This window comes from Microcebus murinus, chromosome 27 (assembly GCF_040939455.1).
Source record: "Microcebus murinus isolate Inina chromosome 27, M.murinus_Inina_mat1.0, whole genome shotgun sequence".
Lineage (NCBI taxonomy): Eukaryota > Metazoa > Chordata > Mammalia > Primates > Cheirogaleidae > Microcebus > Microcebus murinus.
In genome coordinates, this window is record NC_134130.1 from 6,276,892 (window position 1) to 6,344,246 (window position 67,355).

The following is a 67,355-nucleotide window of genomic DNA, read 5'->3' on the forward strand; positions in this document are numbered from 1 at the left end:
CCCATAGCTTGACTCAGGGAAGTCATGTGATCCAAGCCTACCCAATCACAACATGGGAGTCAGACAAAAAGGATTGAATTGGAGAATCGGACATGTCATGTGACCCAAGCCTGGCCAATCAGAGCTTTCTACTCAGGCCTTTAGTCCCCAATCAGGGCTGTCAGGTGCCCATTGTGTGTCCTGCTTTCTGGGTCCCATCTCATCTAACTCCACAGCAACCTCGTGCAGTCTCACAACCCCTTCATTCATTCATTCATTCATTCATTCGGCAGCTATTTACTGAGCAGCTATAGTGAGCCAGGCCCTGTCCCGGATGCTGGGACTGTGACAGTGATCCGGACACACAAGAATCCCGGCCTCCTGGAGCTGACATTCCAGAGTGAACACATGGAGCACATCGTATGTCAGGTGGCCAGGTGTCCCAGGGGACAAAGAAAATGCTGAACTCGTTACCTGCACGGGCAGTTGCGGGAGAGGAAGGCCGGGAAGGAGGGAGGCAGTCGGGACTGAGCTATGCAGAAGTTGGATCCTGTTTTTATTTAAAAATGTTGATATTTTGCTCATCATGGATATTTTTTCATTAATTTCGCTTTGTTAAAATATTGCATTATGCAAATGTAAACCACACTGCACACCCACCAGCATGGCTATTATTAACACACACACACACACACACACAGAAAATAAGCGTGGGCGAGGATGTGGAGAAACTGGAATGGAACGCGGTGCAGCCACTATGGAAAAAGCCTGGTGGCTGCTCAAACAATTAAACAGAGTCACTGCAGGACCCAGCAATGCCACTCCTGGGTACAGTATATATCTAAGAGAATTGAAAACCTGTGTGCACACGAGTATGTGAATGTGCACGGCAGCGCGACACGTCACAGTCAAAAAGTGGCATCAACCCAATCGCCCATCGACAGACGGATGTGGATAAACACAACGCGGTCTGTCCACGTAGTCAAATATCACTCAGTTATTGAAAGGAGTGCAGCGCCGACACGCCCACGACATGGATCAGCCTTGAGGACACCATGCCAAATGACATGAGCCAGTCACAAAAGGCCACACAGGGGCAGGCACGGCGCCTCACACCTGTCATCCCGGCACTCTGGGAGGCCAATTCGGGAGGATCGCTGAAAGTCAAGAGTTCGAGACCAGCCTGAGCAAGAGCAAGACCCCGTCTCTACTAAAAAATAGAAAATTTGGGCAGGCAAAGTGGCACACATCTGTAGTCCCAGCTACTCGGGAGGCTGAGGCAGGAGGGTCACTTGAGCCCAGGAGTCTGAGGTTGCTGTGAGCTAGGCTGACGCCGCAGCACTCTAGCCCGGGCAACAGAGTGAGACTCTGTCTCAGAAACAAACATGCACACAAAACAAAAGAAAACAAAACAAAACACAAAAGGTCACATAGTGTGTGATTCTCTTTATATAAAATGATGAAATGTCCAAAGTAGATTATTGGTTGTCAGGGGCTGGGGGAAGGGAATGGGCAGTGACTGCTAACAGGCTGGAGTTTTTTTGGGGGGTGGGGCGGTGAGAATGTTCTGGAGCTAGATCAGTGCTGATGGTTGCACAACATCGTAAATGTATTAAAAGTCCCCAATGGTAAACTGTATGTGCATTTTATGTGTATTTTGCTGTAACAGAAAAATAGATGGCATCAAAATAGTGTTTATCTCGATGACGGATTCTCAGCACCCCCTTACGTTTGATGCCTGAAGAAAGTACCTCACTGAAAAGTACACCCTGGTCCTGACCTTGCCAGAATTAAATGGGAAAGTCGAAGGAGTCCTCGTGGGAAAGTGACATTTAAGCCAATACTGGAAGGAGAAGAAGGAATCTGCCAAGCTCAGATTTGGGGAGGAACATAGGAGACAGAGGGAACAGCCCGTGCAAAGGCCCTGGGGCAGGACCACAGCTGGCATGTTGGAGGCGCAGCAAGGAGCCTGCGTGGCTGGAGCAGAGTGAGGACGGGGAGAGAGGGAGGAGGGGAGGGTGAGGAGGGCAGGGCCACCCCACTGGCAGGGCCTTGTGGACCTCATGGAGGACTTGGGCTTCTACCCTGAAGGAGCTGGGAGCCAGGGAGGGCTGTGGGCAGAGAATGGACGGGATCCGACTCAAGTTTTAAGTTTGTCACCTGTACAAGGGAAGGGATTTTTGTCCTCCTTGGTCACTGGTACTAAACTTCTGCTTAGCACCATGCCCAACACACAATAGGTGCTCAGAAAATATGTATCAAATGGGACGAATGAATGATAGCTCCATTCGGGGGTGTGCGTTTGAGGACTAAGGTGCAGACCAGCAAGCTCGCCCGGAACCCAGGCAGCAGCAGGCCGGGGCCTCCGTCAGCCCCAGAGCTGGACCGCCCAGGCCCACCTCCGCCAGGCCTGCTGGAGGGAGGTCCCCGTGCCTGCCCCGGCCACCTGTTTCCTCCTGCACCTCTGATTAATGGCCGCGCGGCTCCATCCATCACACGCCAGCGCCTGGCTCTGCCCGGAGCCCGTGGGGCCCAGAGCTCATTTGTAACGGGGCCTTCAGGCCGGTCTGGAGGGTTGGATACCCGAGGCGGATCCCCCGCCCCTCCGTGACCCCAGGGATAGGAGAGACCACGGGGTGGACACGTGCAGCCAGGAGTGGGGGCTGGGTGGGGACAGCAGCCGCCCAGACAACAGGACGTTCTGAAGCCCCAATTCCCTGCAGATTAATCATCCGGTCCAAACTGCGCACTCCGGGGGGAGCTGTCAGCCCTTCCTCTTCCTTACCCCAGTTCTGTTCTTGCTGCCCCCAAAAGCCCCTCCTTGCCATGGGTCCCCCCTGGCCACCCCCTCCACACTGGCCTGCTGTCTCCTTCCCTTCCTCCAAGGAGACCACCGGAGAGAAACTTCTACCACCAGCTCTGCTGTCCCTCTGATGCTCTAAGCCGGAGAGTCTCACCCGGGGGTGACTCTGACCCCCAAGGGACACTTGGCAAAGCTTAGGGACATCTGTGGTTGTCATGACTGGGGTGGGGGGAGCTCCTGGCATTGGGTGGGTGGAGGCAGGGACGCTGCGGAGCACCCTGCAGGGCCCAGGATGGCCCCACCCCAGGGAACCATCTGGCAAGACAGAATGGCAAGACAGGAGAGGCTGACTGAAAAGTAGTGCAGGCCGGGTGGGGGCTCACGCCTGTAATCCTAGCACTCTGGGAGGCTGAGGTGCTCAGATTGCTCGAGGTCAGGAGTTCAAAACCAGCCTGAGCAAGAGTGAGACCCCGTCTCTACTATGAAAATAGAAAGAAACTAATTGGGCAACTAATATATATAGAAAAAATTAGCCGGGCATGGTGGCGGGAGGCTAAGGCAGGAGGATCGCTTGAGCCCAGGAGTTTGAGGTTGCTGTGAGCGAGGCTGACGCCACGGCACTCACTCTAGCCTGGACAACAAAGCGAGACTCTTGTCTCAAAAAAAAAAAAGTGCTTAAGGCAGAGCCTGATCCTCTCATACCTATTGGTGGGTTTGTTACTCATTTGGGTCACAATTCTGGACTTCCCTGCATGTAGGGGGTGGGGGGGGGGAAACCTTGTTTTTCTGAAAATGACTATTTCACAATGACTTTCTCCTGCAAAGGCCTGGGTCGCTCTGGGTGGCCCAGCGCCAACCCCATGTGCTGGAGGTACCTGTGCTTCCCCCGCCAGTGTGGGGGCTTTCTAGAACGGGGATGTTTGGTCACCGAGGTGCCTAAGTAAATATTGGCAGGTGGCCGCCAGCAGGAAAGCGTGTCTGGTCCCCATGGGGCCAGGGGTGGGAAGGCAGGGGACATGGGGGCAGAACTGGCTTCATGGGCATTCGAGGAATGCAGTCTCACTGGGCTGGCTCTCAAAGAAGGGCCTGTGCTGGGTGACTAGCTCCGGTTGTCACCATCTTGAAATCCCTCATCATTTTTGAGCAGGAGGGCCTGCGCTTTCATTTTGGCCTGAGCCCAGAAAGTTCTGCAGCCTATGCCATAGGGAGCTCCAATGTGATCTTCGGGGTCTTGTGTATTCCAGAGCCTGGCAAGAATACCCTGGAACTTTCCATGTCTGTTGCTCTTCTCTTAACAGCGTCATAGCGTGGGGGTCAGGGCGACCCTGGATTTGCACGGCTAATCCTGTCTTTATTGAGCATGTTGATATGTTGTGCATCACACACGCTTTTTATTTTTTGAATTCTTTTTTTTTTTTTTTTTTGAGACAGAGTCTCACTCTGTTGCCTGGGCTTGAGTGCCGTGGCGTCAGCCTAGCTCACAGCAACCTCCAACTCCTGGGCTCAAGCGATCCTCCTGCCTCAGCCTCCCGAGTGGCTGGGACTACAGGCATGCGCCACCATGCCCGGCTCATTTTTTATATATATATATTTTAGTTGGCTAATTAATTTCTATTTTTTTTTTTTTTTAGTAGAGATGGGGTCTCGCTCTTGCTCAGGCTGGTTTTGAACTCCTGACCTTGAGCAATCCTCCCACCTCAGCCTCCCAGAGTGCTAGGATTACAGGCGTGTTTGCATTTGTTTTTATTTTTTTAAATAATACCTTAAAGTAGTATTTATCTTGATCGCTGGGGGGGGGGGGAAGGGGGGTCCCTTAAATAGAGCTCTTTCAAGTCACCCTAGCCCTGGGCCCTGCTCTGCCCAGGTGAGGAGAGGGAAGTTCTCAGTCCATTTTGCAGATGCTCACACCCCAGGCCCAAAGAACTTACATTCATTCATCCCGGGAGTAAGGCTGGGTAGTTGTTGTTGGTGATGAAGATGAAGAGACTGTGTATTCGCACCTGCCTAAGGGGGGACCTCCAAGCGACAGGCTTATTCAGGCACCCTCTCCTAGGCCTATCTGTTCTCCCTATGGCAGATAGAGAGACTTTCAGAGTCCCAGCCAGGGCATGTCCCTCCTCTGCCTGCAGCCCTCAGGGACTCCCACCTCCCCCTGAGTAAAAGCCACAAGGGGCCCTGCAGGACCTTCCCTTCACCAGCTACAGGCTGTGCAGGAGGCAGTGCAAAACAAAACCACAAAGTCCCCAGTTCAAAAATGACAAAGAATTTCAAAACACAACAGTAGAACATTAACCCAAATGCAATGCCTTCTGGGAGCCGTGCCCCCAGGGCAGACGGTGCAAACCCCAGGCCCTTTGCACTTGCTGCTCCTGCCTCAGGGACAGAGGACATCTGTCCCTGTCCTTCTTCAGCTCCTTTTTGGGGTCCAGGAGGCCCTCTCTGAATCCCCCTCCTCCATGGTTTAACCTGCACCTTCCTGGGCACCCTCTGCCCTCACCCCTGCTTGTTTTTCCCCAAAACTGTTACCACAGTCTGACCCTCCTGCCTGGAGTTTGACTCTTGTATTTGTGTCTAGTGTGACTCAAGGCCCCCCCTTCCCCCCCATGGGCCTGGCATACAGTAGGCGCTCCATAAATGTGCGCTGCAAGAGTGGCCCCCGTGAGGTAGGGGGTGTCCCCACTGTCTTTCTGCAGAAGAGGAAACTGAGGCTGAGCAAGAACCAGCCACCCGGCCAGAGCCAAGGTCACAGAGCATGTCCCTGGCACGCGTCCAGGTCGTGCCACGCCGAGCCGGCGGTTTAGATGGCGCGGCTGCGGGCGGGGTGGGGCGGGGGGCTTTCTTTGACAGATGGGGAAACCGAGGCCCGGCCGGCGGCCCGGGCGCCCCCCGCCGGGAGGGGCGGCGGGGGGCGGGAGCGCGCCCCGCCAAGGTCACCGCGCCGGCTGGCCCGGGAGGCGGGCCCGGGTGGGGATCCGCAGGCCTCCCGGGCGCGCGCGCCCCCCCCTCGGCGGCGCGCACGGGGCTCGGGCGGCGGCGGCGGCGGCAGCAGGTGGAGCCGGAGCCTCCGCAGCAGCCGACCGCGGCCACCCGGCGGCGCCGCCATTAGACAATAGCAGCGGCGGCCGCGGCGCGGGCGGCGGGCGGCGCGGAGGGCCGGGGAGGGGCCCGGGGCGCGCCGGGGCCGGGCGCGCGGGGAGGGGGCGCAGGAAGCGGGCGCGGCCGGGCGCGGGAGGCGGCGGCGGCGGCCCCGGGAGCTGCCGATCGGCGCCGGGACAAAGGCGCGGCCGCCCGGCGCCCCGAGCAGCCCGAGCCGGGGCGCACAGCCGAGGCGCAGCCCGCGCCCCCCGCCGCGACTGACATGATGTTTCCACAAAGCAGGCATTCGGTAAGCGGCCGCGCGCCGGCGCCCCCCGCCCTGCCCCCCCCCCGGGCCCTGCCCCCCCCCGGCGCCCCCCCCCCGGCCCGGCCCGTCCTCCCCGCCCGGCCCTCCCGCCGCCAGCTCCCCGACACCCCCTCCGGCGCCCGGTCCCCGGCTTCCGGCCTTGAGCGCCCCCCCAACGCCAGCTCCCGGCCTGCGCCCCCCCACCGAGACGGGCCGGGCCTGGCTCGGGCCTGGGGCGCCCCGGGAGCCCCGCCGCGCACCTCCGGCGCGGGGCAGCTTTCGGGGCCTGGAGTGGGGGGCATCGAGGGCGCACCCCACCCGGAAGAGCGCGGGACCCAGGAAGGGCGCTGGGAATCGGGGTGGCCCCCTCCCTCGCGAGGTTTCAGGCGTGGAGAGAGACCCCTCCCCCCAAGGGGACTTTGCTGGGAGGCCTCGCTGCACCCCAACTTGCAGAGGGGGGCTGTTTTAGGACGCGTTTCCCCCGCCCCCACCCGGGCCGCCGGAGCAGTCGGGGCGCTCGCCGGTGCACCCCCGCGGCGCCGTGGGGGGGCGAGGGAGGGCGCGCCCTGCCCCCCACCAGGGGCGGGCCTGGGGGCGGCGGGCCGGGCGGCTTTGGCGCACTCACCCCCCGGCTGCCCCCGGGAGAGGCGGGGGCAGGAAGCGGGGGCGGGGGCCGCGCCAGGGGCTGTAAACACCGGCCCAGGAAGTGGGGGTGGGGGCGCTGCAGCTGCGCGGCCGCCGCCTCCCCGCGCGAGGGCCCCGCGGGCGGGCGCGGGTGGGCGGCCCCCGCCTGGCCCTGACCCCGCCGCCCCTCCCCGCAGGGCTCCTCGCACCTACCCCAGCAACTCAAATTCACCACCTCGGACTCCTGCGACCGCATCAAAGACGAATTTCAGCTGCTGCAGGCGCAATATCACAGGTGAGGGGGACCCCGGGTTGGGGGGGTCCCTGCGCCCTGAGAAGCTGCCCCCCTTTCACTCCCCACCACGGGCGGGCGCGGGGGGCTAGACCTGGCCTGCAGGGAGACGGCACCCCCCCCCCCCCCCCCCCCCGCATGCACACACTTGCAAAAACGCACGTCTAGAGCGGCTCACGCGCCAGGCTCTGCCCTGAGCACGTTCCCCAGGTTGGATCCCTTTGGTTTTGCAAACAGTCCCATCTCCCGGATGAGAAAACCGAGGCACAGGAAGTTCGATGATTTGCCCAAAGACCCGACTGCGTGGCTTCAGGGCCTTTCCTGTCCCCATTGAGTAAAAGGCCTTCCCAGCACCAGAGCCGGGAGGGACCCCCTGCCCGCCCCCAGGAGAGTGCATGCTGCAGCCCGGCCCTGTCCCCCTGCCCGCTTTTGGAGTCCGGGTTTCCAGCCTGTGGAGCAGTTTGTCCTGGGCGACTGTCCCTCCAAAACCTAACCCCGCCCCACCCTCCTAAAGGGCTTGCCCCTGCGGGATCTCAGGGCCGGGAAGGATATCGTCTGGAAACCCGCGGGGTGTGCGCACGGCCAGGAGGTGGCAAAACTAAACCCAGCTTTGCACCCCCTCGTCCCAGTTTAAGAACGCAGGTGACCAAGCACTGTGCTGTGGAGGGGACACCTTGCCTGGCAACCTCAAGAAATCAGAGGCTGTACATAAATCCCAGTTGGCCCTTAGCCCCCCACAAACGGAAGTTTCCGTACCCCAGAAGTGTTTCATGAAGGCTCCTGAGTTTTCTCCAAGAAGGAAGAATATTGATTTTGGAGTGGTGGAGGAGGGATAGGGTCTTGCTCTGTTCCCTGGACTGGAGTGCAATGGTGTCATCACAGCTCACTGCAGCCTCCAACTCCTGGGCTCAAGCCATCCTCCTGCCTCAGCCTCCCCGGTAGCTGGAACTATAGGTGCAGCCACTGCACCCAGCTACTTTTGCTATTTTTTGTAGAGGTGGGGTCTGGCTATGTTGCCCAGGCTGATCTCGAACTCCTGGCCTCACGCAATCCTCCCACCTTGACCTCTCAAAGTGCTGGGATTACAGACGTGAGCCACTGTGTCTGGCTTGTGCCCATTTTAAAGATGAGGAAACTGAGGCAGTGACAGTTGGAAGGTACTGGAGCTCACGTCTCTGGCAGGCCCCAGAAAGTTTGTTGGGGTCTCTGCTTGCTGTGCCCACTTCACCGTGAGCCCAGGGCTGACGCCATTCTGGAGCCAAGGATGGATTGCTGTCACAGTGTGGTGTGACCTTGAGTGGGTTTTGGGGCCTCCATCCTCTGGGTCTGGGCTTCCCGATATCCAGTGAGGGGCCCTGCCACATTGAGGACACGCACAGGATCCACTGGCATTACAGGCCTAGGTGGCTGGATAGTCCTATTTTTCAAGAAAGAACAAAAAATTGACAGTTTAGGGTAAAACTTCCTGGTTTTTTTTTTTTTTTTTTTTTTTAAGAGATGGGGTCTTCCTCTGTCACCCAGGCTGGAGTGCAGTGGCATCATCATAGCTCACTGCAACCTCCAACTCCTGGGCTCAAGCGATCCTCCTGCCTCAGCCTTCTGAGTAGCTGGGACTATAAGTACAGCCACCATGCCTGGCAAATTTTATTATTTTTCATAGAGATGGGGTCTTGCTGTGTTGCTCCGGCTGGTCTCAAACTCCTGGCCTCAGGCGATCCTCCTGCCTCGGCCTCCCAAAGCCATGGGATTACAGTCATCAGCCACCGTGCCTGGCCCTGATTTTTTTTTTTTTTAATGGTGGCAGCAGATGTACATTTTTAAAGCAAATTAGCTACAAGTTTGTGAGGTCCCAGGCAACCCCAACTGTGTCTCACTCCGCTCTGGGGAGCGCAGTGCCAGGCTCCCAGGTGCAAGATTTCACCAGCGTTTATTGGGTGCCTACTGTGGGCCAGGAACTGTTCTCAAAACTTTTCTGAATTCATTGGAATCCTCACCACCCTACCCTGGGAGGTTGGAATGGAACAGAGAAGGCCCAGAGAGGTAGAGGAGCTTGCCTGGAGTCACACAGCGGGGAAGGAGCAGGGCAGAGCCGAGCCTTGGACCCAGGCCCTCTGGCCCTGTACTGTGGGGGGTGGGAGAGGGGACAATGAAGCCACAGCCAGGTCCAAGGGGCCCCTGTGCTGGAACTTTATAGAAAGAGCTTTAAAGACAGAGGCTTGTCTACACCTCCCCGTCCCCACCCCCAGTTCTTTTCCCGGACTGCCTGGCTGTCCCTGGCGGCCCTGCACCCTCTCGGCCTCTGCGCAGTTTCTGCTTGAGTCTAGAGAAGTCTCCCCCATGGTTGAGAGCTTGGGCTGCTTGGCTGTGTGACCTTGAGCCAGTTACTCAACCTCTCTGGGCGCCCATTGCGTCATCTGTAAAAGGAGATGACCTCGTCTGGGATGGTGAGAGGTGACGGGTTCCTCACATCTCTCCTTGACTCAGGGTCGCTCTGGCTCTCGTCATCGGGATTATATCTCCGCCCCCAGATCTCTCCGCCCCCAGATCTTGGAGGCTGGTTTCGTGCTCCCCGTTTTATACTGAGTCGCTGTCCCTGGCCCCACGTTCAGCGTTTGCTCCCCCCTCCGCCCCACAACTTGGCGGTCCAGGGAAGAGCTCATTTGCGCTTGCCGGGGACTGGAGGCCCTCGGAGCCTCAGTTTCCACGCTGCCCGGCCTCCGCCAATCCGCGTCTCCCCCTCGTCTCCCCCTCGTGTTTTCTCAGCCTGAAGCTCGAGTGTGACAAGCTGGCCAGCGAGAAGTCGGAGATGCAGCGTCACTATGTGATGGTACGGTCCCCTGGCCCCCGAGTGGGGGCCCAGACCCTCCTCCTGCGCCCCTGCGCCCGGCAGCCACCGCCACCGCCACCTCCCCCGGGAGTGCGGGCATTCAGGGCTGCGCTCATTCAGCCGCCCCGCTGGGCCCAGCCTGCCCTGCTGGCCTGGCAGCCCGCCCGGGCGGTGGCCGAGGTGCCAAACCGCCGGGCTGCAGGCTGGGCCGCCAGGTCCCCGCTGTCCTTGGCAGAGGAGGCGGCACCGGCTGGCTTGGCCAGGAACTGACGTGGGGAGCAGCCCCGCCCCCGGCCTGGCATCCAGCGCTTAACCCCTCCACGCCCAGGCTCTGGGAGGAGCACCCTCCTGGGGGAGGGCGGGGTGGGGGCCGCGACACCTGTCCCTGCTGCCTGAATCCCCTGCTCGGGCTCTGTGCCCGCCAGGCAGCGCTTTCTGCATCAAACCCCCTGCCTTGCCCACCTCTCCCCGCCGCTGCCCCGGCCCTGGCCTGGGCCTCACCCCAGAGCCCAGCTCTCCCACACTGGGGGGCGACACAGAACCAGACACCGACCCTCCCAGCCTGCAGGGATGGAGCTGGAGTCAGAGACAGTGGCACCTGGGACTCCAGGGGGTAGGGGACATTGCCCAAGGAAGACTGCATGGAGAAATGGGGCATTGTGTCTGGGGTTTTGAAGAATGAGTAGGAGCCTGCTGGACAGAGAGGAGGAAACCATGAACTTGGCTTTTTCTCCCCAGGGGTGATGGGGAGGCATGGGAGGGATTAGAGCAGGGGAGGGGCAGGGTCAGACCTGGGGCTCCGGTGGGTGCTGGCCCCAGAGCCAGAGCCAGCAGGCTTTGTTCATCCTCAGTATTTATAACCTGGGAGGCCAACTTCCCCGAGTCCCGGCCCACCTGCAGACAGGACATATAAAGGCAGGAGATTAGGTGTCCCGGAGTGTGGGGGGAGCCGGGCAGGGGGTGAGCCCCACCCACAGCCCCAGCGTCCCACCCCTGTCCTGTGCTCTCTGGGTGTGGGCGTCCCTCCTTCCCTGGCTTTCTGTCTCCCTCCCCCTGCTGCTCCCTTTCCTGCCCGCTCAGCTGTCTCTTGCTGTCTCCCTCTTTGTCACTCTCTGTCACTCCCCCATCTCTTTGTCTCCACGCCCCCCCATGCTTCCCCGCCCCCATCTCTCTCTCTCTCCCCCACGCAGTACTACGAGATGTCTTACGGCTTGAACATTGAGATGCACAAGCAGGTACGTCATTGCCCCGCCTCCAGACCCCCTTTGGGGACCCCCCCTCCCGCAGGTAGCGCCTGCCCCTTGGCCATGTACCAGGCAGCCCCGCCGCCCCTCCTGAGCTCCCTGCCTCTTGTTCAGGCCCCCTGGGATTTTCTTTCTCCCTCAACGGAAGGGACAGAGACCTTCCCCATGACTTGCCACCCCCACCTGTCCCTGCGTTCTCAGGGAGCGCTTACTACCCACGAGGCGCTGCGTGCGGTCCTGGGGAGCCGCCGAGCCCTGATTTGGTCCGGCTCCCGCGCTCTGAGCCACAGGCAGGGAGCCAGCTCAGGTCCCTGGGCCTGCAGAGGGCTCGGCTGACCCCTCCCCGCCAGGCCCAGCCCCTCTTAGAGAGAACCCCGAGTGGGTGGGCAGGCGGGTGGGCGGGCAGGCGGTGGGCGGCCCTGGGCGGGTCCGCACCTGCCACCCGCTTGGGGACTGAAGCGTCTGTGTGTTCCAGGCTGAGATCGTCAAGAGGCTGAATGGGATTTGTGCCCAGGTCCTGCCCTACCTGTCCCAGGAGGTAAGAGACCCCAGGGCGCTGGTCCCCCCCAACCCCCAGATACCAGCCCCGGCCTGCACCGAAGGAACCCAGGCTAGAGCGACCCTGGGGCGCCAGGGGTGGAGGGCGGCCTCGCCCCGCTGTGGAATCTCGGGCTCCGGTGAGTCATTTCAGTGGTAGGAGACGTCAGGTGCACCCGGGCTGCACCGAGAACTTTCCCCCTCCTCCTTTCTCTTGTCGCCCTCCCTGGACGCACGCAGAGCTCTCTGCGCTGCCTCGGACGGAGGATGAGGGGGTGCACACGTGCACAGACGCGTTGCGTGTGCACGGGGACACACGGTGCAGGCACACAGATGCACAGATACACACGTGCACAAGGGACACATGGACACACACACCCAGAGGGACCAGGCGGTGGCTTTTCTTCCCCTTTCCTGGGTTAGGAGACTCTTGGTGGGAGGCCCGCTTCTGCCCCGCCCCCCCTCCTGTTCCCTGCCAGGTTCACTCCTAAAAATTCGTCATTTCCTCTTTAATCCCTGCTCCTACCACGGGATTTTTCGGGTGCCTTACTTGCCCAGGGACAAGTCTAGAAGGACATGGTGAAAGCCCCAGAGAAGAGGGTCCTTGGAGCCCTTCAGATCTAGACTTGGACTTTCCTTTTATAACAGAGGCTTCCTAGGAGCCAAGGCAAAAAGGGAGATAGGTGGATTCTAGCATCTGGTGGCAAGAGAGGAAGACTTTTGGGGGATGTGTGGGAGGAAATGCCCTTGAACCTGGACTCATACCCTAGCCCCGTCAGAAGTCACTGGGCCTTCCCCAGCTGCGCAAGGAGAAGGGCTTAGGTTTTCACATCTCAGAGCCTAGTCTCTGAGCTCGGAGGATCAGGACTTCCCCGTACAGTTGGTCAGGTTGTGTGCTGCACACAACCCACATCCTTTACTGAGCTGCACGTGGTTTGCACGTGGGATGATCACGACCCAGGGTTTCTCTCGGACTCAACCCAAAGGCCTTTCCCCAGGTATCTGGCACCATGGTTCCCAGTTTGCCAGATGAAGGGACCGGCTTGGTGCCGAGGAAGTGGCCAGAGCCAGGCATTTTCTTTTGAGGCGGAGAGCCGCTGGGGTGCGGGGCAGGGGGACCCACTTGGTGGGGGGGCTCGTGCTGGGCTCAGTGTCCCCACCTCCCCCCAGCACCGCAGGGGGGACAAATCCAGACAAGTCACCTGCCTCTTCTCTCACCGGCCCCTTCCAGCACCAGCAGCAGGTCTTGGGTGCCATCGAGCGGGCCAAGCAGGTGACGGCTCCTGAGCTGAACTCCATCATCCGGGTAGGTCTGGGCACCTGCGCGCGGGTGGGCGGGGGCCGGGGACAGGTGGGCCCCACAGCTGACGCTCCCCTCCCGCCTTGCAGCAGCAGCTCCAGGCGCACCAGCTGTCGCAGCTGCAGGCGCTGGCCCTGCCCCTGACGCCCCTGCCCGTGGGGCTGCAGCCGCCCTCGCTGCCGGCCGTGAGCGCAGGCAGCGGCCTGCTGTCGCTGTCGGCGCTGGGCTCGCAGGCGCACCTCTCCAAGGAGGACAAGAACGGGCACGATGGCGACGCCCACCAGGAGGATGACGGCGAGAAGTCGGATTAGCAGGCGTCGGGGACGGGGAGGGTCGGGAGGTGGGGGGACAGAGGGGACACCGAGGCACGGAGAGAAAGGCATGTTTTAGCGCGAGACACAGCGTAGCTCGGGACTGGCTCCGCTCCACTCCGTAGTGTTTATTGTGGCCGCCCGCCGGCCCGGGCCCTGCTCTGGGGCCACCTCCTCGCTTTGTTCCTGTCCCCGGTCCCGGCCTCCTCCCTCCTGCTCCCCTGCAGCCCCAATAGGGGGATGGGTACCTGCTCGTGACACAGATGAGGCAAGCTAAGGCCTGGAGGGGCACGTGGGGGAGACCGGGAGACCAGAAAGGAGCAAAACCTAAAGAAATGCAGCACCCCGGCACTTCCCTGCTCCCCACACGCGTGACCGACAGTCGCCCTGGGCCCCGGCGCGCCTCAGCTCCCGCCCTGGCACTGCATGCAGACACAATGCTAGCTGCCCTCCCTGTCCTGGGCACCCGGAGTGTCCTCCCTGGGTCCCAGACCTCTCCCACTCCACCGCCACCTCCCGCCCCGCTCACCGCCTCCGCTAGTTGGACACCCCCCTGCCCACCCGGTCCCCTCCCCTCCCCGCGACAGGCGGGGCAAGCCGGGTGGGGGCAGGTGACCCAGGACTTCTCCTTCTCCCCTTCCCAAATAAAGATGAGGGTACTAAAGTTGTCTTGGTTTTTTTTTTTAATTTTTTTGTTACTTTTTTCTTTTTCCAGTATACTAGCTTGTCTTTAAAGAAAGGGGATATTAAAAAAAAAAAAAAGAAAAATGTTTAAAAAAAAAAAGCAACAGCCACACCTGTGTCTGTATATAGTCAGCTTTTGTTGTGCTCGTTCGTTTGATCTCTGCAGAGACGTGAACAATGCTGTATCGAGGGTGGGCTTAGCTGTGCCTTTCAAATAAAGATGGGAGAAGGTTCAGAAATGCGTTCCTGTCTCTGTGTCTGGGGGGGGGGCTCCTTTCTGGGGTGGAGGGGGCTTTCTTCCATCCAAGACATTCTTTGTTGCCGGATGGGACATCGGGAGTCCCAGGTGAGTTGGGTTTCTGCGTGTGGTTCACTTCCTTTCTGTGCCTAGCCCAGAGAGGGTAAGCTGGAGGCTTGGGGTCACACAGCATTGCCCAAGTGCGGGAGGGGTAGCCAGCCTTTTGACGGGTGGGCAGAGTGGCTCAGAAAGAAAAAGGGGTCACTGAGCAAATAAGGGACAGGGCTGGTTTCCATGCCCCAGGCCACACGGCTGCCAAGCCACATTTTTGGCCCTAAGAGGATGCCCCGCTGCCCGCCCTCATATCCTTTTCACAGATCAGAGAACCCAGACCCCCAGCCGAGCCTGGGTCCTCCCCAGGGACAGCCTGAAGTCCCACATGACAGCTTCACTCAAGCTGGGCCAGCCCTGGAGAAGCCAGAAAGAAAAGGGGTGGCCCCCAGTTCCCCCCATCTTGATCCTGGGCCTTTGCTGCTCTGGGACTTGGGCCAAGGGGACCTTGGGCTGCCCACCCAGGGACTGGGAGGTGGCTGTCCCTGCTTTGCAAGGGCTGCCTAGCATAGGCGTCCCAACCTCAGAGCTGGGAGGGGAGATGGTGAAACATAGTCCTCAGAGAAAATGCCTCGAGTCCCCGAGGGGTCAGGGGACAGGGCTGGGTCCCACCCCTCCCCCACTGCAGCCACAAGCAGCTCTGAACATTCCCCGTGGATGAGGCCACTCCCGCCTGACGTTTAAGCTTGTGAAACCCAAACTCGCCTACGCATACCGACTTGGCACTGAAACTGTCGTATCTACTTCGGAACACTGGTCTCTCGCCACCCCACAGACCAGCAAAGCCCCTCCTGGAGACGTCCCCCAACAGAACTGTCACACGAGTCCACCGAGAAGACCTGAACGAGAGTGTTCAGAGTCACCATAACTAGTCACGATTGTCCCTAAACAAATGGATCAACTGTGACACGGTGTCACCGAGGAATACTACACAGCCATGAAAAGGAACCGGCCACTACGGCTGCACACCCAACAGCACAACGCATCTCCCACGGAACGCGGGATGGCACAACCGAGTGCAGAGCGCGTGTGACTCCATTTCTACAGAGGACAAACACAGGCCCGAGTGACCTGTGGCATTGGTCGTCTTGGAGTTTCCCTTGGGGAGGAGGGACAAGAAGGGCTGCTCGTGAGGTGTGTCACGTTTGGCCTCCTGCCCTGGGAGCTGATTCTGTGAGTGTGTTCGCTTGGTGACAGCTTGCCGCACTGTCCACTTACAAAACGTGTGCTCTTCTGTTACGTTTCACACTACAAAATGATTTAAAAAAAAGAAATTAAGGCCAGGTGCGGTGGTTCACACCTGTAAACCCAACACTCTGGGAGGTTGAGGCAGGAGGATCACTTGAGCTCAAGAGTTCGAGACCAGCCTGGTTCACACCTGTAAACCCAACACTCTGGGAGGTTGAGGCAGGAGGATCGCTTGAGCTCAAGAGTTCGAGACCAGCCTGAGCAACACAGTGAGACCCCCGTCTCTACAAAATATAGAAACATTAGCCAGGCGTAGTGGTGGTGCCTGTAAGTCCCAGCTACTGAGGAGGCTGAGGCAGGAGGATCGCTTGAGCCCAGGAGTTGGAGGCTGCAGTGAGCTGCGATGACACCACTGCACTGCAGCCTGGGAGACAAAGTGAGACCCTGTCTCAAAAAATAAAAATAAAAAAATAAAAGATTAGCCTTGGCTCCCACGGGTCTTGGGATAAATTCTAAATTCTTCACCTAGGCCAACAAGACCCACCCAGGCACGCAACCGCAACTGTTCCTACTCAGTAGGTTGCAGCCACATTTAAACACCTTTCAGTTCCTCGCCTCTAGGCCTTTGCACATGCTGTTCCCTCTGCCTGGAACAGCGTTCTTCTCTGCCCCCCCCTTCCCACTATTCTAAACCGTCAAGACTCCCTGGAAGTCCCTTTTCTTTTCTTTTTTTTTTTTTTTGAGACAGAGTCTCACTTTGTTGCCCAGGCTAGAGTGAGTGCCGTGGCATCAGCCTGGCTCACAGCAACCTCAATCTCCGGGGCTCAGCGATCCTACGGCCTCAGCCTCCTGAGTAGCTGGGACTACAGGCATGCGCCACCATGCCCGGCTAATTTTTTGTATATATATTTTTAGTTGGTCAATTAATTTAATTCTATTTTTGGTAGAGACGGGGTCTCGCTCAGGCTGGTTTTGAACTCCTGACCTTGAGCAATCCACCTCCCAAAGTGCTAGGATTACAGGCGTGAGCCACCACGCCCAGCCTGGAAATCCCTTTTCTAAAGGCCTCCCCCAAAGCAAGGTGGGTTCCATGACACCCTTCCCCCAGGTCGCACACAAATTCCCCGAGTCTAAACAGAACAGCCGCTATTACCGATGGGCGGACGTGTCCCGTGGCCGTTCCAGGCACTGGGCCTTCAGCGTGGGCTTCTTTTTATTATTATGATTATTATTTTTTATGCAGACACAGGGTCTAGCTGTGTTGCCCAGGCTGGTCTCCAACTCCTGACCTCAAGATCCTCCCCCCCTTAGTCTCCCAGAGTGCTGGGATTACAGGCGTGAGCCACCGCGCCCGCCCGGCCTCCAGCACGGGTTCAAATCCTGGCTCTTCCTCTGTCCCCTGGGTCATCCGGGCAAGGGATAATCACTGCACCCACCTTGTTAGGAAGATCCCGTTCGGTCTGTGGAAAGGGCTCCCAGCAGAGGCCGGCACATTCATTCATTCATTCATTCATTCATTCATTCATTGAGGCTCTACTCTGAGCCCCAGGGCGCCACAGGGAACAAAGCCCACGACAAGAACCCCCGCCCTTGTGGCTGGGGACATAACTAAGTAAAATACACAGTTGAGTTAACATAGAATTGGTGAATCTGGTTAACACAGAGGACAGGGGAGAGGCAGGAGCAGGGAACGGCCGCTGCATTCGTTTCTTCTTTCTGGAAATTTGCACCCAGAGCCGGACCGCGAGCTCGTGGTCGGAGGGCGGCCTGGGGCTGGGCCCCGTCTGCCCCGGGGGTGGTCTGCGGCAGGTGAGGTCGCTAGTCCGGTCTCGGTTTCTGGGAAGTGGCTCTGGGAATCCGGAATCCTGCACGGACTGCCCGGCTCGCAGCTGATAACGTTATTGTTATTATTATTACTGATGTCGGGCAGAGGAAGGGCGCCCTGGGGGGGGGCAGGGCCCGGGGGGGGGGGCAGGGCCCGGGGGGGGGGGCAGGGCCCCACCCGCGCCAGGTCTTCTCGGGGAAGGGAGGGTTCCGCCTGCGCAGCCACAGCGTGGCCCGAGGGCCGGGGGTCCCCCGGGCCCCGCAGGGGTGAGGGAGGGTCGGGCGCCGCGGGGAGGGGTGAGGAGGGGCGGAGGCGTCGGCCCCTGTCCCCCCCGCCCCCCGCGCGGGCCCCCTCCCGCTTAACGACTGCGCCGCGGGCGACCTCGGCTAATTGATCCGCTAATGGGCCCCGCGCCGCGGCCGGGCCTAATGAGCCGAGGAAGGGGAGGGGGGTGCAGGGGAGCGGGGGAGGGGAGGGGAGGGGTGGGGAGAGCACAGCGGGACGGAGCGGGGCTGTGGGGAGCGAGGGAAGGAGGAGGGGAGGACGGAGATGAGGGGGGTGGAGAGGGAGGGGTGCGGGGAGAACAGAGCAGAGGGCAGGGGAGGGGAGGGAGGGGGAGGGGAGGGAACTAGAGGGAAGGGCGGAGGAGGAATAGGAGGGGAGAAGGGGCGGTGAGGAGGAGGAGAAGCGCTGGGAGGGGGCTGGGAGGGGGAGGGGCAGCGATGCTCCCAGCTCCTCCGCGGGGCGGGGAGGGGAAGGAAGAGAGAAGGAAGGAGGGGAGGGGAGGGACGCAGAGGGGACTGGGGGGAGCCCGTCCCTATCTGACTACCCCGCCCCCTCTAAGACTCTGTTCCTGCTGGGGGGGTCCCTCCTCCAAGGCCCCGCCCCCTCTGCGCCCCCCACCCCGCTCGCAGCCCCTCCCCCTTCCGGAGGGAGTTTCCAGCGGTGCGGAGCGGAGGTCCCCTGCCCTGCCTGTGCCTCGACTTCCCCATGCACACAAAGGTCCCAGTGTCCTCAGTGTCGGGGAATCCCACGGGCGCCCAGTGGCTCTGTCCCTGCACAGCCAGCCTGGGGACGCCAGGGTCTGGGTGCCTCAGTGCCGCCCAGGGCCAGGCTGGCCCCCGGGCTTGCGGTGTGGCCGCCAGGGCTCTGCAGGGCAGGACAGACACAGGGTCCCCCCTCCCGCCGCGATCTGCAGCGAGGGGGAGGAAAACACCCTGCGAATACGAGCTAGAACTGGGAGGTGACATACTACACATTCCCAGGCGGGGCCAGCCCGGTACCTCTGCTGCCGGGTTACCTGCGTGCGTGTGGCCCGCAGGAGGCAGCCTTGGAGGGGAACATAAAAGCTGCCCTGCAGTGCTGGTGCCATTAGAAGGGATCTCACTCTGTCCCCATTGCGCAGATGGGGAAACTGAGGCCCCAGAAGGGGCAGGAAATGGCCCAAGGTCACAGAACAAGGCAGGGCCCCAGCTGGGTCACTGCAGCAGCCAGAGCGAGGAAGGCACAGTGACTCACAAAGATGACAATAGCAGCAACCCTGTGCCACCCAGCCTTGGCCAAGTGTTTCCGCTGCATCTCACAATTAATTCTTGAAAATGCCGTGAAGGAAGGGTATTGCACAGATGGGGAAACTGAGGCTTAGAGACTTGAAGTGGCCACGCAGCTGGGGGAATCTGGAGTCTTTGAACGTGGGAAGGTTCAGGAATGAACCGTTTGGTTTAAGAGAAAGGAGTTTCTGGGTCCAGTGAAGACAGGTGGGGAATTGTGGGCGCCTGCTGGGAGCCATGGCTGGCGCTTGAGCAGAGGAGGCGCGCGCCCAACTGCGATGACTGACATCCTCCGGGGGACACTGAGGCTCCAGGCTGGAGGGGATACTGAGGCAGGAAGGAACTCAGGAGGAGGAGCCTGTGCTACTTCGACGTTTTCTAATGTTTAAAAACTGCCTGCGGGAACCAAAATCAAAGCCGACCTGAGAGCCCCTTCCTGGCCAGACCGCTGTGAGCCTCCTGGCCAGGGCAGCCTGTCTCTGCCCTCCTGACCTCTCCAAGGTCCCCTGCCTTTTTTTTACAATAATATCTCGGTTTATTGAAAGGGCCAAGTAGAATAGGAAAGCCACTTGGTAGCTGGTGCCAGAGAGGGGCTTCGCGGCTTGGCGTGTAGTGAGAACAGCTCGTAGGACCCACGGTCCCAGGAGACTTACAGAAAAGGGACAGAACCCTCCTATTAAGCAAATAAAACACATGTTTCAAACAGATGACGTGGAATCTCCCTCCCGGGGTCTGAGTCCCTGACTCCTTGGGCTTGTGTCTCTTGACTGTGTATCTGTCTCCTCCCTGGGTGTCTGCCTCCTGTCCCCGTGGGCCCCCGCTCTGTGCCACCCCTGTCCCCACCACCCTCCCCCAGCAATGCTCTCCCACCCACCCAGGGTCCCTGGCCAATGCTGGGCGCCAGCCAGGCCTGGATCCGGCCCCTGTCCCCCCCTTCCTCCCTGCCCTCCCTCTGTCCTTGTCCCTGCTATTCCTCCACTCTCTCCTCCTCCCCTCCCCCACCCTCTCCACACTTCTAACCTTCCCCCCTCCCCCCGCTGTGCCTGAGTGCCATTACCCCCTGGGGCCCCCAGCTAGCGTGGCAGCCGTGGGGGGTGGCAGGGCAGGCCTGGGATGGGGGATGGGAACCCAGAATGGCAGCAGTGGCAGAGCGCCCACTGTGAGCACGTGGCTGTGTGACCCTGGGCAGCTTCCTGGGCATCTCTGGGCCTGGCTGCCCCCAAGCCCAGCAACCGCACCTGGGGGGCAGGAAGAAAAACCTACTGGAATAGCATCAACAGGCCTTTCCTTCCTAGATCCTGTATTTATTGGGCGCCTGCTGTGTACCAGGCTTGGGTTGGATTCCAGGGACCCAGGCAGAGCCCCCTTTTCCTCTTTGCCCTCGTGGGGCCCACAGAGTCACAGGGAAGATGACAAAAAAATAGGCCACAATAATGTCACAGATCATCAAATGCTATGAAGAAAATTCCAACAGGGGCAGGTGACAGTGATGGGGCTACTTGGGTCTCTCTGAGGTGACATTTGAGCTGATATCTAGATGGCAGCAGGACCCTCCCAGGGGCTGGGCAAGTCTGGGGTCCCCAGGGGGGACGGTGCCCTGGGGGCAAGGCTCGCCCAGGCCAAGGAGGGGGGGATGGAGACAGGGTCTGCAGGCGGCTAGGCGGGGAGCCCCACACTTGGGACGAGGAGGAACGCGTGGTGTGGGTGTCTGGGGTTGGTGCAATGACCAGAAGACCCCACGGTTTAAAAACTGGGATTCTAGGCCTGGCGCGGTGGCTCACGCCTGTAATCCTAGCACTCTTGGAGGCCAAGGTGGGCGGATTGCTCGAGGTCAGGAGTTCAAAACCAGCCTGAGTGAGACCCCGTCTCTACTAAAAATAGAAAGAAACTAATTGGCCAACTAATATATATAGAAAAAATTAGCCGGGCATGGTGGCGCATGCCTGTAGTCCCAGCTACCTTGGAGATTGAGGCAGGAGGATCACTTGAACCCAAGAGTTTGAGGTTGCTGTGAGCTAGGCTGACGCCACGGCACTCACTCTAGCCTGGGCAACAAAGCGAGACTCTGTCTCAAAATAAAATAAAATAAAAACGGGGGTTCTATGCAGTGCCAGCTCCGGCCCCCTGCTAAGGCCATTTCTACTGAGCTGTGACGTCTCCATGACCCCAATTTACCAGATCACAGTGACTCAGCCCCAGAGGTGGGATTAGAACTCAGACTCATATGCCAGTCATGCTGGGTCTCCCCGGGTAGTGCCACCTCTGAGATCCTGGCCTACCTCTGTGGGCCCCAAAGACTGTAAGCACCAGGCAGGAAATCAGGGGACCTGACACCCTGCCCAACACACTGGGTGGCCTTGGCCTCGCTCTGTCCCTCTCTGGGCTCATTCATTTATTCTCCCAGTAAGTACAGTGTAGCCGGCCCCGCCCTGTGCTGGGCGCGGCAGACCATAAACACAGAGGCGAAAGAGCAGGAGGGAATGGAAGGAAATGCAGGGGGAGAAGCTGGCCAGGTAGAAGGGTGGGCCGGCCAGGAAGGGCCTCTCTAGGATGCGATGTTTGAGTCTACACTGGAAAGAAGAGAGGGCTGGCCATGGTCCAGGTAGAGGGAACAGTAAGTGCAAAGGTCTTGAGGGCAATAGGGAGCTATGGAAGGTTCTCGAATGAGGGAAGAACAGGATCTGACTCACATTTTAATGGGTGATCAAAGATACGGGAGGAATGGAGAGTGCATAGCCCAGATATCGGGTGTGAGGTTAGGGTGGGATAGGGGCCCTTTGGGACATGATGGGTGTGCAAATCGCTACCCCTTATGGTACATTTATTACGAATTATTTTAAGTACTTTACAGGCCTTAACTTACGGGGGTCCACACAGCCAGGCCAGAGGTCAGAGCTCAAGGCTCCTCAGACCCAGGTACGGGCTTAAGGTTCCATCTTTCTCGTGTTCCCTTAGTGATCTAAATGTACTGCTCTAATGAGAGAACTTCTATGCATTCTGCAGAACCCCAACATAAACACCTGCCACCCAATATCCAGGAAGCCTTCCCAACTTCCTAAGGCAGGGACTGGCTCTGGCTTCCCAACCCTCTCCTCCCATCCCCCCCCAGCTCTGGGGCCGCGAGTGTTCTGTTGTCCCCCCTCCTCCCAAACTCCTTCAGTCCCCCTGGCTGCTGGCACTCAGAGCAGCAGGGAGCACTGGTTCCACGAAGGTCTTGTGCAACAATGTCACTGCGCCAGGTGCATAAACTGAGGCCCAGAGAGGCCCCCCGCCCCCCCGCAATCTCTCAAGGTCGTGGGTGGGGGGCGCTGTCCCCCCACGCTCCTGGGGGGCAGGAAATGTGATTGTTTCTTCCGGGGCGGGGGGCTCACCGCCAGGCATGGCAGGCAACTGAGCCTCCCAGGTCACCCGCGAGCCCGGGCAGGGCGGGAGGGGACAGGCTTGGCTGGTGGCCCGGCAGCCCGGCCGGGGGGGGCGGCAGGCAGAGGTTGGCGGTGTCGGAAGCCAAAGGCTCGGCCTCCCCGAGGGAGCCGCGTTCCCGGCCTGGGTCGGATCAATGGGCTGTAATTATACCGCGCCGGGCCCGGAGCCGGCGGGCGGGGGAGCGCGGGCCGGAGCGGGACCCACGTTACTTTGATTGACAGCCCGCGCCGGCGCCGCGCGGGAGCTTCTGGGGATCGTAGTCTTTTCTTAGAACCCCGGCTCCTCTCCAGGCTGAGCGCTCGGGGAAACCGAGGCACAAGGTCCGGCACCCTCTCCAACCCCACCCACCCACACACAGACCCTATTCCCCCCAGTCTGACCTTCTGGGGACAAAACAGCCCAGGGCAGGAGCCTCCAGGCTCGGCTCAGAGTCTCAGCTCTTGCCCCACCGTCCAGTGTGACTTAACTTCCCTTTGCCTCAGTTTACTCATCTGCGAAATAGGGCGAAAGGCGCATAGCAGGCCTCGCCAGCTGGCCATACTATTGCAAGGTACCATATGGGACGAGGGACTTGTTTTGAAGGGGTGACTCGCTTCACCCCGTTTTTGGATAATAAAGAAGCCGGATGCCCCCATCCAATCCGGCCAGGCTCCGCCGTCCACGAGGGGCTCAGCTTCCCCAAGGGCGGGGGAGCCGCGCTCGCCCTACCCGCGCAGGGAGCGCCTAGCCGCCTTCTGATTGGCTCAACTGATCCTACCGCCTCCTGCCATTGGTTACTGGCTCCCTGTTTCTCCATTGGCCGGCACCCATTGTGACGTCACGGACCCATGTGGGACCGCTACGTGCGGATTGGCTGGCGCGCCCGACCAACCAGCACGGAGAAAGGAATTTCCACAGTAGCTGGGGCGGCGAGGCTGATTTAAGGTGGTCTGAGCAATCGGAGGTCCCAGCGCTGCTTCTCGGCTTTTTCCTTTAAAAAAAAGAAAAAAAGAAAAAAAAAAAAAAGAAACCACATCCACATCATAAAATCCCAGCCAGAAACCTGGGGCTGAGCCACTTTGCGCGGGGGAAGGGCAAGACCCGAAGCTAAGCTCCTTTCCCCACCTTGTAGCTTCTCCCCAGAAGTTGCAGATGGGGAAACTGAGGCCCAGAGAGAGGTGCAGTGGGAAAGCCTGGATGGTAAAGGGCAAAGTCTTCCCTGTGACATAGAGGGTTGAGCTCGACTCTGCCCAGGCTGTAACTCACGCCTGGAAGGTTATTTTCTTCCTTCCTCCTCCAGCCGGATGTGGCATTTGGGGGAGTTATGGAGTGACAGGCTGCCGGGGGTCCGCAGCATCTCCCAGACTGCTCTGGGCTGAGCCTCCCCCAAAATCTGCCGGCTGCTGCTCAGAGCAAAAGCCCCTCCTTCCTGGCAGATCACACCCACGCTTGAGATGGGGCGTGTGTGTGTGTGTGTGTGTGTGTGTGTGTGTGTGTGTGTGTTGTGGTCTTGTGGCTTCCTGGGCAGTCCACAAATTTGAATCTGCCCTGTTCCTCTGGAGTATGCCTGGCTGAGCGATCTAAAGACTGGGGGGTGAAGATCACTCCTCCAGGAAGCCACCAAGCAGAGCCCCAGGTTCCCCTCCCTGGGCCCCTTCAGCCTTAGGAACCTCCTGTCCTGGCACTGAGGTTGGGCTGGGTGGCCCTGGAGGCTGAGAGTTCCGCTCTGCCTCTCCCACCTGCCAGCGTCTTCCCGCAGGAGAAGGCGGCTATAGAATAAACGTCCACATTAATGCTGGGGGCGGCGGGCAGACTAGAGGTGGGGGGGTGCCTCTTGGAGGAGATGTCTTTGGAGGCTGTGACTTGAAGGAAGGGACTTTCTCCAGGCAGCAAACAGAGAGGGAGGGAATTCCAGAAAGAGATAACAGCCCAAGAAAAGGCCCGGAGGTGCCAAAGGACAGGAATTAGGTAATCTGGCCACTGTGACACTGTTGAGGGAGGTGAAGCTGGCGGGGCCAGCAGGTGCAGGGCTGCCGATGGCGGCCTGCAGAGCTGAGAATTGGTCCCCAGGGCAGTAGGGAGCCATGGGAAGGTTTTGAGTGACGGAGGGCCAGGCTCAAATTGGAGGTCACAAAAGCAAAGTCTGCTCAGAGGAAGGAGGTGGCTTGTGGTTCAGACGGGAGAGAGGACAGAGGGCTGGTCATGGCCGGGAGAGGGGCTGTGGAGGTGGGGGCAGGTGGCAGGGAGATAGGGGCCCAGGCTGAGGCTCTGGCTTGGACTGACAAGCTGTGCTGGATGTGGCCTGCTGGGGAAGGAGAATGCTGAGCCTTGAGGGTCCAGGGACATCTAGGGGAGATGCTCAGTCGGGGCTGGACCCACGGGGCTGGGTCTCAGGGTGGGAACCCAGGCTGGAGCCAGGGCCGGGAGCCATCCTCATGAAGGTGACCACTGAAGCCCCCATGGGGACGTGGTGTCTCACAGCCTGGGCAGCCAGAGGTGTGGGCCACAATGACATTCAGGTGACCCAGCTAAGGAAGGACAGGGACCTGTGGTCAAAGAGGAAGGAAGGTGGCCACGGCAGGACAGCAGCAGGGAGTTGAAGCTGCTCTGAGCTTCCAGAAGGAGCCCCCGGGGCTGGGCATGGTGCCTCCAGCCTGTAATCCCAGCACTTTGGGAGGATCGCTTGAGGCCAGGAGTTGGAATCCAGACCAGACTGGGCAATATAGCAAGACCCCATTCCTATAAAAAATAAGAAGAAGGAAAAAGAAGGAGCCATTGAGTTTGAGGAGTCAGGAGCTTTGGCAAGCAAAGACCCAGGAGAAGATTGGGGGGAAAGCAGCAGAGGAGGGGTGCCACGTTTGCAACCCATGTCCTCCCAGGGGACTTTGCAACTCCAGGAACCTGGCCTCGCCATCCCTTGGCAGTGTGGAACCGCGGAGCGCCCTGTTTCTTGGAATTTCCTAGTCAGTGATTTCTGGTTTTAGCTGGACCAGCTGTTTCTTCTCCTCTCCCCCATGCCTGTTCATTTATTGAGCACTTACTGTATGCCAGGCCCTGCAGGGACCAAGACAGGCTCAGTCCCTGCGCAGCCTTAGTGAGGGAGACAAGAATTGAATAACCTCAGAATGAACATATTCATGTAAAAACAAAACAAAACAAGAGCTAGCAAGGAGAGAGAGAGAGAAAGAGAGAGAGAGAGAGAGAATAGGATGGAGTATTTGAAAATAACAGGGTGGATGGTGAACGCTGCTTAAATGGGCGGTCAGAGGGGGCCGTGCTGAGGAGGTGACGTTTGAGCTGAGGCCTGAATGGTGAGAAGGAAGAGAACAGCCTTCCAGATAGTGAACAGCAAGTGCAAGGGCCCTGAGGTTGGACTGCGCTTTATCAATCTCTGACTGCTTCCTAAACTCTCCCTCTGTCCACAAGCGCTCAGAAAACATCTGCAGGCTGAAAGACAAAGCCTTTCGTGTGAATGAGGGCTTTTGTATCCCTTCACTCGCTCCCCGACCTGCACAGCTCCAAACATTGACACAGGGTTCCATGGTGCGCGTTTGTCGATTGACTTCACAAACAACCCTGAGGTTTTACTTCTGCAAGATGGGAACAAGAACCCTCCCATCTCCCAGGTGAGCGGGAGGGAGGCTCCTTGGATGTCTGTGGTCTCTGGAAGGGATGGAGCACTGCCCTCAAAGAGACCTCACTGTGATGGCAGAGCTCGGGGACATTCCAAGCGGGACATGGCTCTTGCCTTCTGGGCGCCCACAGCGTCTCTGAGAGGGGACACAGCCCAGAATAGCGCTGGGACTTTGCTCTGTGCCCGGCCAGGCTGCTGTGGGGCTGTGGAGGTGCCATCACCTCTGACATTTTTTGCAGAGAGTCCTGAGGCCCTGGGCTAGGCCGTGGAGCCAGCTGCCACCGGCTGCGGCCCTCCCCGGGGTGTTCGCACGTGCTTCCCGCTGCCTGGCAGGTTTCCCTGCCCGCTCTTGGCAAGGATGCTTCCTCCTGACCCTTCAATCCCAGCCCAATGTCACTTGCTCAGGAAAAAAAGCCATTTCTGACCCCAGAATGGCCCCCGCCCCTCCAAGCCACTCCTCACAGTTGGGAAAGTCGGTGTTGATGTGTTTACAGGCTGTGGTCATCCCGTCCCTTCCGGAGGGGGGACGGGCGCGAACTGGACGCCAGCCTCAGTTTCCCCACCGGCTGATGGTGGATTTCTGGGAGGCCCAAGCTCCCTGCGGGCCCTAGGGGCAGAGGGCGGGCGCGGTGGAGGGGCACGGACTGGTCGCTAGCCTCAGTTTCCCTATCAGCCAATGGTGGATCCTTGGGAGGCCCAGATTTCCCGCGGGGGCGCAGGGCGCTAGGCAAGGGAAGGGGGAGAGGGCAGGAGGGGGGGTGGGACGTGGAGTGGACGCCAGCCTCAGTTTCCCCACCGGCCCACGGTGGATCCCCGGGAGGCTCAAGTTCCCAGCGGGGCGCTGGGGCTCGGGGCTCGGGGCTCGGGGTGTCACGGGGCGGGGGGAGGAGGGAGCGGTGGGGGAGGGGCGTGGGGGAGGGGCAGGGGCGGCGGCGCCACCTTAAGGCGGCTCAGCCCGCGGCTCCCGGCCGAGCCCAGCCGGAGGGAGGCGGCTCCGCGCGGGGCCCGCCGCCCGCACCGCCGCCGCCGCCGAAGCCCGGCCACTGCGCGCCCGACCTGAGCGCCCGCTGCGGCGGCCGCCCCGCGCCCCGCGCCCCGCGCCCCCCGCCGCGTCCCCGCGACCCCCGGCGCGCGCGCTCGGGGTAGGGGCGCCGGGGACTCCCGGGTCCCCTGCCCCGCGCCGTGCCGCCCTCCTCCTGCTCCTCTCTCTCGGACGCCCCCTCTTTCCCCTCCCCCGTCCCCCTCCCGCCCCCACACCGCCGAGCTCCGGAGGCGCCGGGGCCCTCGGCGCGGCAGGATGTACCCCCAGGGAAGGCACCCGGTGAGTGGGGCTGCGGGGAGGGGCGCCCACCCCGCGTCCGGGAACTCGGACCCTGACGCCCCCGCCCCCCAGGCCCCGCTGCAGTCCGGCCAGCCCTTCAAGTTCTCGATCTTGGAGATCTGCGACCGCATCAAGGAGGAATTCCAGTTCCTGCAGGCGCAGTACCACAGGTGAGGGGCTGGAGTTCACCTGGGCGCCCCGGCGGGGCAAGGGGGGCCCCCAGGGGCCTGGGCCAGACATCCTCCAGGTGCGCCGGCAGGGGGCTGGGGGCTGGGGGGACGGTCAGTGCCGGGGCATTCGGGGCCCAGGAGGGGGCGGGGAGGGACTGGCCGGGACAGGAGACGGGGAGGTTAGGAAGGAAGTGGGGGGGAAGCGGGCCCACTTGTGGCCGCGTGTGGGACCCCCGTGCCCTCTCCGCCTCCCAGCCTCAAGCTGGAATGCGAGAAGCTGGCCAGTGAGAAGACGGAGATGCAGCGACATTATGTCATGGTGAGGGTCAGAGTGGTGGCGCCAGGGCTGGGGCAGCGGGAGGGGGCTTGCTGGGGGTCGGCCCTGCCCCCGCTCCCAGCCTCCCCTTCCCTGTCCGTACATTGGGCCAGTGGGGATTGCAGGCTGTCCGGCGAGCCCCTCCCAGCTCCTGAGAGCCAAGACAAGGATGTCCCCTCTCCTCGTGGACATCTGGGAGGGGTGAGGGCCCCAGGGTACCTCCTACCCGCCCTACCCCTTTGGGGACAGTGAAGGGACCCTCAAGGCAGAGGTCTGCTTGCTCCTGTGGGTGCCTCCCCTGGGACCCCATGGGGCTGGGGGATTCCGTGTCCTGCTGTGCCTGGGGGCTCTGGGAAGACCCCGGTGTCACCCAGCACGGGACTAGGCACCCACTCGCCTTGGACCCCTGATACCGCGTCTCCTTTGCAGTATTACGAGATGTCCTATGGGCTGAACATCGAAATGCACAAGCAGGTAACTGCGGGTGGGGCGTGCGGGGTGCGGGGCTGGAAGCTGTGGGGAGACCCAGTGTGGCAGCGTGGGACAGAGCAGACCCGGGGAACGGGGGTCTTGTCCTGTAATTTCCACAGAGGTCCCAGAGGACTAACTTGGGGACAGGGCAGATCGGAGCCTCATCAGAGGAAAAAGATTCTCAACTTCAGGGGACAGCGGCTGGCAGCCGGAGCTGTCCCGAGGACAGGGGCCAGGCAGGGGCCAGCGTCCCTATCCCAGGGAAGGCTGGCAGCAGGGACTGGGCAGCCAGGTCAGGGAGGCTGTGGAGGTGACTTCTGTCCCAGGACGAGGCTGGAGGGACAGTCCTGGGGAGTCTGAAGTTGTGCGACGGAGCCCGAGATTCCGTTGGTTTTTTGAAATTTCCGAGATGGATCCCAGTGGGCTTGGCCGGAAGGGCCGGAGATTGTTCTCAGGGCCCTGAATTTGGACCCCTGGTTCAGACCGTCCCTGTCATTCCAAGGTAGACCTCAGCGTTCTGTGGCTGTCCTCAGAGCTCTGAGGTGTGACGTGAGACGCGGTGCCCTGAGACTTCCCCGAGCTTCCGAGTGTAGCGAGAAGGTTCTGAGAGAGACCTCCAAGTTCTGGGACTGACTCCTTTGGGCCGAGATGCGCCACCCGGCTCTGAGGCTGTCCCCAAGCTTCTGAGCGTGATCTCGAGGTTCTGAGATAGACCTGAAGGTTCTGGTGCTGACTCCAGTGGTCCAAGATTCACCCCGAGATCCTGAGACCCACAGATGGTTTCTAAGGGGGTGAGAAGGTTCCCGAGATTGTGAGCTTGAGGGACTCTTAGGGTTTTGTCCACCAGAATATTATAATTAGTGGGCGGAGCTTCGCATTGGGGCTGCCAGGCGGGTGGGAAGGACGAGGGGGGCTGGAGTGCGGGGTGCCCGGGGGTGTCCACCTGGCCTGCTTGCCTGGGTGCCTGTGGGCTCCGATGAGGGAGGGCCAGAGGGGGCTCGTCTGCCCGGAGCATGGCATGGCCCGGGGGTGCCTGCAGTAGACCACCCAGTGGAGGACACAGGGCATGGCTCAGGTCCTGGGAGCGTCTTGGTGGCCCGGACCTGGGACCCCGGCTCACAGCAACCTCAATCTGCTGGGCTCAAGCGATCCTCCTGCCTCAGCCTCCCGAGTAGCTGGAACTACAGGCATGCGCCACCATGCTTGGCTAATTTCTTGTATATATATATTTTAGTTGGTCAGTTAGTTTCTATCGGCCGGGCGTCCCTCTCTGCCTGCTCGTGTATGCTGCCCTCAAAGCCCCTCGTGTCTGTGGTCTGTCCGAGTCGGGTCTGTGCAGCCGCTTCCCGCAAATCTCTGTCTCGCGTGTGTCTGGCCATCAGCCCTGGTCTTTCGTCTCCAGGCCAGCCCGGGCCTCACGCAGCCGGGCAAACAGGCCCTGAGTCCCTCCGTCCGCTGCCCGGGGCCTTCCAGTGCACCCTGGGGGCGACAGGTCCCCCAGCCCTCGGTGCCCCGCTTTGCAAACGCTTGGTCCCCGCCTGGGAGTCCAGGGCCTGGGAGTCAGGTCTCTGCCCTGCTCCAAGCCTCCTCTTGCTTCGTGCCAGGCGGAGATCGTGAAGCGGCTGAGCGGTATCTGTGCCCAGATCATCCCCTTCCTGACCCAGGAGGTGAGTGGGCCGCGGTGGAAGGAGGTGGGCAGGGAGGTCTGGACGGGCACCGTCCGGCAGAGAAGCCAGCAGCGCAGCGAGAGCACTTTGCTCATGGCAGAGAGTCCTGCAGCCCCCACCGGGACGGGGGGGAGGAGCTGGCTGAGTGTGAGGACGGGAGGCTTTCCTCCCCCTGGGTTGGTATCAAGGTGTAGAGCTGCCCCCCTGCAGCCCTGCCGGTGCCCGGTCCGAGTCCTGCCTGTGTGGCCTTGAGCAGGGCCGTGCTTTGCTGTGTCTGTCTCCTTATCGGCGTTGGCGCGACGTCCAGGTGCGCTGACATGTGCAAAGTGCTGAAGACGGTGCCAGGCGCTGAGTCAGCACCCAGTAAAAGCGAGCCCTCAGGTTATGCTAGGGGACATGTCACAAAAGGGCAGGCGCTGTGTGATTCCACTCACAGGAGGTTCCTGGAGCTGTCAGACCCACAGAAAGTAGAAAGTAGAGTGGTGGGTGCCGGGGGCTGGGGAGGGGGCGGGGAGTGAGGGTTTCAGGGGGACAGAGCGTCAGTTTGGGAAGACGGGAAAGTTCTGGAGGTGGAGGGTGGTGTTGGTTGCACGACAGTGTGAATGTGCTTAATGCCACTGAGCAGTGTGCACTTACAAATTGTTAAAATGGTAAATTGTTAGGTATTTTTTTTGCCAATGTGAAAAAGATAGCACCAGGACATACATACAATAGTGTGAGCACTTTGTTGAAGCTTCAAAACAAAAAGCCTTTGGGAGAACGCCCCAAATTCCTTCCAGCCTCAGGACCTTTGCACTGGCTGTTTAAAAGAAAAGAATATAGAAAAAGAAAGAAACAAGTCTTTCTTCTTTTTATCTGTCTCTCTTTTTTTTTTGAGACAGAGTCTCACTTTGTTGCCCAGGCTAGAGTGAGTGCCGTGGCATCAGCCTAGCTCACAGCAACCTCAAACTCCCGGGCTCAAGCGATTCTCCTGCCTCAGCCTCCCGAGTAGCTGGGACTACAGGCATGCGCCACCATGCCCGGCTAATTTTTTGTATATATATTTTTAGTTGGTCAATTAGTTTCTATTGGCCGGGCGCGGTGGCTCACGCCTGTAATCCCAGCACTCTGGGAGGCTGAGGCGGGAGAATTGCTGGAGATCAGGAGTTCGAAACCAGCCTGAGCAAGAGTGAGACCCTGTCTCTACTAAAATAGAAATAAATTAATTGGCCAACTAATATATAGAAAAAAATTAGCTGGGCATGGTGGCTCATGCCTGTAGTCCCAGCTACTCAGGAGGCTGAGGCAGGAGGATTGCTTGAGCCCAGGAGTTTTGAGGTTGCTGTGAGCTAGGCTGACACCACTGCACTCACTCTAGCCTGGGCAACAAAGCAAGACTCTGTCTCAAAAAAAAAAAAAAAAATAGTTTCTGTTTTTAGTAGAGACGGGGTCTCGCTCAGACTGGTTTCAAACTCCTGACCTCGAGCAATCTACCTGCCTCAGCCTCCCAGAGTTCTAGGATTACAGGTGTGAGCCACCATGCCTGGTGTCTCTCTCTTTTTTTTTTAAAGAGATGGTGCCTTGCTATGTTGTCCAGGCTGGTCTCAAACTCCTGGGCTAAGGTGATCCTCCCACCTCAGCCTTCTGAGTAGCTGGGACTTCAGGCGTGGACCCCCACACCTGGCTTGGATGTTCCTGCTTCCATCAGGAACATTCTGTCTCCAGAGAGACATAAGAATAGGTTTCACTTCAGAGTGGATAGACTGGGACGGCCTTTGCTGCAAAGGGCACCAAGAACAGAAGGGAGATGCCCAACTTGGTTTGGACTCCACCAAGTCTGCAATTTCTGGAAGCTTGGGATGGGGAGAGGCCCTGTCTAGACAACAGAATGGAGTGATGGTGTCTGATGACACCAAGAGTGGGGACAAAGTGGCCCGGAGTGAGAAAGACAAGAAATGTGGCTAAAAGGACTTTTGGAGGCAGTGAATAAAAGTGCACATATCTGCCCCAGCAACTCCATTCTTCTAGACCAGGAAGTAGCAAACTACAACCCAAGGGCCAAATCCGGCCCCCCACTTGTCTTTGTAAATAAAGTTTTATTGGCACACAGCCACAGCCATTGGTGTACGAATCCTCTAAACTAAAGCAGCTTTCCCTCAGCAAGAGCAGAGTTGAGTATTTGCAGCAGAGACCCTCTGGCCTGCAAAAGAAGAATCTTTACTCTCCCACTCAGCAGTGTACTGCTGCCAGAGCCTCATGTCAGTGTCCCAACACCTCCTCGGTGGGGACAGCACAGGTGTCCATCGTTGAGCATAGAGACATGCAACTGCCTCGTAGTACACACAGCGGGATAAGCTACAGCTCCACCCTCACCTATTGGAGCCTCTCGCCACGTGGCCCTTTAAATTTATATTAACTCATCTTTAAATCTATTAAATCAAACTTCTGTTTATTACATGCATATTCCTTTAAATTTCATGCAATTAAACATTTCGTTCCTCCGTGGCACTGGTCACATTTCAAGTGCTCGGGAGCCACACGTGGCCAGTGGCTTCCAAGTGGAACAGCAAAGACAGAGAGCACTGTCCCACAGCAGAAAGTCCTGCGGCCCCAAAAGCCGAACACACGACAGCCACCCACCACACACACCACGGATGCAGCTCAAAATGTTCTGTCGAGTGAAAGAAGCCGGTTACAAAGAACACCGAGTATGAGCCCATAAAATAGTTCAGAACGGACAAATCCAAGCAGTCGTAGGTGGCGAAATTACACAGGAAAACAAAGAAATTATTGTCATCGAGGCAGGGAAAGGAGGGCGTTATGCTTGCAGGCAGCGCAGGGGTTCCTAGAGGCTGTGGTTTCTGTCCCCGGTCGGGCGGCTGTGCAGTGCACGGTGCTCATTTCTGACAGCGGTTCTCTGCTGGGGGCAGCTGTGCCCTGCAGAGACATCTGTGGTCGTCGTGACTGGGGGCGCCCCTGGGGGCACAGAGTGGGTGGGGACCAGGGACAGCGCCCTGCAGTCCCCGGAGGGCCCCACCCAGAGAATGATCCGGCCCCCAAATGTCCACGGTGCCGAGGGACAGAGCCTGGTTGGGTGTGATTTCATACTGCAACAGTGTCAACCGCACTTAGGCTTTTTGTTCCCTTCTCTGTGAGCTTGTTTATTTCACAATTCAAAACAGAAGGGAGGGAGGGGAGGAAGAGGAGAGGCGCGGACCGCGTGGGGCAGCGAGGAGAGGGCGGGCAGGCGACGGGCAGGCCCCAAGGGCGTTGCCAGGGCGGGGAGGGGGGCTCAGAGCAGCCTCTCCCCGTGCCCCCGCCCCAGCATCAGCAGCAGGTGCTCCAGGCCGTGGAGCGAGCCAAGCAGGTGACCGTCGGGGAGCTCAACAGCCTGATTGGGGTGAGTCCTGGCTCCTGCCCTGCCATGGGGAGACACCCTTTGCCCGGGTCCCCGCCGGAACCCCAAGGCACACCCTCGGCTCAGACCCCTCCCCAGCGTCCCCCCCATCGGGCCAGGGCACTGCGGGGTGCTGCCCCGGCCCACCCTTCCTCCTCTCCAGCAGCAGCAAGTCCAGCCACTGTCGCACCACGCCCCGCCCGTCCCCCTCACCCCCCGGCCCGCCGGGCTGGTGGGCGGCAGTGCCACCGGGCTGCTCGCCCTGTCCGGAGCGCTGGCTGCCCAGGCCCAGCTGGCGGCGGCTGCCAAGGAGGACCGAGCCGGCGTGGAGGCTGAAGGGTCCAGAGGTGAGCGGGCACCGCAGGGCGCCATGGGCAGGCGGAGGAACAAGTTCATCACAGGACAAGTGCCCAACAGGCTGTGTGTCCTTGGGCCAGTCACTGCCCCTCTCTGGGCATCTGTCTGAATCGGGCGGGCAGGGGATAGTCCCCACGTGCCAGGCTGTCGGAAGGGCCGGGGAGGTTCCACCTGGGTAGAGGGCTGGCCCCTCTGGCACCATGGGGTCCAAAAGCCTCATTCTTCCTCCTCCTGTCTCTCCTCCCCCGACCCCCAACCTGCCAGCGGAGAGAGCCACGAGCAGGGTAAGTCCAGGGGCCCCCGACCCTCGCCTTGTAGTGCCCTGGGCCGGGCTCGGGCGTTCCTAGCTGATGGGGCCACAGAGCGAGACCCCCAGCCCCATTTCCACAAGGCTGGGGTTTGATGTATGTGTATTTCGCAGTCTTGAGCTACTTTGGGGGGGGTGAATAAATGAAGCCACCACCTTGTGATCCCCACTTGGGATCCCTGTCCCCGGCCTCCTGTGGGTTCACTGGTGCGTCCTGCGCTCAGAGCCACCTGCACGAGTGCTGCCCCGGAGCGAGAGAATGCCAACCGGGGGCGATTTTTCAGAAAGTGCTTTAGTTTGGAAATAATTAGAGGTGCAAGGGAGATTGCAAACAAACGTGTGGGGAGGCCCAGGCACCTTCCCCAGCTTCTCCCACAGGTACCATGTCGTGTAGCAAATGCAGGACACTCACATTGGTCCCAGGCGTAAGGCTTTCATTCATGGTGTGTGTGTGTGTGTGTGTGTGTGTGTGTGTGTGTGTGTGTGTTTATGCCATTTTGTCGAGCACGCAGTCTCGCATAGGCATCCCCGCAATCTTTCATGTCATTTTCAATTTTCTAGTAGCCACGATTAAAAAAGTTCAAAGCAACAGGTGAAATCAATTTCAGTGGTCTGTTTTATTTAACACAAACTATCATCCTTTCAACCTGTAAGCAACATCAAAATTACTAATGTGGCTGGGCTTGGTGGCTCACGCCTGTAATCCCAGCACTGGGAGGCCGAGGAGGGAGGATCGCTTGAGGTCAGGAGTTCGAGACCAGCCTGGGCAAGAGCAAGACCCTGTCTCTACTAAAAAAAGAAAAGTATGGCCGGGCGCTGTGGCTCACGCCTGTAATCCTAGCTCTTGGGAGGCCGAGGCGGGCGGATTGCTCAAGGTCAGGAGTTCAAAACCAGCCTGAGCAAGAGCGAGACCCCGTCTCTACTATAAAAATAGAAAGAAATTAATTGGCCAACTGATATATATATAAAAAATTAGCCGGGCATGGTGGCGCATGCCTGTAGTCCCAGCTACCCGGGAGGCTGAGGCAGAAGGATCACTCGAGCCCAGGAGTTTGAGGTTGCTGTGAGCTAGGCTGACGCCACGGCACTCACTCTAGCCTGGGCAACAAAGCGAGACTCTGTCTCAAAAAAAAAAAAAAAAAAAAAAAAAAGTAGAAAAAGTCAGCCAGACAACTGAAAATAGAAAAAATTAGCTGGGCATGGTGGTGGCACAAGCCTGTAGCCCCAGCTACCTGGGAGGCCGAGACGGGGGATTGCTTGAGCCCAGGAGTTGGAGGCTGCAGTGAGCTAGGCTGACGCCACGGCACTCCAGCCTGGGCGACACAGAGAGAGACTCCATCTCAAAAAAAATTACTGGCCGGGCGCAGTGGCTCACGCCTATAATCCTAGCTCTCTGGGAGGCCGAGGCAGGAGGATTGCTCGAGGTCAGGAGTTCGAAACCAGCCTGAGCAAGAGCAAGACCCTGTCTCTACTATAAATAGAAAGAAATTCATTGGCCAACTAATATATAGAGAAAAAATTAGCCGGGCATGGTGACACATGCCTGTAGTCCCAGCTACTCGGGTTGCTGAGACAGGAGGATTGCTTGAGCCCAGGAGTTTGAGGTTGCTGTGAGCTAGGCTGACGCCACGGCACTCACTCTAGCCTGGGCGACAATGCGAGACTCTGTCTCAAAAAAAATAATTACTAACGAGATGTTTTACATTTTTTAAAACCATACCAAGCCCGCGAGTGCCCAGTGCGCGTCGCGCAGAGCGGGTCCCGGTTGGCACCGGGCACGCCGTGAGCACCACTCTCCAGTATGCCGAGTGCTCTAGAATGTGCTGGAAAACAAACCAGCCACGAAACAATGAAGCCCACAGAATAAAAGGCACTGAACAAAGAAAAAAGAAGCCTCTCTTCTTCCTACGCCCCCACTGCAGCCCGCAGTGCAAACACTGGTGATGGTTTTTAATGTGTCCTTCAGAAAAATGGCAGTGGTTGCAGGTTAGAGAGCTGTCGTGGCCGCTCCGGAGGCCACCGGTCCACGGGGCCGTGTTCCCTCTGCAGCCTCCTGGGCAGGACCCTTCCACACCGCTCCCAGCCTGGCGGCCCCTGGCAGTGCTTGGTGTCCTTGGCTTGTGGCCTCGTCACGCCACGGTGGACTTAGGGCCCACCCCCGTCCCGTGTGACTTCATCTTCGCTTGCTCATTGCACCTGCAGAGACCCCATTTCCAACTAGAGTGTCACTGTGAGGGTCCTGGTGGCCGTGGGGCCTGGGGGACCCTGTTCAACCTACGGCCCTGCCTTCCCTCGCCCGTCTCCGGTGCTGACACCTGTCCCCACCCCTGCGATCCTAGTCTCTCCTGAAAGGACCCCTTTTCGGGGGTCCTTTTGGAGCGTCTCTGCAGATTTCTCTCCTGTGTAACATGCTACACGCATGCATGCCTACATGTTACATACGTGTACGCTAACACGTTACACGTGTGCACGCAGAGTTACCTGCAGGGAACGCCCGGGTACAGTGTGATCCCGCAGGGTGGCAGATGTGAGAAGAAACAGTGGTTGTCAAGTGTGCCGTTCTGCCCCCCAGGCGATATTTGGCATCGTCCAGGGACATTTTTGGGTTTTATGACTTAGGGTGTGTGTGTGCGTATGCGTGTGCACCTGGCATCTAGCGGGCAGGGGACAGAGCCCAGGACAGCCCCACCCGGAGCACGACCGGCCTCGGCAGCCGTCCGGCCAGGAAAGCCGGGTTAGCGGTCCGGTCCGCACCGGCTCTTGCCAGGCCCGGTGTAAGTGCTTGTCCCACAGCTGTCACCGCGTTGTGTCAGCACAGCAACCGCAGGAGGTAGGCACTGTCACTGTCCCCGTTTCACAGATGAGGGATGTAGCATCGAGGTTGCCCTGGGACGGTCCCATTTCCCAGGTGGGAAGCTTGGGGTGCAGATGCTAATACCAGCCTCGGGACGGGGACCCGGGGACCCTCCGTCTTGGCTGACCCGTCTTCCCGCCTGGCCCCTGTCTCTCTGCAGAGTGTGTCCCCGTCACCTCCTGAGAGTCTGGTGGAGGAGGGGCAACCAAGTGGCCCTGCTGGCAACGGGAAGGAGAGAGCAGAGGAGAAAGATCTGTCCGGCCCTTACGTAAGTGGGGAGCAGGCAGGGTGGGCACGCATGGCCTAGAACAGCCCCCAGCCTGGCGCCTTGGAGCCTTCCAGAGCCCAGGTCTGGCTGTGACTCTCTCACTCCACAGCCTTCCATAGCTCCCCATGGCTCTGAGCACTGGCCACTCAGAAGAGATGCTGTGGTGCCCGGCTTAACGCTGGCTGCCCTGCGTCTGGGCACCCTCTGGGCCGTGCACCCGTCCCCCACCCTGGCTTTTGTTCCAGCTGTTTCTTTCCTCCCTTCTCCCTCCTCTCAGAAACTGGTCTCTCGGCCAAGGCACAAAAAGACTGTCTCCTGCGGGAGCCCTCCTCCCCTGACCCCTCCGGAGGGCTGGGCCCCGCTCTTGTGGTCACATTGCCATTGCCATAACCTGTGGTCTCACGTGCTGGCCCCCCAGGGCCAGGCGGGGCGGGGGGAGCCGGGCCACAGCCCTCCCCCCTCCAGGGGCAGCCCGGCCTGGTCCCAGCTGAGCGGCGGGCACAGCGTCGGCCGATCCTACCCTGCCGTTTCTCAGAGAAGCCTTAAATCTTTCTTTCCATGCGAGAGCTCGTTCTGTAAATGTCGGCCGCTGATTTTCATCGAAAGGGGAAAACCGGGCATGGCAGGAAACCCACCTGGCGGGGCCGATGTGGGGTCCCTGCTGCAACCTTTCTCCTTCCCTTGGTTTCTTGCCAAAGCAGTGGCAGGGGCCCGTCCCACCCCCGCCTCCCCGCCCGGGTGCCTGGGATGGTGTTTTGTACATCTGTGAGGGGAGTCGGGGCTTGGTCTTTCTCCCAAGGGTAATGGGGAGCTATAGAGGGATGTGGAGCAGGGGTGGGGGGAGGTCTTGGGGAAATCTCTCTGGGGCCAGTTTGGGGGCCTCCCTGGAGAGATTGCTGTGCACGTGCAGCCTTCTCCTCTGTGTCTGGGGGTCCCAGTGACACACCGGGGCCTGCAGGCTGGTGCCCCCTTCCTGGGGAGCTGTTGGGGTTGTGGGGGCAGGGCTGTGAACAGGAAGGGCTCTCTCTCCGTGTTCCCCCAGGAAAGCGACGAGGACAAGAGTGACTACAACCTGGTGGTGGATGAGGTGGGTCCAGGGGTTCAGCCTCCCCTTCTCCCCGCTCTGGACACAGAGTGAGGGGTGGGTTTTCTAGACTGGGGGCCCCAGAGGGAGTGGGGTTCCTGGCCCCCTCTCTGTGGGTGGCGGTGATGGGGCCGGGAAAGTGGGGATCCCCCCCCCGGGAGACACCCAGGGAAGTGGGGAAACGTAGGCGCAGAGAAGGCGGGAAACAGGTAAAGGGGCTTCCAGTCCTGGTCACTGCGTGCCTTGCTGGGGAGGGAGTGACACCCCGTTCCCTGGCCTCACTTCCCCGCGTCTGCTCAGTGGGGAAAACAAAACCAAGCCCTGATGGAGTCACTGCTGTGTGTGCTTGTGGACTAGATCCTGTCATTAAACCCATTGTGCAGATGAGTAAACTGAGGCACCATGAAGTTTCATAAATCAGGGTGGGTCATCGGTGCCCCATCTAGAGGTTGGAGGGGGCGTCAGGAGGAGGAGGAGAGAGGGCCTTTTCTTCCTTTCGCACGTCATCCCCACTCAACGTCACCTCCTTGAACCCAGGACCAACCTTCCGAGCCCCCCAGCCCGGCCACCACACCCTGTGGAAAGGTGCCCATCTGTGTGCCCGCCCGCCGGGACCTCGTGGACAGCCCGGCGTCCCTGGCCTCTAGCCTGGGCTCACCGCCTGCCAGAGCCAAGGACCTTGTCCTGGTAAGAAGCAGGGGTGGAGGTGGGGGGCCTTGAAACTCACTTCATTCCTCTGGGAGGCCTGGAAACAGACACTGCCACAGGGGACACTAGGCTGAGAGGTCTCAGGCTGGCATTGTCCACCACTTTCTCTTAATCTTTTTTTTTTTTTTTTTTGGCCTCCTACATGGACTCACTTGGTTGAGCCTAAGTAAATATTACAAGGCAACTTCCTAAAGAAACTCTCTAAATAAATATTCAAAGGCAACTCAGCCTCCTTAAGGGGAAACCAAGTGTCTCTTGGGATGAATCGGAAATACACACGGGAAATGCCCTGCTGGAAATCCCATGGAAATGCACACGGGAATGAAGGGCCCCCTGGAAATCCCATGGAAACGCACGAGACGCCCCCTGGAGAGTGGGCGGCTGACTCACCCAGGCCTGCAAGGGTTAAGGCCTCCCAGAGGGGAGACTCACCTGGCCCCAGCCTGACCTGCAGGAAGGTAATCTGTATAGGGTGTGCGGGGCTGTCTGACCTCCCGGATTCAGGATTCAGCTCCGTGTGTGGCTCCCCCTCCCCAGATCGCCCCCCAGAGCCCCCCTCACCGCCCTGCACTTACCCAGGGCCGGGGAGAGCATGGGGAGAGCATGTCGGTTTCCAGGCCTCCCCTCCCAGCAGGTTGCCATGGCAACCGCCAGAGGTTGGGGCTCTGGGTCTGTCTTAAGTGCCCTCCTCCCTCTCCAGGGGGACTTTCCAGGGCAGGCCCCCCCATCTGGAGAAGCCCCCCCACCCCCGGCCCCTCGGTGGTTGTCCCACTCACTCCCCAGCGTGCGGGGCTGTCACTGCTGGTGAAGAGACAGGCCCAGGCAAGGAGGCGAAGTTTCTTGGAAGACAGAGGAGGGAATGACAGAAAGCCCAGACAGAGCGTGTCCCCACATGGAGGTCAGGCTGCCCCTTTCCTGGAGTCCCCCCTTGGGGAGGGACAGCTGGGGCTGACACCCCCCGCCCCGTGGAAAACAAGGAAGACAACAGCTCGCCACACGCGGTGTTCTTTCTACACCTGGGACTGCGCCCTCGGGGCTCCCAGTTTCTCATTCACCGCCCTCGAGCGTCCCACACCTCTGAGCCTGTCACCTTCCTACAGGGGACATCGCTGGCCCCTGGGGATCCCCGCCCTGCACGGTGTGCAACACCCCACTCACACCCACCCCCGGCCTCACCGGGCATGCGCACTGCACGCCTTGGCGTGTGCACGCGCCAGTGCTGTGATGGAGGCGCGTGTCGGTGGGTTTCGGCGCGCACACGCGTGTGTGCACTCCCTGTGGGCACGCCCTGGCTGCCCACCCCGCCAGGCGCCCGCCAGGCTTTCCAGTGTGTTGGACACACACGTGCCCCTCGTTCAGACAGGCAGCTGTGGGGCCGGTTACCCCAGTGTGCACACCTGCGACAAAAGGGTTTTAGAGACAGGGTCTCACTGTGTCACACGCCCAGGCTGGAGAGCAGTGCATGATCACAGCTCACTGCAGCCTCCAACTCCTGGGCTCAAGCGATCCTCCTGCCTCAGCCTCCCAGGTAGCTGGGACTATACAGGTGTGAGCCACCACCACGCCTGGTTAAATTTTACATTTTTTGTAGAGGTGGGGTCTTGCTGTGTTGCCCAGGTTGGTCTTGAACTCCTGGCCTCAAGCGATCCTCCTGCCTTGGGCTCCCAAAGTGCTGGGATTACAGGCGAGAGCCACCACACTCGGCCCCTCCCATCCCGTTTCTGGCCAGATCCTTGGGCCACAAGGTGCCAGGTGGCATTCAGCCCTGTCCTTTTTCTGCAGAACGACCTCCCCGCCAGCACTCCTGCCTCCAGGTCCTGCGACTCCTCCCCGCCCCAGGACGCGTCCACCCCCGGGCCCAGCTCAGCCAGTCACCTGTGCCAGCTCGCGGCTAAGCCAGCGCCCTCCACGGACAGCATTGGTGAGCGCCCAGGCTGCTGGTGCCTCCAGCGTAGGCCTCACCTCTGGAGGTTTCTAGAGAAAGGTAGGGGCCGGGGAGGCGGGAGGTTCGGATTCCAGCCCTGGCGTTCACTGCCTTGGCCCCAGCTAGATGCTGCCTCGCTCCAGACCTAGCTTCCTGACCATCTTGCCCTGACAGTTAGGGAAACTGAGACCCAGAGAGTGGAAGTGACTTACCTGGGGGGCTTCAGCCTAGCACGCCGGAGAAACAAGCTTCGGAGTCAGGCGGTTTGGGTTTCCTGCCAGGCTTAGGTGCTCACCAGCTGGTGACCTTGGGCAAGTGATCCAACCTCTTTGAGTCTCAGTTTCCCCATCACTCATCTGGGGGATGATAATACTCACCTTTTCTCACTGCCCTGTGCTGGTTCTGGGGCCCCTAAAGAACTTGGCCTTGGAACCCCCAGGTGGCAGAGGATGAGACCCAGACCCCAAAACTCCCAGCCCTGTGTAATCAGGGCAAAGGTAGAGGGTGGGCAAGGCTGGAGGTTGGCAGTGAGGTTCAAGGATGTTCCAGAGAACTTGATGGACACTTGCTCTGGGTTTTGAAGGATGAGTAGGAGTTCACCAACTAAAAGAAAGGGAAAGTCAGCCATAGAAATCACATATATTGCTTTTGGAGGAATCCCAGGATATGACCGATGTGGGCCCAGAGCATGGAGGCTCTGAATGACGAGCCAGGGAGAGCCCAAGGCAGAGGGAACTGGCAGGATCTGGGTGCAGGCGTCTGCAGCCCTGTCCTTGCCTCTCCCCGCTCAGCCCTGAGGAGCCCTCTGACGCTGTCCAGCCCTTTCACCACGTCCTTCAGCCTCGGCTCCCACAGCACCCTCAACGGGGACCTCTCTGTGCCCAGCTCCTATGTCAGCCTCCACCTGTCACCCCAGGTCAGCAGCTCTGTGGTGTATGGACGCTCCCCCATGGTGAGTCCTCGGGGCGGGAGGACCAGGCAGTGTCAGAAGGGTCCGGGGGCTGGGGGCGGGAGGAGAAACCAGCTACACAAGGAGAGACAAAGGAACGGAGAAAGGGAAGGGACCCTTGGCTCAGCAAGTGTGTGTAGGAAGACGATCTGAGGGTCTCAGTGGCCCCACAAGCTTAATACAAATCAGCACTTGTGACCGTGGAAAAAGCAACTGTGATTTAGCCGCATGAAGGAGAGCAGAGTGCCCTGGCCCTAGGAGACTGTGTACAAGGACTGGCAGCGTGCCAGGCGGCAGTTTGCAGACCCGCGTTCTAGAAGAAGTCTCAGCAGGAGATGGATAACCTGGGGTTCTAGGGTTCCCTGGACAAAGACTTTGTAGTGAAAACCTCAGCTCTCCCATGTGTACCAGAGCAGCGAGCATCTCTGCTTCCGTGGGGAGGGGCTGATAAACAGAGAGGGACATGGCGGAGGGGGACCCCTGGACAGGTAAGCGTGGGACAGCACAGGCGGGCTGGAGTCACCTGCCCCGTGACCACCCTGTGGCGTTCTGACAGATGGCATTTGAATCACACCCACACCTCCGAGGGTCGTCCATCTCCTCCTCGCTGCCCAGCATCCCCGGGGGAAAGCCGTGAGTACCGGGCGGGGCTCCCCACCCGGGGACGGGGCCAGTCTTCCACGGTGTGGGGTGGAGGTCGGGGGTTCCCGGCTGTCCTTCCAGAAAGTCTCTTCTGTAAGATAATTGGGGTTCCCAGGTGGCAGCTGGGGACAGGGGTACACAAAGAGCAAAGTCTAGATGACGGGTGTGCATGGGCTGTAATGGGGGTAGATTCTGCTCCCCGGGGGCCATTTGGTGATATCAGGGACATCTGTGGTTGTCATGACTGGGGGTGCTCCTGGCAGGGGGGGGGCAGGGACGCTGCTCAGCACCTGCACTGCGGGGATGGCCCTGCCCCAGAGAACGGGACGGCCCTGAGTAGCGACAGAACTTTCTGCAGTGACGGGCATGTCTAGGTCCTACTGCTGTCCACTCCGGTTGTCACCAGCCACGCGTGGCTCTTGAGGTGGCCAGTGCACCTGATGGACTGGAACATTGAATGGGTTTATTCCAGTGTGTTTTAAGCTTGCCTGGCCACGTGCGGCTGGGCTGCCCTAAGACTGCAGGCTCTGAGCTGGGCCATCTTCGTGGGCCTCCGCGCAAACGTTTATTAAGCGCTTGCTCAGGGCCACCACCCAGACCCTCCGCCTTTGCACTGACCGTCCGAGGTCACCTGCCACCACGCTGTTGCCCTTCTCTGAACGCAGCAAGGGCACCAGGCAGGGCGAAGGCCCCTTCCCTGCCCTCCCAGGAGAGGGCGCGAGGGCTGTCCCCCAGGCCTGGGTCAGCCCCTGCCTCCCGTCCAGGGCCTACTCCTTCCACGTGTCCGCCGACGGGCAGATGCAGCCGGTGCCCTTCCCCTCGGACGCGCTGGTGGGCGCGGGCATCCCGCGGCACGCGCGGCAGCTGCACACGCTGGCCCACGGCGAGGTGGTCTGCGCCGTCACCATCAGCGGCTCCACGCAGCACGTGTACACGGGCGGCAAGGGCTGCGTGAAGGTGTGGGACGTGGGCCAGCCTGGCGCCAAGACGCCCGTGGCCCAGCTCGACTGCCTGGTGAGGGCGGGCGGGGCGCAGAGGGGTGGGTGGGGGCGGGGCTACAGGGGGGGCTTGCAGGCCAACCGGGGCGGGGCTTGCAACCAGGGGCGGGGCCTGCAGGCCGATGGGGCGGGGCTAAAGGGGGCTTGCAACCAGGGGCGGAGCTTGCAGGCCAAACAGGGCGGGGCTTACAATCAGGGGCGGAGCTTGCAGGCCGATGGGGCGTGCTTGCAACCAGGGGCGGGGCTTGCAGGCCGATGGGGCGTGCTTGCAACCAGGGGCGGGGCTTGCAGGCCAACTGGGGCGGAGCTTGCAGGCCAACCGGGGCGGGGCTTGCAGGCCAGGGGCGGGGCTACTTTGGGCTCCAGAGACCCAACCTTGGGCCAGGTTCCCAGAGACCTTACCGGGGACCAACCCCAGCCCTTGCTTCCCTCCCTGGCCCCAGAACCGAGACAACTATATTCGTTCCTGCAAGCTGCTGCCAGACGGCCGGAGTCTGATCGTGGGTGGCGAGGCCAGCACCTTGTCCATTTGGGACCTGGCGGCGCCCACGCCTCGCATCAAGGCCGAGCTGACCTCCTCGGCCCCCGCCTGCTACGCCCTGGCGGTCAGCCCTGACGCCAAGGTCTGCTTCTCCTGCTGCAGCGACGGCAACATTGTCGTTTGGGACCTGCAGAACCAGACCATGGTCAGGTGGGTGGCGGGTGCGCTGTGACCCTGGGCAAGCACCGCGGCCACGTGCACAGTGGGGGCGGGGCCGAGAGCGGGAGGATGCTGGAACAGCCCCGGTTCCAGGGTGGACACCTGGGCCCCTCTGTCTCCAGGCAGTTCCAGGGCCACACGGACGGCGCCAGCTGCATCGACATCTCTGACTACGGCACCCGGCTCTGGACAGGGGGCCTGGACAACACCGTGCGCTGCTGGGACCTGCGGGAGGGCCGCCAGCTGCAGCAGCACGACTTCAGCTCCCAGGTGCCACTCGGGCTCTGGCGGGCGGGGCGGGAATGGCACGAACCCAGCATCCTCTCCCTCCCCACAAGGTGCCCCTTCCAGACACAGCCAGGACTAACGTCCCCTGTGATGTCCACCTTTTTTGTCTTCCACACACATCCATAGGCCTCCCCTTTAACCCTCCAAAGACACAGGGCAACACCGAAGAGCTGATTCCTATTAAGCTGTGGGGCTACCGGGACCCTCAGATCATCTTCCTATACGGTCTCGGCCAGCCATCGCTCATGTCTTTGTCCTTCCTCGTAGAGCTGGTTTCTCCTCCCAGCCCTTAAGCCTGGGGCCCCAGGGGACTCACATGGGGCAGTGTCCACACGCCACAGAGGGGACAGGCAGAGGCTGATGTTGGAGCTGGCCGTGGAGGTCCCTGTGGCGGGTGCTGTGGGAGTCTGGGCTAAAGGACGTGGCGAAGGGGCTGGGCAGAGCAGGGCTCTTCCAGACTGAGCAGAGGCCATCGAGGACGGGCCTTCAGGCACCTCCAACCCATTGCTTGTGGGGCAGCATGTGAGCTCCTTGTCCTGTCAGCTGCAGTGTCACCCGCTAGTCTCACACGCACCACACCTGGGACACCTCAAGACCTGTGTACCTGTGTTCCCTCTGGCCAAAATGCCTTTCCCTTCCTTTAATTGGTGAACTCCTACACATCCTTCAAAACCCATCTCCAGTTTGCCCCTCCTCCTTGAAACTGGGAGGAGCCAGCTCCCAGGCTCTTTACGCCCAACCTGCCCTTCTCTTTAGCTTGAAGAGTTCTTTGGTGTGGAAGTCGGGAGTGAGGGTGGACATAGCTATATCCACCCTGTGTCCCCAAAGCTTAGGGGGGCTGAGTCCATCTCCGGGAATGGATATCTCCTATCCCATGGGGTCCCTGCCACCCGTCTTTATGTGGGAACACTTCTGGAGAGCCAGGAAAGAACAAGTGGAAGCTTCCAGTCTTCTCTCTGCCGCAGATGTGGGCTGTTTGTGGGGCGTGAATTTGACAGTTGCAGACTTGCGGAGGTTCGGGGTGGGGCGGGCACCGTTCCTCTTTGTGTTTCGCTGGGCTGGGGACACCGAGTCCTTCCTCGCCAAAACAAAAGGAGCGCTGGGCTTGGGGAGAGTCCCAGGCTTGGGTTAGAGGTCCGGGCTCCGGGGCCTGGTCCTTCCCGACTTGCCTCCTGACCTTGAGGCGACGCTCCTCAGCCCCCGCCATCTGCTCAGGGCAGCGCCCGTCCTGCCTGGCTCCCCCACGCGGAGCGGATGATGGATGTGTGGCCCCGGGGTGCTCCTGGCTCTGATGAATATTAATGACCCGACGCGCAGTCGCCTGCTGCTCGGGGCCGGGCCGGCCGCCTCTCTGGGTGGGGGCTGTAGCGGGAGGGTGCTGGAGCCCCCACCACGTCCTCCCGCCAGTCGAGGGGCCGCTGACCCCGTCTCTGCCCTGTGCCCCCAGATCTTCTCCCTGGGCCACTGCCCCAACCAGGACTGGCTGGCCGTGGGCATGGAGAGCAGCAACGTGGAGGTGCTGCACGTGCGCAAGCCCGAGAAGTACCAGCTGCACCTGCACGAGAGCTGCGTGCTGTCCCTCAAGTTCGCGTCCTGCGGTGCGGCTCGCGGCGGGGGAGGGGGGCGGGGGGGGACCAGGGTCCGGGGCTGGGGGCTTCACCCCCTCAGAAAAAAAGAAACAAAGGATGCCCGGTTCAGTTTCAATCTCAGATAAATAACAGATGATTTGTTAGTATGAGATGTCCCAGACACTGCGTGCGACAGACTTACGCCAAAAGGCCAGTCATTTGTCAGTGCAAGTATAGCCCACAGCGTGCGGAGTGGGTGGGATAGACTTATATATTAAAAGTATTTTTATTTATTTTGAGAGAGACTCTCACTTTGTTGCCTGGGCCGGAGTGCAGTGGCGTCATCACAGCTCACTGCAGCCTCCAACTCCTGGGCTCAAGTGACCCTCCTGCCTCAGCCTCCTGAGTAGCTGGGAATACAGGTGCCACCACCACGCCCAGCTAATTTTTTCTATTTTTAGTAGAGACGGGGGTCTCACTCTTGCTCAGGCTGGTCTTGAACTCCTAAGCTCAAACGATCCGCCTGCCTCAGCCTCCCGGAGTGCTGGGTTTGTGTGCATGAGCCACCATGCCCGGCCTAAAAAAACATCTTTAAACATTTTTAAGAGAGATTGGGGTCTTGCTATGTTGTCCAGGCTGGCCTCAAACCCCTGGCCTCAAGTGATCCTCCTACCTTAGCCTCTCAAAGTGCTGGGATTACAGCCACCGCTCCAGGCCTGAGATTCATACTTACCTGGGCGTCTTGGATCTTATCTGGCGACCCTGCCCTGGGCCTCCCCCCCTCCTTGCGGGCCAGGTGGAGCCTCTTATAGCCTGAGCTTTGCCACCTGGGAAATGCAGGGGAAGGACCCAGGTGGTTTTGTGCCCCCCCTCAGTGAGGGCAGAGGAGGCTGGAGAGAGGGAGAGGCCAGGCCCGGCCTGTCCCACCTCCCTGCGTGGCCACGGTGGCCCTCCTGCGACTTTCCCTGCCCCCTCCGCAGGGCGGTGGTTCGTGAGCACGGGCAAGGACAACCTGCTCAACGCCTGGAGGACGCCCTACGGGGCCAGCATCTTCCAGGTACGCGCGGCCGGAGGCCCCCAGCCCGGGCGGGAGCGCCCCGGCCCAGCCACCTGCCGCTCTGACCCTTCCGGGCCCGGAGCCTCCCGGCCACTACAGCAGGGTTGGGGGCGCCCATCTGCCCGCAGCCTGCTGGCTTTCAAAAAATATTTTGGTTTTGCTGAAATATATCTTGACATTATAAAATTGCCCATCTTAACCACTAGTAAGTGGCACTAACACATTCCCAGGGCTGTGCAGCCGTCACCACCCGCCACACCTCCAGAACTTTCTCGTCTTCCCAAACTGACGCTCTGTCCCCATGAGACAATCACACCCTGCCCCCTGCCCCCCACCACCCCGCTTCCCGTCCCTGTGGATCTGACGGCTCCAGGGACCTTCTGGGAGTGGAGTCACGCGGGACTTGTTCTGCATCTAGTGTCTGTCACTGAGCACGATGTCCTCAAGGTCCCTCCACGCTGTGGCCCGTGTCACAGCCTTGTCCCTTTTAAATCCTCCGCATCTTCACTGACACTTGTTACTGTTTTTATTATACCCGTCCCAGTAGGTGTGCTGTGCTTTTGACATATTTAAACAGTTACCAAAAAATCCCTGTAGAATATGTGAATAGACTTATTTGGACTTCAGGCAACACCTAAATCCTTAATCCTTATCAAAGCTTGCTGACCCCTGGTCTGGGTCCCTGTGCTGTGTGACCTCATAGCTGGCACACACCCTCTCTGAGCCGCCTAGCAGAGCACAGCTCCCGTCCCAGCTCTCTTGCGGTGGAGGGAGCGGAGGCCCTGTTCCTCCCGGGAACACGTCCGGGCAGAAGGGCCCAGCCCCAAAGCTCCTTTTTCTAGAAAAGGCATCACCCTCCTTCCCTGGGCTGGGAGAGTCCTGGGTCCCCTCCGGGTCTGACTCTGCCCCGCCGGGACCACACAGCCACCCTTGGGGGCCTCCCCTCACGCCTCCCCTCTTTCCGTCCCGGCAGTCCAAGGAGTCCTCGTCAGTCCTGAGCTGCGACATCTCCAGGAACAACAAATACATCGTGACAGGCTCGGGCGACAAGAAGGCCACCGTGTACGAGGTGGTCTACTGAGACGCCCTCTTCCTGCACCGCAGCCTGACTCCTGGGGGACAACGGGAATTGGGGACAGAGGCCTCGACAGCGTCTGCCAGCGCAGCCCCATCCACCGTCCGTCCGTCTGTCCGGAGGGCTGTGTCCCGCTTCCTGCTGGGTGTGGGCAGGCGGGGAAATAAATGTACGTATCGCAGCCTGGGCTGGGGGACCAGCCACCCATCACCGCTTGTCCCGGGGCAGTTACTGGGAGGCCGCGGCTGCTGGGCTGCGACCGTGGGTGACGCGGTTCATTCTGCACCACACGGAGGCGCGCCGTGGGAAAGGCCACTGCCGCGACAGCAGCGCCGGGCGTGGCCGTTCACACGCAGCTGCGTAACAAACGGCACCGGGGCTCGGTGTCTACCACAACACGCTCTGCCTTGCTCCCACCGGTGAGTTGCTCCAGGGTCTGACCCAGCAGGGGACACCCTGTTGCCTGCTGCTGCTCTAAGTACTCTCGCCCAGACCGGGTGCGTGGCAGGTCACGCCAGTAATCCCAGCACTTTGGGAGGCTGAGGCGGGAGGATCACTTGAGGCCAGGAGTTTGAACCCAGCCTGAGACCCCATCTCTACACAAAATTTAAAAATTAGCTGGGTATGGAGGCACCTGCAGTCTCAGCTACTGGGGAGACTGAGGCAGGAGGATCCCTTGAGCCCAGAATTGGAGGCTGCCGTGAGCTTTGATTGTGCCACTGCACTCCAGCCTGGGTGACACAGTAAGATCCAGTCCCCTTAAAAGTAAATACCCCAGGCCTCACATTTCCTGTCTCTCACTGCCAGCCCTGGGATACAATCATCCCAAAACTCAGCATAAATTCAAGGCAGGACGAGATGAGGGGGACAGAGCTATTCGGGGTACAGTTGCACTTCCTGTTCCTGAGAAATAGCCATCTGAGGGCCCGGCGGAGACGGCCCTGGAGAGGGTGGAACAGCATGTGCGGAGGCTCAGAGGAGCCTGGCCCCGCGCACAGCAGGGCAGCCGGGTCCTGCAGAGCCAGGTCTCCAGGTGAGGGTTACGCCGGAGCAGGGGGAGGGTGGTGGCCACGAGTTCTGGAATCCCGGGGACAGGGCGTGCCACATGCATGGGGACAGCAGGCACGTTGCTGGAACTCGCTGGAGGGAAATGGCAGGTTCCTGCTGAAAACGCCCAGGCGGGAGTTTCTGCAGACGCTATGGGAGCCGGGATGGCGCACGTGCCAGTTTAGGGAAACGCGGCGGGCTGGAGCCGTCTGGGCTCCTTCCTAGCCCGGGAAGGGCGAGGGGTGTGTTCTGAGCCCCGTTGGGTGGGAGGCGACCGGTGAAGCCATCGCCAACCTGCGTCAACTCAGGACACGCAGGGAGGCCCCCTGCACCCCGGTCGTGACAACCACAGATGTCCCCACACATCACCCAGTGTCCCTCGGGGAACAGAATCACTCCTGGTTGAGACCGTCGGTCTGACGGGACAAGCAGACAGCCGGGGCCCCGTGGATTGACTGGGTTCTCCGAGAACATGGCCTCAAAGGCTCAGAGCCACCCAACCGGGCAGAGTCCTTCCAAATTTCAGTGAGACGGGCAGGACGGGGACGGGGACGGGGACCGGGAGGGCTCCCCGTCTTCAAAGGACAGGGCACACCTACGCTGCTTTTCCCTGTTGCTTTATTACCCGTGACAAAGACCAGAGCCCACAGACGGCCGGCTCCATCTCGCGGTGCCCCGGGAGACCCTTCCCGTCCCCTCCACCGCTGCCCTCCTGGGGGGGGGGAGAAGAGCCGGGCGGGAGGCCGCTCAGTAGGTGACCTGGTACACCAGCGCCTGGTCCCCGCAGCCCATGACGACCAGTCGGTTGTTGGAAGACACGTCGCAACACATGACGGGGGAGGTCTCGGGCACCTGGCAGGGTGGCAGGTGGGGCACGGTGAGCTCCGGCTTGGGCGTGGTCCCCTCGGCCCCCCGCCCGGCCCGCCGCGGTACCTGGAACACCTTGGCCCCGGTGGGCATGCTGTGGATGCTGACGTCCTCCATGCCCACGCTCACCCACCAGCGGCCTGGGAGGACACCGGTGCCCGGGGTCAGAGCCCACCCTGCCTCCTGCGTCCCTGCGCCGGCATCTCCCGGAGGGGTTTCTGCTAACGAGGGGCTCTGGGGCGTTCCAGGGGGACGTGGGGCCACAGGGGGCCACTTACCAAAGGGGGAGAACTTAAGGCCCAAGATGGTGCCACCATTGGACCCCACCATGTGCGACTCGCCCCCACGGGTGTCCTGCAGCCACTGCTGCCCGTTGGCCAGGCCCAGCAGCACCCAGTCTTCCTTAGGGCTGTGAGACAGGCTCATGATCTGGGGGAAGGAGGCAGGTGGCGGGGAGGAACCTGGTCAGGTCCCAGCCTGGCCCAGGAGGCCAGGCAAGAGCCCGGGGACCCACCCTAGGGACCGGGTACCCAGCCGCTTCCTAGCTTCGCAGCCCAGGCTCCAAACAACTTCCTCCCTCTGCCTCAGTGTGTTGGTTCTGTGAAATGGGCACAAGCCTCCCTACTGTGCGCCCAACACAGAAATAAGAGTGTTCGATGTTATTTGGGCAACAGCAGAGAATATTCCTCATGGCCCTGTTCCTGCAGTGTCACCGAGACTCAGGAAAAGTCCCTGCACCGACCTTGTTCTCTAACCCCGTTCTCGCTGCCTGGCCGGGCCCCACCCCGCCCGCGCACCTGAGACTCGAATAGGTACTCCAGGGGCTTCTTGCCCATCCGCTGGTCCCAGCACCGCAGACAGGCATCCAGGCCCCCCGCCCAGATGTTGTGGTCTTTGACCGCGATGCTCTTGACTCCGTTTGGGTGGCCCGTCAAGTCCCTGGTCAAGAGGGACATCGGGAAGGGGGTCAGGCCAAGACTCTAAGGTTTGGACCCCAGGAAACACCAGCACTACGTCTGGGCACCGGCCTCAGTCTACACTAGCGCTGAAGTGGGTCTGGGGAAATCTGGTCAGACAGCAAAGCTACGGGGCCTGCGGGCAGGGAGCCACGTTTTATATCAGCCGTCGGCTCCCGGAAATGCTTATGTGTCATTCTACGTTTTTACAACACATTTGCCCTCCTAAGAATCCTTTGTGGCCGGGGCGCTGTGGCTCATGCCTGTAATCCCAGCACTCTGGGAGGCTGAGGTGGGAGGATTGCTCCAGGTCAGGAGTTCGAAACCAGCCTGAGCAAGAGCGAGACCCTGTCACTTTTCTAAAAATAGAAATTGGCCAATTGAAATATACAGAAAAAGCGGGGCATGGTGGTGCATGCCTGTAGTCCCAGCTACTCGGGAGGCTGAGGCAGGAGGATCGCTTGAGCCCAGGAGTTGGAGGTTGCTGTGAGCTAGGCTGACGCCACGGCAAGAGTGAGACTGTGTCTCAAAATTAAAAAAAAAAAAAAAAAAGAAAAAAAATCCTTTAAGTTTGGGGTTGTCACACTCTGTCCAGGTGTGGGGGGGAACTGAGGCAGGCACAAAGTAGGATGGCTTTGCTGCAAGGAAACAGCCCAGCTGAGATCCGAGTCTGCGTCTCTCACTCTCAAATGCGAGTTCGAGGCGGAAAGGGCTTTGGGCCTTGAGCGTGGTGGCGGGGCGCTGGAACAGGACCCGGCCCTCGCCCGCCCCCCTGCGCCCGCGCGGGGCCACACCTGACCACGCTGTGATCCCGCAGGTCCCAGACCCGCACGGTGCCGCTGCTGAAGCCGCTGATGGCCAGGTTGTCGTCGGGGCTGGCGGCCAGCGCCTGGCAGGCGAGGCCCGCGCAGGGCAGCTCGCCCTTCACGTGCAGCGAGGGCGCCACCAGGTCCCACACGCTCACGCCGGCCAGGTTGTAGCCGCCCGTGAACAGCGTCCTGCTGTTGGCCGAGAGCAGGCAGGTGCGCAGGTAGGCCCCGGGCGTCTGGGGCGGGCGGAGGCGCCGTGAGCAGGCAGCGCCCCGGAAGCCCAGCCCGGCCCCCCGAGAGCCCACGCCGCGCCGCCTCTCACCTGGACGGGCAGGTGGGCCTCGGGGAACCTGTCCTTGGCCACCTGGCCGGTCAGGCTCCACACCTTGACGCCGGCCCTGCTGCAGGTGAACGCGTGGCGCGTGAAGCTGCTGACGGCCACGGCCAGCACGGACTCCCCGTGCGCCAGCACGCGCATCTTCTCCAGCTCGTAGGGCACGGCCAGCCGCCACGACTGCCCGGGCGCGGTGTCCGGCCTCTTCCACGAGTCGTCGAAGTCCTCTGGATCCCAGCATCTCGGGGAAGGGAAGGGGGAGGCCTTGGGGTACCTGGCCCGCCTGGAGCCCCCTGCCCGGTGGGGGCCGCGGATCCAGCCCCAGAGGGGCTTCATTCTTGACCAGATGTTGGGGTTTTCTTCTTAGGCCTTTTCTCTACTACATTCCCCCCCCCCTCCTCCAAAGAGTCCCCTCCTCTGCCACAGACACACTATATTTCCTTCTGCCCAGAATGCTTTGCCGCATGAGGGCAAACTCCTATTCATCCTTTAGGGTCCTTAACCATTAAGCCCCTTCCCGCAAGGAAGCTCTCTCTTCCCCCATATCTAGGCTTTCTTAGTGTCAAACTACGAGGTTGGGACCATCTGAAAACACAGCCCTGCCCCCCCTTCCCCAAATCCCTCGAATCCAGGGTGGTTACGTAGGGAAGCGGCAGTGTGGGATTCCACGGGCCGGGTTGGCGAGGACAGTGCGGCAGTGAAGGGAGACGGGCGAGACAAACCTACACCACCTCTGGTCCCTTCCCCCTAGTGGGACAGAGGTACCGGGAAGGGGGGTTCCCTGCTGCCCCCCGCACCCAAGCAAGCCGTGCAGACACTTACATGGGCTTCAGAAACGAAAAGGGTCTCCCAACAGGCTCCTGTGGGGGGGCGAGAGCTCAGCTGTCCCCCTGCCCCCCACCGGTGCCCACCGCTCTGCCCCACCAGCCTCGATGGGGACACGTGCCAGCTCGGGCCTGCGTCTCACCTGGGCCACACCACAGCCGCTGCTCCTGTCTGGGGGCCCGGCGGAGGTCGTGGGCAGTCCGAGGGCTGGGCAGAAACAAGGGACCTAAGCGGCTGGCACGGCCCCGGGGCAGCCTGCGCCCTCCGCCCGGCAGGAGCCCAACGCTGCCTACCTCGGGGACTGGAGGCGTCTTCCGGACCCGGCTCTGTTTCCGACTCATCCGAACCCCGGGCCTCGCTTTCCTGCCCGTGGGGAATGGAAGATTCTGGTCAGACCAGCTTGAGCTGGCCGGGGGCATAAAACCAGAAAACCTCAGGGGTGCAGGGGAGGGGTGCAGGGGAGGGGTGGGGGGGCGGGGAGGGGGGTCGGGCTTGTCAACTGCGGTCCCGTCTCCCCGTTGTCCATCGCGGAGCGTCTCAGCGCAGGCCCCCGGCGGCCCCGGACTGCAGGCTCTGGGCTGTTCTAACACAGCCTGTCTCACTGAGTCCTCCTTGGGGACTCAAGGGACGAGGCAGGAGGCAGGACGAGGTGGAGAGATCCCACAGGAGCCCCATGCCCTGACATGGAGGGGCCCGCCCAGACAGCCACCCAGCCCAGATGCCCCCCCCCCGGGTGCAGCCACATGCACGCACTCACCAGCCCTGGCGCCCGCTCTGTCACTATGGCAACGGGAGATGTAGGGGGATGGGGAGACAGCACAGTGGGTTCACTCCGAAGGCCCCCGGGCCCCAGCCTGAGACCAGCCCTTCCCCCTCACCCCAAGGGACACTCACGTTTGTGTCCCAGGTCTTTGAGCTCACTGTGGACACCGGCAAAAACCTGCCAGAGTTGCTCGGTCAGAACATCTTGCCAAAACCGGGGTTGAGGGTCCCAGGACGTCGGCGTTTCCGGCTGGGGTCCTGCTCCGAAGGGCCACCAGAGCCAGTCGGACGACCTCGCGGCCAGGACCTCTCTGAAGTCCCGCTCCTGCGGGGACCTGGCCTCCGGGCGAGGGCGGACGTCCGGGCTGGTGGGCGAGGCAGGTGGGATCTGGGCCACCTGGTACGGCAGGCACAGGGACGGTGACACACTGGAGGACGTGCTCTTCACCCAAGCCCGGTCCCCAGGACCCAGAAACCTACCCCCACGGTCAGCAAGCCCTGGAGCTCGCCACAGCTCTCCACGATCTGCAAGACGCTGCCTATCTGGGGGGTAGAACGGCTCCACGTTAGCGCAGCGACAGTTCCACGTTAGCGCAACGACAGCGCGCCACTTGCCCCGTCTGCCAAATGGGGACGCATCGCCTGCCTTGAACGGAGGTTGGGGCCAGATTCTACGCCCCGCTTCCTGAAGCAAAGGTAAAGCAACCTCTCCATACGCCACAAGCCAGCCTCGGTGGCTGGAGACACACACACCTGACCCTGAGGGCGGGTCACCGTCAAGACACAGCTAGGTTCAGGTCCCAGGATGTTTCCAAGTGAAACCTCACCCCCACCCGCCTCTGCTCGCCAGGGCTTTGAGGAGCAAGGCGGGCGCAGATGGGCCTCCCAGGTGAGGAAGGCACTTACTTGGATGAAGACGCTAGAAAACCGAGAGTCACCTACCGGGAAAAGCCCGGGAGAGAGTCACTTTATGGTGTTTTAATTTTTTTCAAAAAAGCCACATGACCACCACTGATTCCAAACTTAAAAGTTTCCCAAACAGAATGAAACCCAGACCCGCGCCGTCCACGCTAACTGGAGCCGTGCACAGAACCGACACTCCTAGAATGTCGTGACGGGCACCCCCAAGGCACCAAGACCTTGGTGACGCCGACTCCAGACGTACTTAGCGTCATCCGACAGGTCCAGACTGTCCTCCAGCGTGCAACTCACGTGCAAAGGGGATCGAGTTCACTTTCCATTCTTTTTCGCCTCGAGCGTGGGGCGTGTGGTTCACGTCCCAGCACGCGCGAGTTGGGTCGGGTGGGCTCACGTTCGCCGTGGCCACGCGGCTGGACGCCACAGCCACCCCTGGGGGGGCCGAGTGTTCCGGCCTGAGTTGTGAGTGTCTGCACACACAGGCCACCTGTCTGTCCCCTGGGCGGGGCGGGGCCGGGAGGGAGGGGCCGGAAGGCGGGACCCTCCCTGGGCGCCCAGGGCTGCAGCCCCGGGTGACGGATTCCCCAGCCCAGCCCCGCAGAGCGCAGAGCCTGGGAGCCTCTCCAATTCACCCGGCTCGTTAATGCGCAATTTACCGGCACTTTAATGCGCTCGGCAGGAGAGGCGGCTCCCGCCTCCTGCGAGCCTCCCCGGGGAGCCGGCCTGGCGCAGGCGGCTGCTAGGATGAGGATTTTAACAGCGCAGGGGGGAGGCTGCAAAACCGGGAGCTGGGAGCAGAGGGGCGGGGCGGGGAGGGGAGGGGAAGTGTCTGACCTGGACCTGGGAGGGGCCTGGCGCCTGCTGGCTGGGGACCCTCTGAATGGGGGCAGCAACCGAGGGGCTCAGCCTGGGCTTCTCACCCCCGCCTGCTGGTTCTCTGGCCCACGGTTCAACTCCTTTCACCACGAAGCCACCGGCACCCCACGCCTGCACCCTGCCTGGCTTCTGCCCCCACCCACCGCCCCGTCTGTCTGCCCTCCCTGCAGCAGTCAAGGGGCGCCTGTGAGCACCCCAGTCAGGGCCCAGCCCTCCTCTGCCCACAGCCCTCCATGGCTCCCACCTCCCTCAGGGTCAAAGACCAGGTCCTCCTGAGTCCCACCAGACCCTGCACTATCTGCCCTGTCCCCTGTCTGCTCCCCTCCTTCCTCTGCTCCAGCCACAGGGGCCTCCTCGCTGTGCCTTCAACACACCATGCATGATCCTGCCCCAGGGCCTTTGCACAGGCTGTGCCCTCTCTGTCTGCAATAACCTCCCCTGCCCCAGCTCGACAGCTACACTTCCTCTGTCCAATTTCCTTCAATTGATCACTGAAATGTCACCTTCTCAGGGAGCCTTCCCTGTACGCCCACCCCGAATTGCACCTCCTTCTCCCTCTTCCCCGAGGCCAGCCCCTCCCCGGCCTGGCCTGGCCTTCACCATCTCACCCCGTTTACCAGGCTCTGCTCGCCCCAGGGCAGCGAGCCTGTCTGTGTCCCCTCTGCCATTTCCCGGCTGCTACAGCAGTCTCTGGCAAGCAGGCCAGGGTAAGTATCTGTTGAATGAATAACCATGTTCCTCGCTTCCTGGCCCCCCTGCCCTGCTGAGCTGCAGACTCGGCCTGGGCCCCTGCCAGGTACATCTGGCACAGGCAGCAAGTCCTGCCAGCACCGGGAGAAAGGGCCAGGTGGCGGGAGGACTGGCAGGGTGGAAGGCGCCCTGGGCTGGCAGGTGGGAGCCCGCCCCGCGCCCGCGTGACCTGGGTTCGCGACAGCTCCCGGACACGGGGAGGACCACAGACTGGCACAGCACAGGCCCTCCTGTCTGAAGCCTCCGACCCTCCAAGTCAGCGCCTGTCCTGTCCCCTCTCTGCCCACAGCCCTCCATGGCTCCCACCTCCCTCAGTGTCAAAGCCCAAGTCCCACCCCAGGCCCTGCACATGACCTGCCCCTCCCGGTCAAGAGAAGCAGCAGTTCGAGCCCAGGCACTCACCTGCTTCTGGTGGCCTTCAAGATCCTCCTGCACCCTCTGAAGCTGCAAAGGGACAATCGTGATCACGCTAGGAGGCAGGGTTTGAATGCTGTGTGACCCTGGCCAAGTCTCTGCACCTCTCTGGTCTCTGCTCTTACATGGCACAGCACTCACCATGCTCACAGGAGGAGCTAATTTGGGAGCTCTTTAGATTCCATTCCAGATGGGGGAAGGTCAAATCCTCCCTGGGGCCTATCCCCCTCCCCACTGTGGGCCAGGTGGTCCTGCCCCAGGGCCTTTGCACCTCTTGGTGTCCTTGGTTACATGAATATCACCTTGGCTGCTAAGACCTCCCAGGCTGGCCCACCTCCGGAATGTCCTTTCACATATTTTCTTTCCCATCACCTTGAACTTCCTCAAAGGCTTTTGTGAATCTTGTTTCCCCATTTACTCCTCCCCCTCCTCCCCATGCAACTGCCCAGTTCGGGGAGGCAGGCAGAGCCAGGTGTGGCTGTTTAAATTAAGGCAAAAATTAAGTTTCTTAGTCACACAAGCTGCATTTACAATGGCTCAATAGCTTCCGTGGCTTTTGGGTGCCACATCAGACACTCTAAACAGAGTGTCCCAAGGCTGCACGCAGTGGCTCACGCCTGTAATCCCCGCACTTTGGGAGGCCGAGGCGGGAAGATCACTTGAGGCCAGCCTGGGCACTATAGTGAGATCCCGTCTATACAAAAAATAGAAAATACATCCAAGACAGAGTCCCAGCTACTCAGGAGGCTGAGGCGGGAGGATCGCTTGAGCCCAGGAGTTCAAGGCTGCAGTGAGCTGTGACAGCATCACTGTACTCTAGCCTGGGCGACAGAGCAAGACCCTGACTCTTAAAAGAAAAACCCCAGAAAGTTCTAGAAGACACCGCCACACTGGAGTGGGCAGGGACTTCACCCTCTGCTGGAACCACCTCCCTGGAACCACCAACTATGGCCCGGATGAACACCCACTTTATGTGGATTTTCTAGTTTTTTTCGACCAGGGCAGTACTAGTTAGGCAGCCTGGCCCACGTGTTAACTCACTTGCTCAGAGTAAGCAAACAGAATTGGGGGGGGGGTCCCCAGCTTGTACCTCCCGGGTAGGGGCTGCGGGGGTCTGGCTTACCGAGGAACAAATGCTCTCCAGCTTTGCAGCCAAAAGTGGGGGACACCTGAAGGGGCAGAGAGAGGAGCTGGAAGACCTGTGGCCTCAAGACCCAAGGTGGGCGAGGAGCCGAATTTAACACACTGACTGCCACGTGAGTCGTATGTAACTCACGCTCGCTTTGAGCCCGGGGCCTGGCGAAGCACGTGTAACTCACACACCTCTTCACCCTGGCAGCCGCTGGAACTGGTTTGCAAGGTGCATATAACTTATGCACAGAAAACAACAAACAGTAACAAATTTTTCATTAAATTGAAAGGATCATTTCGTTTTCCAAGTTTTTATTCTATTTTCTTAATAAAACACCGTGGCCCCAGGAGGGGAAAAACTTTTTTTTTTTTCTGCCTTGGCTGTCAATGTGTTAAAGGCCCAGTGTACTCAAAATGTTAAGATTTTAATGCAGCAGTTTTGACGATAAAATGGAATGTAAACACATGTATGCTAAACAAGAAAAATGAGATTTTGAATCCAAGCCAGGATCGGTATTACTGGGCTGTCCTATCGGTTCCGGCTTCAGTGTGGATGGTGGTTGCTAGGCCGGGGGCTTTTGGACCACTCGCCCACAGGGGCCCAAGGACAGGGACCAGGTGGGACTCGTTCCCGCCCCTGGAATCACCCTCACCTGGAGAACTGCTTGACCTGGCTGAGGAGGCCCTGGGAACTGGGGGCTGGGGAGCTCTTGGCGGTAAAAATCCCAGGAAGAGGCTGGAAGAGTCAAAGAAGACATTAATAAAACCTACAGCCCCCCACCTCTCCCCCCCAAAAAAGTCCAAGCCTCAGGTCTCCATCTCAGCCAGAGTTCTGGCACAGCCTGAAGGCAGGTGACAAACCTCAAAGGGGGTAAGGTGGGACATCCCCAAACCAGAATTTGCTTTCTCTCTTGTTATTGAGGTACCTAAGGAGTATGTTTCATTTTCCATGTTGGCCTGAAGTCTAAAATATTCACCATGTGGATATTTACAAAAAAAAATAAATATTTATGTTAAAAAAAAAAAGAAAATAATTAGCCGGGCATGGTGGCACATGCCTGTAGTCCCAGCTACTCGGGAGGCCGGGGCAGGAGGACCGCTTGAGCCCAGGGGTTGGAGGCTGCAGTGAGCTGTGAGTGGGCGCCTGTGCTTGAGTGGCCGTGATGGGCGACCGCGTGCAGCTGCAAGGCCTGGCCGGCACTCGCCCAGGCCACAGGTGGATACAAGATCAGAAGGGAATGGAGGCCGGGCGCGGTGGCTCACGCCTGTAATCCTAGCTCTTGGGAGGCCGAGGCGGGTGGATTGCTCAAGGTCAGGAGTTCAAAACCAGCCTGAGCAAGAGCGAGACCCTGTCTCTACTATAAATAGAAAGAAATTAATTGGCCAACTGATATATATATAAAAAATTAGCCGGGCATGGTGGCTCATGCCTGTAGTCCCAGCTACTCGGGAGGCTGAGGCAGGAGGATCGCTTGAGCCCAGGAGTGTGAGGTTGCTGTGAGCTAGGCTGACGCCACGGCACTCACTCTAGCCTGGACAACAAAGCAAGACTCTGTCTCAAAAAAAAAAAAAAAAAAAAAAAAAAAAAAAGGGAATGGAAGTGGATTGCAGCTTGGGCTCTCCCCAGGACAGTGCCACCCCACGCCCTCCTAACCGAAGTTCCTTCCAGGGCAGCCCTGGGGCTGGGCCGGTCCACGGAGGTCATCTTCAGGCAGCGGCCCCGAGGACTTCAGCCAGAGACCCTGAAAACATAACAAGGAGATGGCGGGTCTTGAGGATAGAGCAGTGCCAGGGACAGAGCCAACCCTACCCACTAGGCTATGTCCTGGATTCCTCCTGCGAGGCCTCTACCTGCCCTGATTAATGGTGGGGACCCAGAGGGCCTGAACAGCGCCCCCCAGGCCTCACCCTGTGATTTGGGTCATTAGAAAGGGGTTTTGAGGGATGAGTAAGAGTTAGCCAGGGGAGTAAGAGTCATTTATCAGACAAGAGGAGAGACCTCGCTCCACCCCCACCACTGCTGCAGCACCAAGGTCCTGCTTGACTTCAGTTCTGCCCCCAACGCCCCTCCAGCTAACTCCCCGGGCCGGGAACCCCGGAGTCCCCTCTAGGGAAGGGGGGCAACTCACCTACACCAGGCTGGAGGAGGGAACCGCAGACAGGTCAGCCGAGTTCAAGCCAAGAGGAAAGGCCTCCTCACCCCCTCCCCCACTGGGGGCCATTTGACCCGTCGGGCCCCGCCCCGGCCCGCCCCGGCCCCGCCCCGGCCCCGCCCCGGCCCCGCCCAGCAGCCCCTGCACAGCGAAGCCGCTCAATGAACGCGCCGCAGCTGCACGTGGGCTCGGGCTCCGCGGGCGGTGGCTGACGGCGCTGGCCAATCGTAGGGCCGCTTGCCCACGTGGGCAACGCCCTGCATTCGCTGATTGGTCGGCTCGCCCAGGCCGCAGGCCGAGCTGTCACTCAGCGAGCGAGCGCGGGAGCCTCCGCTTAACCCTTGCGGTCCCGCTGCAGGGAAGGGCGGCGCGCAGAGAGAGCCAGAGGCAATTTGAGGGGGGTCCCAGCAGGGGCGGGGAAATGTCGGAGGGCGCGGGGCTAGGGAGGCCAGAAGGTGGGACTTGGGGAGGGATAGGCGGGGAGTAGTTGTCTTGTTTATAGAGTCTGATCATTTTGGGGGTCTTTGGCACTCTCACCCCAATTCTTGGAGTTGGGCTATTGACAAGTTTTTGCTCCCTATTGGATAAGGTGCAATGCAAAGGGAGCTTCGGGCCCCCTTTGGGGAGAGAACTTACTGGCTCCCGGGGATCCAGGCTTCCTGGAGCCCAGCTGGGGCTACACATTTAATTCATCAGTGAATTTTTCCTGCTCTCCTCCCAGCCCTGTGACAAGGGATCTGAGAGCCAGGGCAGGGACAGTGAAGTCACAGCATCGCTAGGTTCAAGGCCAGGGTCAGGGAGAGGAATGGTTCTGAGGTAGGGCAGAGCCGGGCTGGTCAGAGGAGCACAGCCAGGGAGGCCTGGGGTGATGCCAGAGAGACCCCTGGGAACTGCGGTGCAAGGATCCCTACTGAGGGAGGGAAACCTCCTGTGTGGGGGCGGGTGGGTGAGGTCTGGAAGGTGTGGGTGGTGGAGATTCCGTTCTGTTTTTGGCCAGGTGCAGCTGCTCATGCCTGTAATCCCAGCTTCTTGGGAGGCTGAGGCAGGAGGATTGCTCGAGCCCAGGAGTTGAAGGCTGCTATGATGACTCCACTGAACTCCAGCCTGGGCCACAGAGGCAGACTCTGTCTCTAAAACAAAAAACAACATAAAAAGGAGTTCTGTTTTGGCTAGTTCAAAATTCCTATTTGAAATATGAAGGGGGTGGGTCACGGTGGCTAACACCTGTAACCCTAGCACTCTGGGAGGCCGAGGTGGGCGGATTGCTTGAGGTCAGGAGTTCAAAACCAGCCTGAGCAAGAGCGAGACCCCATCTCTACTAAAAATAGAAAGAACTTAATTGGCCAACTAATATATATAGAAAAAATTAGCCAGGCATGGTGGTGCATGCCTGTAGTCCCAGCTACTCGGGAGGCTGAGGCAAGAGGATCACTTGAGCCCAGGAGTTTGAGGTTGCTGTGAGCTAGGCTGATGCCACGGCACTCACTCTAGCCTGGGCAACAGAGTGAGACTCTGTCTCAAAAAAAAAGAAAAATAACATAACATGAAAAAAAAAGAAAAATAACATGAAGGGGGGCAGCCCAGACTTCCGGAGTAAGAGGTTGAGTGTGTGCCTGCCTCAGGACCTTTGCACTGGCCGTCCCCTCTGCCTGGGACAGTCTCCCTTGGGCAGCCACTGGCTGGCTCCTGAACTCTGAGCTCTCTGCTCAGAACTCTCCGCTCAGCCAGGCCTCCTAGGGCTCCCTTCCCTGTATCTCCCTTTCTTGTTTTTTTTTTCCCTCCCAGTGTGGTTTGGATTGGAGCTAATCTTGTAATCTCAGTGGCTCCTGCCTCCCACGATGGCTTAAAACCCTGCTGCGCTCAAAATTCAGAGAACGCTGTCAGGATTCTCCTACAGAGAGGCGTCCCTCTGTCCTGTGGCCTTGCAGGGTAGCACGGGCACCCAGGGAGGGCTCACAACTTGGGACCCCACCCCGGCCCGAGAACTGTTCCTCGGTTTCCCCTGTTCCATGCTTTGTGACTGTTGGGAACTGGAGGATTTACATATTGGGATGAGTAGCCTGGGGGGTTATAATGTAAACACGTATCACGTGGGTTTTGCCACCGGTCCCTGCCTTAATTGAAGTGCCTTTCTATTTATGGTCCCGCCTGCTAACTGCCTCCCTCTGTGCATTTACTCCTCCCCTGTCCCCGGCCACGGACGGGATGTCGGTCTCTCCAAGCCTGTGTGGTCACACGGGGTACCCACCAGGCACATGTGGCTATTTATTTTATTTTTATTTTTATTTTTTTTGAGACAGAGTCTCACTCTCTCGCCCAGGCTAGAGTGAGTGCCGTGGGGTCAGCCTAGCTCACAGCAACCTCAGACTCCTGGCTCAAGCGATCCTCCTGCCTCAGCCTCCCTAGTAGCTGGGACTACAGGCATTCGCCACCATGCCCGGCTAATTTTTTGTATATATATATATATATATTAGTTGGCCAATGAATTTCTTTCTATTTATAGTAGAGACGGGGTCTCGCTCTTGCTCAGGCTGGTTTCGAACTCCTGACCTCGAGCAATCCGCCCGCCTCGGCCTCCCAGAGAGCTAGGATTACAGGTGTGAGCCACCGCGCCCGGCCTATTTTTATTTTTTTGAGACAGAGTCTCACTATGCCTGGGCTAGAGTGCCGGGGCCTCAGCCTGGCTCACAGCAACCTCAAACTCCTGGGCTCAAGCGATCCTCCTGCCTCAGCCTCCCGACTAGCTGGGACTACAGGCATGCGCCACCATGCCCGGCTAGTTTCTATATATATATCTTTAGTTGCCAATTAATTCCTTTCTATTTAGAGTAGAGACGGGTTGTCGCTCTTGCTCAGGCTGGTCTGGAACGCCTGACATCGAGCAATCCTCCTGCCTCGGCCTCCCAGAGTGCTGGGATTACAGGCTTGACCCACCGTGCCTGGCCCACATGTGGCTATTTAAATGAACATCAATAACAATGAAATAAAATTGAAAATTCCGTCTCTTAGGTACACTGGCCACATGTCAAGTGCCAGTCCTTACATGTGTCTGAGAGGTGGTCATCGGCCTGGACAGCAAAGATCTAGAATGTTCCATCATCACGGAATGTCCCTGTGGACAGCACTGATTGGAGGTTCATAGAAAAGAGAAATCCTGGCTTTATGTGGAAGTGGGAAGCGCCGTTAGTGGTCGTTGCATTTTTACTTGTTAAAGGCCCCGCTGCAGGTGGGGTTGGGATGACATTTGGCGCTTTCATTGGTAGGTTGTCACCCCCGGTTCCTCCAGCCTGGCCCGCAAAGAAGTCACCTCCCCGGAGCCCTGCAGGGGAGACGATGACACAGCAGACAGGAGGGAAGGCCAAGAACTCCTTCCTGTTCTTGGCTTCTCAGTGGCTGCAGTTTACTCTGAAACTCAAGGGCTAGAGAAAGGTTTGAGAGAAAAGGATTTGCATTCTAAAACCTTTGGAATTTTTCTTTTTTTTTGAGACAGAGTCTCTCTTTGTTGTCCAGGCTAGAGTGAGTGCCATGGAGTCAGCCTAGCTCACAGCAACCTCAAACTCCTGGGCTCAAGCGATCCTCCTGCCTCAGCCTCCTGAGTAGCTGGGACTACAGGCATGCGCCACCATGCCCGGCTAATTTTTTCTATATATATTAGTTGGCCAATTAATTTTTTGCTATTTATAGTAGAGACGGGGTCTCCCTCTTGCTCAGGCTGGTTTTGAACTCCTGACCTCGAGCAATCTACCTGCCTCGGCCTCCCAGAGTGCTAGGATTACAGGTATGAGCCACCGTGCCCGGCCTGGAATTTTTCTTGATTTGAAAAAAATTAAGCCAGCACGGTGGCTCATGCCTGTAATCCTAGCACTCTGGGAGGCTGAGGATCTCTCAAGGTCAGGAGTTGGAAACTGAGCAAGAGTGACACCTCATCTCTACTAAAAATAGAAAGAAATTAATTGGCCAACTAAAAACATATAGAAAAAATTAGCTGGGCATGGTGTCGCATGCCTATAGTTCCAGCTACAAGGGAGGTTGAGGCAGGAGGATTGCCTGAGCTCAGGGGTTTGAGGTTCCTATGAACTAGGCTGACGCCACGGAACTCTAGCCCAGGCAACAGAGTGAGAATCTGTCTCAAAAAAAAAAAAAAATAGGGGCGTGGGAAAAAAAAAAATATTTTTTAGAGTCCGGGTCTTACTCTATTGCCCAGACAGGAGTGCCGTGGCACTATCATAGCTCACTGCACCCTCCAACTCTTGGGCTCAAGCGATCCTCCTGCCTCAGCCTCCCGAGTAGCTGGGACTACAGGCACGTGCCACCACCACACCTGGCTAATTATTTAAATTTTTGTATTAAATTATTTAAATGTATTTTTTGTAGAGATAGGGTCTGGCTATGTTGCCCAGGCTGGTCTAGAACTCCTGGCCTCCCTGATCCTCCCACCTCAGCCTCCCAAAGTGCTGGGATCACAGGCATGAGCTGCCAGGCCCAGCCTTGGAATTTTTGTTTAAAAAAGAAAACATCAAAAAACTCAAGGAGGCCGAGCGCGGTGGCTCACGCCTGTAATCCTAGCTCTCTGGGAGGCCGAGGCGGGCGGATTGCTCAAGGTCAGGAGTTCAAAACCAGCCTGAGCAAGAGCGAGACCCCATCTCTACTATAAATAGAAAGAAATTAATTGGCCAACTAATATATATAGAAAAAATGAGCCGGGCATGGTGGTGCATGCCTGTAGTCCCAGCTACTTGGGAGGCTGAGGCAGCAGGATTGCTTGAGCCAGGAGTTTGAGGTTGCTGTGAGCTAGGCTGACGCCATGGCACTCACTCTAGCCTAGGCAACAAAGTGAGACTCTGTCTCAAAAAAAAAAAAAAAAAAAAAAAACTCAAGGAGAAGATGGGAGGGAAGATTGGAAAAGGTTCTCAGCCCCACCCCGAGGCCGGGGCTTCCCTGTTTTCCTCGTGGGCCAGGCAGAGGACTCTGGTGAGAGCCCAGGGCACCCAGAGGGACGAGCTGTGCGTGGGAGGGCCTTGGTGGCTGCAGAGCCAGAGGCAGGCAGGACAGCGACCCTCTGAGGATGCTGGCTGCTCTGGGGTTCACTCAGGGGCCGGCTGCCCCCACTCTCAGATCCGCAAGAACGCCTGGCACAGGAAGAGAGAACTTCTCCAGGTCCCTGGGGGCCACTGAGCTTTGCCTTCTGCCACCTGGCAAAGAAGCTGGCGTTTGTTTTCTGTCACTGCTGCAACCAGTGACCACAGCCCCGGTGGCTTAAGACAACAGGAAGTGTCATCCAGGGAGTTCCGAGGCAGAATGCAGGCGTGGCAGGGTGGGGCTCCTGCCGAAGGCCCCCAGGGTGGAGGCGCTTTTCTGGCCTCTTCCAGCCTGAGGTGGTCCCCGGCTGTCCCCAGTGGTCCCTGGCCGCACTCCCATCTCTGCCTCCGTCTTTGCATGGCCTTTGTCCCTATGTGTCTCTGCGTCTGTGTCTAGATTTTTCTCTTTATAAGGACATCAGACATTGGATCTAGTAGTCACCTTAATCCAGTGTGACCTCATCTTAGCTAATCACATCTGCAATGACACTATTTCCTAAGAAGGTCACATTCCCAGGGTCACTGGGTGGCGGGGCCATGATGACTTCAATATATCTTTTTGAGGGGGCAAAATACTACCCACTACAGGGCTCAGAAATGAAATTAAGTGTTGGCCAGGCACGGTGGCTCATGCCTGAAATCCCAGCACTCTGGGAGGCCGAGGCTGGAGGATCCCTTGAGGTCAGGAGTTCCAGACCAGCCTGAGCAAGAGCCAGACCCGGTATCTACAAAAAATAGAAAAATTAGCCAGGCATGGTGGCACCTGTAGTCCCAGCTACTCTGGAGGCTGAGGCAGGAGGATCGCTTGAGCCCAGGAGTTGGAGGCTGCAGTGAGCTGTGATGACGCCACTGCACTCCAGCCTGGGCGACAGAGCCAGTCTCTGTCTCAAAAAAAAAAAAAAAAAAAGAAAAGAAATTAAGTGTTAACATAAATAACAAACAGGGAGAAGTGCTCTAAAGAAGAAAATGGTATTTGTTCAGGAATAGGGCATCGAACTGGGGCTAGGCCTGCCATGGCAAATTATGTGCATGTTCAGGGAGATAAAGGAAAACAAAGGTTTTTAAAGTAAAAATAAGGAGGATTACATAATTGTTTCGAGGTCATTATCCTTGGTCACAAGAATCAATAGCAAGGGTGACGCCAGTCTGAGGCTGGACCGGAGGTGGCGAGCCAGATGTCCTCGGAGAAGTGCTTTTTGTGTTCGCTTGTGACGGCCTGGGTGCCGGGCTGTGGTTTCCGCAGTCTTCTGCCACAGCCTTTGTTATCAGACCTTTATGCGTGGAGACCCTCTCGGTAGCCTCCCTGGCTCTACTTGTTACGGTTTTGTTTTGTTTTTTAGCACGAGTGACTCCATTTTGATTCTGACAACTTTCACCTCCATCCTTTGATCAACTTTGATATACCCATTTTACAGAGGCAAAAACTAAGGCCTGGGGAGGTGAGGTGACCTACTCAGGGTCTGCAGTTACTAAGTGGCTAAGCTAGGACTTTAACCTGGGCCATCTGGCTCCGGGCCGTGTGTCCTTACCGCATGCTACTGAGATCCAATGATGTGCCCACCTGGAACTAATGCCCAGGTGGTGGCATCAGATTGGAGCTCCCTGAGGACCCAGGCTTGGAGCAAGGAGCAGCCATGTCCACTCCACAAGTGGGTTTTGGATCCCCTGGGCCCTGCTGTCTCCCCTTGAAAGATGTATTAGCTAGCTACTGCTGTGTAACAAATTGCCCCCAAACTCAGGAGGCCATTTATGCTAATTGTTGAACAACCAACATTTATTATTAATATCTTGCACTGTTTCTGGGGGTCAGGAGTCTGGGGGTGGCTTTGCTGGTGGCATGTGGGGTCACTGATGAGTCATCATCTATATTGGAGCCTTTGTTTCCCCCTTGTTTGATCAAATGCTTTCTGCCATCCACAACTCAATTTAGGAATCTCCTCTCCTCTTGCCGTGGCCTCTCCCAAGTTCCTAATGACACGCACCACCCTGTGATATTTTCTTGCTTATTTCATTCTTCCTTGTCCGGCCCGGCCACAGCTCCGGGAATTACCGCTGGGAGGATGGCTACATGCACGATCCTTGTGCCCATCCATTTACATGCTTATTTATTTTGGTGCTTGTTCCTCCTGGATTCTCCCAACTCTCACCTACGTCACTACAGCAACTCGCTTCACCCTTTCATCAGCCTTGAGAAACCCATTTTACAGAGGAGCAAACGAAGGCCCCAAGAGGATAAGTGACCTACTCAGGGTGGCACAGTTATGAAGTGGCTAAGTTATGATTTTCACCTGGGACATCTTGCTTAGTTGGGGGCCCAAGGCAGCTTTGCCCCACCCCTCACCCCAGGGGACCCTCAGTTCTTGTCCCACCTGGTTAGGGCAGGTGCTGCCGACGTTGTCAGATG

At 59.4% G+C, this 67,355-nt stretch overlaps 3 protein-coding genes across 7 annotated transcripts; 2 read left to right on the forward strand and 1 right to left on the reverse strand.

The window, feature by feature from the left end:
- The first annotated feature begins 5,958 nt into the window (after positions 1-5,958).
- Positions 5,959-14,222, forward strand: TLE5 (TLE family member 5, transcriptional modulator). Of its 2 annotated transcripts, none has more exons than XM_012769351.3 (7): positions 5,959-6,167; positions 6,986-7,083; positions 9,844-9,907; positions 11,098-11,142; positions 11,627-11,689; positions 12,920-12,994; positions 13,081-14,222. In XM_012769351.3, the coding sequence occupies exons 1-7, from the start codon at positions 6,141-6,143 to the stop codon at positions 13,297-13,299; spliced, it is 591 nt and encodes a 196-aa protein (XP_012624805.1). In that variant the 5' UTR covers positions 5,959-6,140; the 3' UTR covers positions 13,300-14,222. The 2 variants fall into 2 exon arrangements, with proteins under 2 accessions (XP_012624805.1, XP_012624804.1); XM_012769350.3 differs by having other exon boundaries at positions 5,963-6,167; positions 13,078-14,222.
- Positions 14,223-27,130: 12,908 nt separating this feature from the next.
- Positions 27,131-48,241, forward strand: TLE2 (TLE family member 2, transcriptional corepressor). 3 transcript variants are annotated; one of them, XM_012769347.3, is made up of 20 exons: positions 27,131-27,252; positions 27,325-27,422; positions 27,678-27,741; positions 28,168-28,212; positions 29,814-29,876; positions 33,181-33,255; positions 33,416-33,599; positions 33,874-33,893; positions 36,931-37,038; positions 38,081-38,125; positions 38,660-38,809; positions 40,613-40,751; positions 41,546-41,706; positions 42,260-42,336; positions 43,110-43,359; positions 43,787-44,034; positions 44,166-44,313; positions 45,779-45,929; positions 46,880-46,956; positions 47,930-48,241. In XM_012769347.3, exons 1-20 carry the CDS (start codon positions 27,229-27,231, stop codon positions 48,035-48,037), a joined length of 2,235 nt encoding a protein of 744 aa, XP_012624801.1. In that variant the 5' UTR covers positions 27,131-27,228; the 3' UTR covers positions 48,038-48,241. The 3 variants fall into 3 exon arrangements, with proteins under 3 accessions (XP_012624801.1, XP_012624803.1, XP_012624802.1); XM_012769349.3 differs by having other exon boundaries at positions 41,546-41,670; XM_012769348.3 differs by having other exon boundaries at positions 33,419-33,599.
- A 1,438-nt stretch (positions 48,242-49,679) lies between these two features.
- TLE6 (TLE family member 6, subcortical maternal complex member) lies at positions 49,680-59,933 on the reverse strand. Of its 2 annotated transcripts, XM_012769352.3 has the most exons (17): positions 59,850-59,933; positions 59,375-59,462; positions 58,374-58,456; positions 57,713-57,758; positions 56,578-56,619; positions 54,112-54,174; positions 53,764-54,028; positions 53,627-53,649; positions 53,163-53,232; positions 53,012-53,076; positions 52,867-52,904; positions 52,033-52,285; positions 51,696-51,946; positions 50,743-50,884; positions 50,224-50,374; positions 50,012-50,085; positions 49,680-49,930 (listed from the first exon to the last, which is right to left on the reverse strand). In XM_012769352.3, the coding sequence occupies exons 2-17, from the start codon at positions 59,423-59,425 to the stop codon at positions 49,826-49,828; spliced, it is 1,722 nt and encodes a 573-aa protein (XP_012624806.1). In that variant the 5' UTR covers positions 59,426-59,462; positions 59,850-59,933; the 3' UTR covers positions 49,680-49,825. The 2 variants fall into 2 exon arrangements, with proteins under 2 accessions (XP_012624806.1, XP_075854327.1); XM_075998212.1 differs by lacking the exons at positions 56,578-56,619; positions 57,713-57,758; positions 58,374-58,456; positions 59,375-59,462; positions 59,850-59,933 and adding an exon at positions 56,043-56,111.
- Positions 59,934-67,355: the final 7,422 nt, after the last annotated feature.

Bases quoted from the DNA above. Each gene is read 5' to 3' on its own strand.
- TLE6 (XM_012769352.3), bottom strand. From the start codon at position 59,425: ATGACCTCCGTGGACCGGCCCAGCCCCAGGGCTGCCCTGGAAGGAACT. The intron at 54,175-56,577 runs GTGAGTGCCTGG...TCTACCCCCCAG, and splicing joins TTGAAGGCCACCAGAAGCAG to ATAGGCAGCGTCTTGCAGAT. The intron at 53,650-53,763 runs GTGAGTGTCCCT...CCGTTGCCATAG, and splicing joins CAAAGACCTGGGACACAAAC to TGACAGAGCGGGCGCCAGGG.
- TLE2 (XM_012769347.3), top strand. From the start codon at position 27,229: ATGTACCCCCAGGGAAGGCACCCG. The intron at 27,253-27,324 runs GTGAGTGGGGCT...CCCGCCCCCCAG, and splicing joins ACCCCCAGGGAAGGCACCCG to GCCCCGCTGCAGTCCGGCCA. The intron at 40,752-41,545 runs GTGAGCGCCCAG...CTCCCCGCTCAG, and splicing joins GCCCTCCACGGACAGCATTG to CCCTGAGGAGCCCTCTGACG.
- TLE5 (XM_012769350.3), top strand. From the start codon at position 6,141: ATGATGTTTCCACAAAGCAGGCATTCG. The intron at 11,143-11,626 runs GTACGTCATTGC...TGTGTGTTCCAG, and splicing joins ACATTGAGATGCACAAGCAG to GCTGAGATCGTCAAGAGGCT. The intron at 12,995-13,077 runs GTAGGTCTGGGC...CCCGCCTTGCAG, and splicing joins AGCTGAACTCCATCATCCGG to CAGCAGCTCCAGGCGCACCA.